The sequence below is a fragment of the Herpailurus yagouaroundi genome, unplaced genomic scaffold (assembly GCF_014898765.1).
Source record: "Herpailurus yagouaroundi ecotype Mexico unplaced genomic scaffold, PumYag 210, whole genome shotgun sequence".
Lineage (NCBI taxonomy): Eukaryota > Metazoa > Chordata > Mammalia > Carnivora > Felidae > Herpailurus > Herpailurus yagouaroundi.
In genome coordinates, this window is record NW_024412441.1 from 25,007,561 (window position 1) to 25,079,078 (window position 71,518).

At 47.5% G+C, this 71,518-nt stretch overlaps 3 long non-coding RNA genes across 7 annotated transcripts; all 3 read left to right on the plus strand.

The window, feature by feature from the left end:
- The first annotated feature begins 10,998 nt into the window (after positions 1 to 10,998).
- Positions 10,999 to 21,981, plus strand: LOC121016466 (uncharacterized). 3 transcript variants are annotated; one of them, XR_005784301.1, is made up of 6 exons: positions 10,999 to 11,092; positions 11,172 to 11,257; positions 18,926 to 19,490; positions 20,402 to 20,588; positions 20,672 to 20,871; positions 21,580 to 21,981. It is a non-coding gene; the product is annotated as an uncharacterized LOC121016466 (long non-coding RNA). The 3 variants fall into 3 exon arrangements; XR_005784300.1 differs by having other exon boundaries at positions 20,402 to 20,931; XR_005784299.1 differs by having other exon boundaries at positions 20,402 to 20,871.
- Positions 21,982 to 25,871: 3,890 nt separating this feature from the next.
- On the plus strand, positions 25,872 to 47,393 carry LOC121016211 (uncharacterized). Its single transcript, XR_005784166.1, has 3 exons — positions 25,872 to 26,972; positions 46,213 to 46,752; positions 47,274 to 47,393. It is a non-coding gene; the product is annotated as an uncharacterized LOC121016211 (long non-coding RNA).
- Positions 47,394 to 50,232: 2,839 nt separating this feature from the next.
- LOC121016212 (uncharacterized) lies at positions 50,233 to 53,964 on the plus strand. Of its 3 annotated transcripts, none has more exons than XR_005784169.1 (4): positions 50,233 to 50,473; positions 51,292 to 51,360; positions 51,629 to 51,738; positions 52,264 to 53,964. It is a non-coding gene; the product is annotated as an uncharacterized LOC121016212 (long non-coding RNA). The 3 variants fall into 3 exon arrangements; XR_005784168.1 differs by lacking the exon at positions 50,233 to 50,473 and having other exon boundaries at positions 51,219 to 51,360; positions 52,264 to 52,594; positions 52,982 to 53,964; XR_005784167.1 differs by lacking the exon at positions 50,233 to 50,473 and having other exon boundaries at positions 51,219 to 51,360.
- The last annotated feature ends 17,554 nt before the right edge of the window (positions 53,965 to 71,518 follow it).

Consider the following 71,518-nt stretch of genomic DNA (forward strand, 5'->3'; position numbering starts at 1 on the left):
GTTAGCTTCCCGATGCCTACAAATAGATGGTTTTTAATATTTTGTCCCCCAAAACTCCCCGGTAGGGAGAACGAGGTTGTGGTTCTGTTGACATAGTCCAGAATCTCATTGTTGTAATATCTTCTCCAGAGCCATGGCTCGTTTGACTCAGTCATCTTTGATTGAACCACTGTGTCTGACTCTTTGCCCGTATATGAGTGCGGCATGCAAAATTAGGTCTACACACAAGAGACTGTGAATCTGTGGGGATCGTGCCTGAACAAAATGAAAAGCTTTACAACTTACAACTTTCCCCCATTTCCTTAAGTTCTACATACATCTCATTTTATCACATGTGAATATGTAAAGTAACTTTTTATGCCAAGTAGTCTTTGTGGAGATTAGTCAGATAAAGATGAATGTCTTTATTTCAAATCAGTCACTATTAATTTATACAAATATTTTTGGGCCTTATAAAAAATAAGCCAATTTAGCATGGTAATTTTGTACACTTTGGACTCTGCTAAATACAAGAGCTTTAATTGTTAGCATACTTCCCGCTTTGCGGATAACGTAAGGGAAAGTTGGTTGTTGGCCTTCTTTAGGATTTATCTACCCACCTAATGAGTCCCATTAAACCACAAAAATATAAACACCGAAAACCCATTTTCCAACTGTTGTTCTCATAATCCCAGCACCCCATATCTTACATAAATAACTGGTGAAGGACATATCAGAACTTCTTCAAGACAGGTCTCCCTGAGATGATGGCTTGATCTTCCAAAGGCAGCCCTCTGCTCTTACCGCCCCTGTGGCTCAGGCAGACCTCGCCAACAGTGCCCAAAGCCTAGCAATGAAGTTCAGCTGACTTTTACTGGTTTTCCTTTACGAAGCTGGCTGCCAGCCTACATCTGGCCTCAGAATGAAGCCGCTCCAGGTCCGCACACACTATTAAATCCAGAATCAAATCTCCCAGCGGCATCCATTGTGCCCGCTCCCGGGGCTCTGACTGTTGTCAGGTAGGAAATATACAAACAAATTGCCCTTCAGGGTGTCTTATTTCCAGGGATTATTTTTAGTTGCAATCAGCACCTCCCCAATTTTTTACGTCTCCAAGGCACTGATTTATCTTCTGTCGCTCTTTCCTGCCTCTCTTTGTTGCCACTTTTCAGGATTCACTGCCAAAGCAGCTGGTTTTCCATTCTCACTCATTTCTCAAGTGCAAGGGAGAGAGCAAATATTAGGTTTCAGCTGGTTTCAAAGGAGGCCTCCAGGGGTCAGTTCAAAGCCATGCTTCCTGTCTGTTGAAATGACCTACCAGTGGTAGAAGCTATATTTTCTAGTTTTATCACCGTATCACTCCTTGGGCACCAGGTCAGTGCCTTTCCCTTGGTGCCATTTGCTCATGAAACATGTGCTCCATTAAGAAGACTGGCTCTGCATTTGTCTCTTGATCTCCACTAGGCATCGGGGAAGGACATGTTTTCTCTCATTTTCCCCATGTCCCTGGGGCCACCCAGGAAACACAGTGCTTGGCTCATTGGCTGTGTAGCTATTCACTTTGTTGCAGCTACTGGGAATATAGCAGTTGATGTTTATATGATGATTTTGTATATATTTTGTATATATTACTCTGTAGACATAGCTTTATTAGAGTCTGACAAGTTCTGTAAAGTATGGGAATAAAAGCTTTTATAGATATGGGATCAGAGCCTTGGGTTTAGTAATATATTAGTAATTAATGAACTAGTAACTGGGCTTGAGTCTAAGTATCTCAGGTCCATTCTTCAATTTCTTTCTAACCATTTATTTTCCTAGCAAAAGCTTTAAGGTGTGTGCCCTTTGGTCACCAAATGCTTTCAGAGGCCTCGGTTGTACTTGGCAAGCTGTCATTCGGAGCGAAGCGTACGTGTTGACACATGCATACCCAGAGTGACATTGGCAATCAGCCCAGGCCTGCGCCCAAATGCTTCTGCTCTTTCCCTGGCAGCAAATGGCAGTTTCCATCCAGCCCCACATGCTCCTGTATGCCCCAGGGCAGGAACGGTGGCTGGGGCCAACAGAGTCCATAGCCCTGAATGTGCTAAAGGACAAAAGCCACGTTCCTTCGTAAGGGAGCCAAGACTTGCGTGAACCAACCCCAGCCTTATCTCCAAAGTCACCACCTGCCATCTCCAGCCCCCATTTCCCTGCTCTGAAACACGCCTGTAAACACCTGCCATGTTCCTTTGTACCCCTGTTGTTGCACGTGTCGCCCCGCGGCCCATCATATGATCTGCTCACAGTCCTTCCTTCCCTCCCTCGCCACCATCACCGGAGGAGTGGTGGACGCCCTCCCGACCGATGTTAGATCTGGCCATAAGCCTCGCTCCCTCCAAGGGAGAGGGGATAGATTTTGGTGTGCCCATTCTTCTTACCCCTCTTGTGCTTTTCCTACCCGTCATGAGAAGAACATGCTGAGTAATGCTGGTCCCCACACCAGGAGATATGGGGAGCACAGCTGAATCTAGTCCACAGCCAGGACCAGGTCCAGCTGATCTGAGCAAAGCCGCAGCCGTCCTATAGACTGGGAAGTGAGAAATGAATGTTTGCTATTGTAAGCCACTGTGCTTGGGGTCATTTATGACTAGATTTATTGCATATTAAATATTAATTACTTATTTATTACTCTACTCCCCACTGCCTATATGTGCATGTATGCGCGCGCGCACACACACACACACACACACACACTCAGGAAATTGTTTTCCCACCTGCGAAAGCTCCTACTCATTCTCCAAGACTCAGTTCAAGGGGATACCTACCTCGGGCAGAGTCTGTGTCTATACCTCCTGGTGCCCTGAGCAGACCTCCATTTGAGCACTTCCCACCTCACGCTCCCTGTCTCCCTGAGAGGAACAGCCTGGGGCCAAAAGGAGAATTTGAACCAGAATTTTATGGGGATGAGGTGTGTGTGTGTCACCAGTAGCCAATCTTGTTGAGTTGAAGGAGCCGGGTCAGGCTGAGGAAGGGACAGAGCAGCTCCCCGGGAGGCTTGAAGTCAGTGGCCATCTGCTGAGGGAGAGGGGGTCAGGACACTTGTGCTGAGAAACATAGTCCTCCAGAAAAGTTTAACAGCCCCTTTGTTTCTTTTTTTCAACGTTTATTTATTTTTGGGACAGAGAGAGACAGAGCATGAACGGGGGAGGGGCAGAGAGAGAGGGAGACACAGAATAGGAAACAGGCTCCAGGCTCCGAGCCATCAGCCCAGAGCCCGACGCGGGGCTCGAACTCACGGACCGCGAGATCGTGACCTGGCTGAAGTCGGACGCTTAACCGACTGCGCCACCCAGGCGCCCCAGCCCCTTTGTTTCTATACGAAGGTGCCCCGCAGCCAGACTCGCCCAGCTGGCCACTCCCAGTTTAAGGCATTCAAGGTGACCATCATTGAAATTCGATAAGAGAAAGTAGGACAACTCCGACCATCTCAGGGAGATTTATTAATCCACATTGGTGAGTTGTCACCTTAGCCGGAATTGAATTATCAAGTGAACAAGGCCCTGGTGGATTGGCGATAGGAGGGTGCATCTGGAGGGGGCAAAATGGGACAGTGGGGGGCCCAACGGGGCCTTTCACAAATCCAGGGGAGGACGAGAGCCCTCGGATCAATTGCTCTGCAGATGGGGCACCTCGACAGAAACTGCGGACAAAGAATTCTGCGAAGAAACTTGGCTGCGAGAGAGAGGGCCGGTACAGCCAGACCTTGGTTCCGCGTGTCCTGTTGTGGCAATCGGACACAAACAAGTTTCAAGTTTGTGAAAGCCCCCTTGCTTTGTTAACTTGGATTTCTAGGTAGTAACGCAGCAACGCAGTTTCGAACAGAGAAGTCTCCTGTTTGGGGACCTGAGATCTGACTTTGTGTCCATGTGTTTTCCTCTCTGAGCACTTTAGCTGTCCTTTGAAGGCGCAGGCCCTGGAGCCCTGGTCTCTCTACTACAAAGCTGGCAGCTGCCCACAGACTTGGCCGGCCGGGGACCGGGAGCGTGTGGGACGTGTGCCTGGGGCTCGCAGCCAGGTTTTGGGGCCCTGGCCATGCTGCCTTCTATAACTGATCCCTGCCCTCTGTGGAATGCCGTGTGGGCTTGAGACAGTCCCCGGGGAATCGCTGCTGGCTGCTTGCAGCCAGTGTGGGCAGGCCCAGCGGGACGGCCATGCAGGCCCGGGCGCCCGACCGGACTGGCACCACTGGCTGCATGCTGGCTCCAGACAGGTCCCTCCCATCCTTCAGGGCCCCTCTCTCCCAAGCAGAGACTTTCTGCAATGGTGGGCTCTCAGGGGGCCTCCCCACCATAGGCTATACTGACCTGCTGGCTGGTCTGTAGGCACCTTGCCTCCCCCCAGACCCCTCTTCCTCCTCCCAGCATGCCCCATTTACACGCAGCCTCTCTGGGGCAGCTCTGCCCCCCCCCCCCCCCCCCCCCCCCCGCCAGACAAGGCTGTTGCCCCTTCCAGGCGCTACAGTGGATCGTATCCAGGGTCTTATGCTTTGAGCTGTCAGAGGAAATTCAGCTCCACCGGTAATCATTGCTCCTTCCTTGTACAATGGGGCTAAAAGTACTTCGTTCATAACGATTTTATAAAAGTTAAATGAGTTAACACAAGTACCATACTTAGAATAATGCTTGGCTCACAGCAAGGCCTAATGAAGGTTGTCTGCTCTTAATACTCCACTCTCGGTCGATGTTAAACTAATATATGAAAATCGAAGGAAAAGGAGCTCACGTTGGCTTTGTGTCTCGCGCAGATGTTTGGTTTCCTTCCTTCCATAGCTGCCCCGAGTGGCCGTTCAAAATTCACTGAATGCAGATAAAGCACTGGTTTAAACATCACAGAACAAAAATTAGCATGCTAAGTCACACAACATTACTTGCTGGAAGATTCAGGCGCTCAAACCCCACACGTACCCGTTAAACTGTAGTTTGTCTTTAAATAAAAATCTTTACTGGGGCGCCTGAGTGGCTCATTCGGTTGAGCGTCTGACTTCGGCTCAGGTCATGGTCTCTCAGTTTGTGGGTTCGAGCCCTGCATCAGGCTCTGTGCTGAACTGTTGCTTACAGCCTGGAACCCGCTTCAGATTCCGTGTCTCCTCTCTCTGCCCCTCCCTGCTTCGCACTCTGTCTCACTCTGTCTCTCAAAAATAAATAAATGTAATAAAAAAAAATTTTTTTTAATCTTTACTTATTGACTGACAATAAAGAACCGGCATTGGAAAAAATAGCGAGTTTGATGCCGGTCTGATAGCAAGTCAGAGAAAACGGTCCCTTGAGAATTCCTTGGGTTTGTTTTAACCAAATTAGTTTCCCTTTTGGTGAGATCAGAGCTGCACTTAAAAAAAAATTTCTTTCAATGTTTTATTTTATTTTTTGAAAGACAGAGGCAGAGCACAAGCAAGGGAGAGGCAGAGAGAGAGGGAGACACAGATTCTGAAGCAGGCTCCAGGCTCTGAGCTGTCAGCACAGGGCTTGAACCCATGAACGCAAGATCATGACCTAAGCCAAAGTCAGACACTCAACCGACTGAGCCACCCAGATGCCCCAAGCTGTACTTTTTTTTCAGTCACGTAGGGACACATTCTGACATTGTTGATTTTATATTCTCTGGGTTTCAGAGCTCTCAAGGGCTGTGGTCCTACACGGAGGGAAAGAACGGACCAGAAGGGGATTAACGTTGAGCTCTGATCCCATGCCAGCCACAGTGCTCTGGGTTTAAACGATCTCATTTGGAATGTGGGAGAAATGAGAAGGGAACTGTTAGAGGGGTGGCATGAAATTTCAGTATTTCAGCAGTCTGCAATGCAACAAACCGTGACCCCTTTGTCTCAGCCCTTCGGGGGCTCATTCACGCCTCAGCAGTCACAACACAGCCCAGTGTTTATGGGAGAACAAGAGGGTGAAATTGATCTCCATGCCCCAAGCAGTTTATTATACTTGAGAGCAATGCTAGGGCGTGGTCACAGGTAGTGCAAGTGGCAACATAAGACACAGGAACTAAGACACTTCATGGTCCCAAAGTTTTGTTATAATTTCACTTTTGAAATCTAAAGATAAATTCTGAGGTTTGTATGCTAGTGTATCCTACATGGATATTTGTGTCTGCCGAATAGCCATTCACTACCAGAACTAAAGAGAAGGTTCTATTTTATTATAGTGGGCATATTGAATGTTTCTTATACTAGCTGTTAAAGAAGAATTTATTTCTTAGTATTTTAGTTTTTGCTCTTCAACTTTAATAGGGAAAAAGTAGGGGCGCCTAGGCTCGTTGGTTAAGCATTCAACTTCGGCTCAGGTCATGATCTCACGGTTTGTGGATTCGAGCCCCATTTCAGGCTCTGTGCTGACATCTTAGAGCCTGGAACCTGCTTCGGATTCTGTCCGCCTCTCTCCACCCCTCTCCTGCTCACCCTCTGTCTCTCTCTCTCAAAAATGAATAAACGTTTTAAAAAAATTAATAGGGAAAAAGTAAAATGATGACAATAAATAGCACACAAAAGGAATAAGTGTACAAATTAGTTCATTTTAATTACTAAGAGTAGCAGACACACACACACACACACACACACACACACGGGGAACTGTATACTTGAGGTTCTATTAAACCATTGGAATGTTTGGCCAATTATATAATTGTGCATAAAAAATTTTAAATTACATGAGAAATTGTGTCAATTTGATAGTAACTACAGGTGGTATTCAAACACAATTTTTTGACAGAATAGGTACAATTAGCCAAATCACATAGAACACCTAAAATTCCACCTCTCCAGGGAAAGGCTTAGGGTAAAGTGATGCTAGTGTGCAATGCCCTTGCTGAAAAGGTGTTACCCAAATTCTATCAACCTGATGTTGATCTGCTGCTAATAGGCTGTATATTATACAAAATGGGCAGTCAGGTATTTTGTAAAGTCAGCTTTAAACAAACAAACAAACAAACACACACCCGGGGCGCCTGGGTGGCTCAGTGGTTAAACATCCGACTTAAGCTCAGGTCGTGATCCGCGAGTTCGAGCCTGGCGTCCGGCTCCCTGCTGACAGCTCAGAGCCTGGAGCCTGTTTCAGATTCTGTGTCTCCTTCTTTCTCTGCCCCTCCCCCGTTCATGCTCTGTCTCTCTCTGTCTCAAAAAGAAATAAAAGTTAAAAAAAATAATAAAAGAAAAAAAACAACCCGCAAAGGTGGTTGCCTGGCTGGCTCAGCCGGTAGAGCATGGGACCCCTGATCTCTGGGTGGTGAGTTCAAGCCCTGCCTTGAGTGTAGAGCCTACTAAAAATAATAAATAGATAACATGAATAAAGCCACAGGAAAATCAACTCTGCCCTCTGGTGTACAAACAGGTCATTGCAACTTCTTTTTCCTTCCCGCAAAAAATAACACCCAATCCGGTTATTCTTCATTTACGAAGGATCATCAGGAGCTGGTGGTATTCTAGTTGCATGGTTTCACAAGATAAAATCTTACAGATTTTTTGAAAATTATCGATGGGGACGTTCCTAAAAGAATTATTCATTTAGTGCCTGCGGTGAACCCATTTGCCTCTTCCTTCGGTGACTCAGCTGGCTCATTATGAACGTTAATTACCTCACTGTCTGCAATTCGCAGATAACGTCAGGGTTCAGTGCGCTTTGGCCCTATTCTAAGTGGGCCCATGGGTAGTACTGCCCTGATTTGCAGCACGCTGTTTGAATTCCTACTCTGTGCATGTGCTGCTCTGCTCTGGAAGCTGGCCAGGCCCCTGGAGCGGGGCGACCAGCATCCTGGGCGCAGACACCTGAAGCCACGGGGCACAGCAGGCCTGGACTGGAAACAGGTGGTCTCCAGATGTAGAAAGAAACCTGAAAAGTAGAGCAGAAAGTCCACAGGTCAGAACTGCAGGGAATCATCAGGGACCAGACACCACAGGAATAAAAGCAGAGAGAAGGTTGAAGGGAGATAGGAACTCTATCATAGCTGGAAGTACTGTAGCCCAGAAGAAAGTCTCCCTCTTTCTCGACAGTGGCTCCAGGTCACGTTTACTGGGCTCGGTCCAAATCCTCTCCCCTCCTTCGTCACCGCCACCACAGGGGCTCTGGAACTTCGTAGAAAGGATAACCAGCCAGGAGCAGCTTACAGATACATGCTCCCTGGCCAACCTTTCCTGGGATGGTGCGTCAGCAGGTCTGAGATGGGGCCTCTGAGTCTTCCTGGTTGTTTTTTTTTAAGTGTTTGTTTATTTTGAGAGAGAGGGAGAGTGCACGCGTGCGTGCGCGCGCGCGCGCACACACACACACACACACACACGGAGTGGGGGAGGGGCAGAGAGAGAGAGGGAGACAGAGAATCCCAAGCAGGCTCCGTGCTCACAGCACGGGGCTGGACTCAAGGCTTGATCTCACAATCTGTGAGACCATGACCTGAACAGAGATCAAGAGTTGCTCTCTTTAACCAACTGAGCCACCCAGGTGCCCCGAATCTTCCTGTGTTTAATAAAACCCACAGATGACCTTGATCCAGATAGTACAGAGGCCCCAAGCCGAGAAACAAAATCACTTCCTAAAATCCTACACTCAAGGTTGTACCGAATTCTGCAAGACAGCGTGTTTTTGCCCATCTTAGCCATCCAGTCTGTAAACTTAATTTAATTTTTAAACCGTTTGAAGTTTCTTTAAAATTTTACCATTGTATGGCATCTGACAGTGCAGAATGGTTTTTCCTAACATTTTTTTCCCACTAGAAGTACATGTTTCATATAAAGAGGAAGAGAAATCAGTAGCTCTTTCCTCCTAAATTGCTTGTGAATCATTGATAGGATAGATCTCAAAGCAAATCACATTTAGAGTTTTTGATTCTTCAACTGAAGTTTTGCTGTAATTCTTTAAAATTGGTGGCTGCCAGTAGGGTGACCACACATTCCATTTTTACCCAGGGAGATCGTAGTTTACCCCTGTTGTCCTGGTATCCTGTGTAATTAAAGCCCCATTCACTCTCAGATAAATAGCAGCTTGGATGATAAATAATATGTTTACCTAGAATTAGTTGAATGGTATCAGCTCGCAACAAATGAACAAAGGGAAAAAAGGCAAACCAAAAAACAGACCCTTAACTCTAGAGAACAACCAGATGGTCACCAGAGGGGTTGTGGAGTGGTGGTGGGATGGGTGAAATCAGTGATGGGGGGGATTAAGACGGCCCTTATCTTGATGAGCATTGAATAATGTATGCAGCTGTTGAATCACTATATCCTATACCTGAAACTATTATAACACTGTATCTTAACGACTCTGGAATTTACAAAAATAATATCAACTCACAAGCAAATAGCATTCTATTCTATTCTTGAGATTTGATGAAACCTTCACTTTTCTTTTTTTTTTAATTTTTAAAAAATGTTTATTTATTTTTGAGAGAGAGAAAGAGCATGCAAACAGGGGAGGGGCAGAGAGAGGGGGGAGACACAGAATCCGAAGCAGGTTCCAGGCTCCGAGCTGTCAGCACAGAGCTCGATGCGGGGCTCGAACCCATGAACCGTGAGATCATGACCCGAGGTGAAGTCAAACGCTTGACCAACTAAGCCACCCAGGCTCCCCAAACCTTCACTTTTCTTGTCAAAAAATGCTTTTTTATTTAAAATTTTTAAATGTTTTCATTTATTTTTGAGAGGGAGAAAGACAGAGTATAAGTGGGGGAAGGGCAGAGATAGAGGGAGACACAGTACCCATAGAAGGGTACAGGCTCTGAGCTGTCAACACAGAGCCTGACGCGGGGTTTGAACTTGTGAACGGCAAGATCATGACCTGAGCCGAAATGGGACCCTTTACCAACTGAGCCACCCGGGCGGCCCCAAAAATGCTCTGTTCTATTTAAATGGAACATCTTTTTTTTTTTTTTTAATTTTTTTAACGTTTTATTTATTTTTGAGACAGAGAGAGACAGAGCATGAACGGGGGAGGGGCAGAGAGAGAGGGAGACACAGAATCGGAAGCAGGCTCCAGGCTCTGAGCCATCAGCCCAGAGCCCGACTCGGGGCTCGAACTCACAGACCGCGAGATCGTGACCTGAGCTGAAGTCGGACGCCCAACCGACTGAGCCACCCAGTCGCCTCTAAATGGAACATCTTAAAAATTGGGTAGGTTTTGTAAAAAAAAAAAAAAAAAAATCGATGCTTCTCTCTATGTGACTTTGGAAATAGCACTCTAAATTGCAAATTTTTGGAAAATTCCACTTTGGGCAGTTGTTACAGACAACCCACCCACTAGAACCCTCTGATTCTAGAAATAGAAAAGCTGGGTTTAACAGAAGTCAGTTTGAAAGCAATACTTGGGCATTGAGGAGGGCACTTGCTGGGATGAGCACTGGGTGTTGCATGTAAGTGATGAACCATGGGAATCTACCCCCCAAACCAGGAGCACACTGTATACACTGTATGTTAGCCAATTTGACAATAAATTATATTAAAAATAAAAAATAATAAATCTAAAAAATAAAAAAATAAAAAAAAAGGAAAGCAATGCTTAACTACCAGGCAGCAAGAACTTGAGAAGCCACTACTCCAGGTGAAAGACGTGGACAGAAATGCGAGATTGCCATTGGGCTCTGCTTTCTCCCCTCAACACACCTGTCTGCCCACTCCCAGGGGCGGCTGGGAACCATGTGGAGCCGGTGGGTGTGTCTGAACACAGGGAAGGTGAGAGTCAGCTCAGGATCCACCCGGGGGGGGGAAGCCAAATACACACTCCCGGGGCTCCGTGCGACACCCTTGAACGTTTACACCCTGGGAAACATCATGATCCTGAACTAGATCCGAGCTTTAGAGAACCCCAGATTCGAATCAACTTAATCCCAGAGAGATAAAGTCATGTTCACTTACCCCAACTGCCTGCCAGAAGCAAAGGGAAGTTCTAGTTCAGTTTCGATGAGGTCATCCTGGAGTAGGCGGGGCCCTTAATCCAACGTGACTGGTTTCCTTTATAAAAAGAACTTTGGACTCAGTCAGGCACATGGGAGGACACCACGTGAGTGTGAAGGCAGAGATCAGGGTGATATCTACCAGCCAAGGCACGCCAAAAGCTTCCCAGCAAACCAGCAGGAGCTGGGGCACAGGCAGGTACAGATTCTCCCTCCCAGCCTCAGGAGGAACCAGCCCCCCCTACACCCTGATCTCAGACTTCCAGCTTCTCCAACAGGGAGATGATGCATTCCTGTTGTTGAAGGCCCCTAGCTTGCGTTTCTTCTTTCCAGCAGCCCTAACTAAGGAGTGGAGACGAGAAAGGTAAGGGCAAAAGCTATTAGCTCTTCTCGTGCCTTGCTCTGTGCACATTGCTGCAGGCTGGCATCAAAAAACATGAGACAGCTCATCAGGGCGGGCAAGGGCAAGGGGAGGTCTGTTGGGCTGAAAGCAGCAGTGTGACCTGTGGGATGGCCACGTGTTCCCGCCTCTCCATCTCCTGGCCGCACATTCGTCTCCGGGAGGCGTTCTTCAGACTTCCAAAAACCGGCCCAGAGGCATTTACCATAACTAGTGAGGTTTAGGTTTGGTAAGGGAGCATCTGGGTTAAGGAAATGGAGAGGCACCAAGGGAAGCCGCAGCCCCCAGGGGGAAGGGGGGGACGGGGGGGGGTAGCACACCGTGGGAACTGCAGGTCAGTCCGAGGGCTTGGCCCTCCTGATCGCCTCCACCTCCTGCCGTTCCGGGTGCTAGTGATCAATGGCTTGCCTCTCAGCTCCAAATTCACCCCTTTGGTGCCTACCCTGGGGCCATGGGAAGAATCCCATTAAGCATCTCTCCTTGTGGTAAGCATGACATCAGTTTTCTCCCTATGGACTCTGGAGGGACAGCCCAGAGGAAGGGACTTCTCTTACAGGCCCCAGTGGCTGCGCTCATGGTCAGGGACAAGCCTGCAGGAACATCGGTGACACTGTGTGCTGTCCACATGCCCAGAATGCCACCTTGCAGCCCCACCTGGCCTGCCGATCCTTTCCTTGTATCTCCTGCAACACGATGCTGGGGGCTCTGACCCCCCACCCACAGCAGCACCTTCATGCCTGCAAGCCTGTGACTCTGCCTGTGACTCTGCTTGCCCAGGAACTGTGGACCAGCTCCTACCTGGGCAACCCTGTCAACTGCCCTGCCGTCCATACCTTCCCCATGGAGGTTCGTACCCCACCTGGGGTGGGGACTCCCATTCCAAGTTCGTCCTTCCTTGGGCACTCTCCTATAGCCCTGGGGAACCAATGAGAAAATTTTCTACACCTTATATTTACTTTCCAAAATCATAGCTTAACAATCCCTACAGGGGCGCCTGGGTGGCTTGGTCGGTTAAGTGTCCGACTTCGGCTCAGGTCATGATCTCATAGTCCGTGAGTTCGAGCTCCGTGTTGGGCTCTGTGCTGACAGCTCAGAGCCTGGAGCCTGTTTCAGATTCTGTGTCTCTCTCTCTCTCTCTGCTCCTCCTCTGTTCATGCTCTGTCTCTCTCTGTCTCAAAAATAAATAAACGTTAAAAAAAAAATTAAAAAAAAAACAAAAAAAAAAACAATCCCTACAGTTACACATCCCCAGTTTTAAGTACCATGTGGTCGGTCCTGTGTCCTGAGTGGCTCCAGGCTGATACACCCTGGAAAGCAGGTTTGGCCATATGCATATCCTTGCATGAAAGAACCAACACCCCAAGAAATCCACAGATCCGAGAAAAGCCACTCAGCTCTGGTCACTCTGCAATCCGAGACTCCCCTCAACTGCAGGTCTACCCCGCAGAGGGCCCTGTGAGCCCTGTGGGGTTCAGAGCGCCTCACTGGGGTCCAAGTATGTGTATGTTACTCCCAGGGGGTGGCATCCTTTTCTATTGATTTGCATAATTAAATTGTATAATAGACGCGGGTTCCTCAAGAGCATGACTGGGCCCTGGGACACTAACACTGGCCCTTCAGGCAGAGCCGGAAGGAGAAGTGAGCTGGGTAACCCGCAATCGTTTGTGTATTCATTCAAACACATTTATTAAGTAAAATTTCCTTGTTTCTCCCCCCAAGTCAGTCGCAGAAGAGAAGCTTCGGAGGAGAGAATAAGGCACTTCTAACTCCTCACGGGAACACCATGGCCACGCTCCTAGCTTTGCTCAGCCTGTTGGGTTTGGGGATTATCTGTCTGCTCGGCTGCTGTAATAAGAACACCACAGTCTGAGAGCTTAACCAACGAGCACTGGTTCGTCGTGGGTCACAGTCCTGGAGGCTGCGTGGTCCGAGATCGGGGAGCCAGCTGATCCAGTGTCCGGGGAGACCCGCCGCCCGATTGCTGACAGGTTCCCACAGCTGGGAGAGAAATCATTTCTCTTGGGTCTCTTCTTAGGAGAACACTAATCCTATTCGTGGGGGCTCCCCCCTCATGACATAATCACCTCTCAAAGTCCCCGCCTCCTAATACTGTTACCTCCCACATGAATTTGGGAGGTGGATACATTCAGTCCAAAACAGGAGCCATGGCTAATTTTATGTGTAGCTTGCCGAGGCGGTGGGGTCCCGTTGTCTGGTCAAACACTGATCTGGGTCTTGCTGTGGAGGTGTTTTGCAGATGTGGACTGTAGACTCTGTTTCTTGGGAGACCCCTGACTCATACAGTAGACAATGAGCATCTAGGAGATGGTCAGCCAGCCTGGGGGAGGGACGGAGGACATTTCTAGCAATGGAAGTGGTTTCATTATTAAAACCATGGGCCTGACCAAATCTGGAGGAAGCTTCCAGGTCAATTCATCTGGAAAGCTTCTGAAGGATGAAGAGGAAACTGTGTCCGATGACAGGAGACAGAGGGGGCTCTTGGCGGTTTTGTGCTTCCCTGTAGAGAAACTCGACATGCCCAGAGTAGCCCATCTTGAGGGGGCTCTAAGCTGGAGAGACTCTAGGGTTTTGAGGGGATTGGGCGACGCTTGGTGAGCCCAGGGACTATGGTGCCATCTTGTCACTGGCCAGGGGGAGGCAGAAGGCTAGTGAATACAAATAAATCTCTGGGCGCCTCTGAGGTCTTGAACTCCAAAGGAAAAAAAAAAATGACTAAGCCCTTGCTTCTGGTCCAGGTTTAGAAGTGTTATGTCACAGGACTTGAAAGCTATACAGAAATTATATTTAACACCTTATGCCAGAACCTTAAAGCTTGGGTCAGCAGACCGTGGCTCATGGGCCAAATCTGGCAAGCCTCTTGTTTATGTACGTATGTCCTGCAAAGCAGGGGGAGGGTTCCATTTTTAAAGATTTGGTGAAAGAAACAAAGGAAGAGTCCTTTTTATAAATATTCTAGGAAGTTCAATCATCAGTGTTCGTAGTTTTACCAGAACACACTTTTTCTTTTATATATTATTGCCTCTGGCTGCTTTTGCGCCACATGACAAAACCGAGTTATTGGTCAGAGACCGCATGGCATACAAAGCCGACGTAGTTATTATCTGGTCCCTTATAGAGAAAAGCTTGCTGACTCCTGCTTTAAACCATCGCAAAACATTTAGTCTCTCTAGCAGGATTGTAATCAGTGTGCTATGTCATAGCTTCATAGTGTGATGAAGTACCTACACGCATAAACATATAAATAAGTAAATAGGTAAACATACACACACACACACACACACACACACACACACACAGAGATATATGTAAAATCTTAGATGTTTTCATTTCCATTCAGGAAAATTCCAAGAAAAACTTTAAAGAAACAATAGAAACATATTTTCATTAAAAAAAAAAAATGTCTTCCTGACTCAAAGTGGAACATGCCAGAAAACGGGGGCACATCCTAAACTCCATATTGAAGGGTCGTCAGGTGCTTTGAGCTCATCACCACGTGGCAACTCAATGATGTTGCAGAGGGGCAGACGGCACCTGAGGACTGGTTTTATAGGTAGCAAAACCAAGGTCAAAATCAAGGCACATCCTCGCCTGTCAGGGGCACAGAATGTGGGACTGACAGAGTCTCCCTTTCCTGAGAGGTCACCTTGCACTCTCCAATGACTTCACAAGTGCAGGTTTATCTAAAATCATTCCACCATGGGGAGATCAAACGCGACATCGTCATGTTCTTGGCACTTCCAAATGCAACATTCTCCCTAGTAGTTGCAAATTTCAGGGGTCTGCCCAAGTGGAATTCATAAGGGAAAGGGAGCAGTGAGCATAATTCGTCTTCTTTTTCGGGTTCTGGCCTTGTTTCTCTTGTCTTTGGGCTGGGAGTCTAGAGCCATAATTTTGTAATGAATCTCCAGTTGGCCGAGTAGATTCATCCCATGCAGTTGGAAGACGACATTCAATGCAGGTGGGGTAAATCCAGGGTATGGAGGAGCTTTAGAAATCCTTAGTATCACATGGGAAAAGACTTCAGTTGGACAGAACAAGACCATAGTGCACGTAATGATGCCTATTGAAGCCCCAACATTTCAGTACTTGGCTTCTCAGGGTCTCTCTGTATCGTGGTCTCTGAGGTCTGAGGGCACTTCTTCCTGCCCAGAACAGATTCTGTGCACAGAATCCAAGCACAATATGCAACAAGGGAAAGAATTGGATTGATTTTCCAATGCAGGATCAGTTTTAAAAAGTAGATCCTTTTCATAAAATGGAAGTAATTAAGAGAAAATATTAGCTTATTCAATTTATCTTGGTCATATACTTTTAATTTTCTTTGTATATATATTCTGATTTACTATTATTTTTTTAATGTGTTTTCTAATGTTTATTCTTAGAGAGAGAGAGAGAGACAGTGTGAACAGGGGACAGGCAGAGAGAGAGAGGGAGACACAGAATCTGAAGCAGGCTTCAGGATCTGAGCTGTCAGCACAGAGCCTGACGCGGGGCTCAAACTCACAGACTGCCAGTTCCTGACCTGAGCTGACGTCGGGGGCTTAACCATCCGAGCCACCCAGCCGCCCCTATATATTCTGATTTAAAACAACATTAACGATAATGTCATCCTAGGAAATAAGCTTAACAGAAAATGAGCCAATGCAGAGGTTTGCCTATTGATCTAATGAGCTGGTAATGACCCTCAACAATGACCCCTAGGATATGCTGTGCTTTCCAGTATAATAGCGCTTAATTATGTAGACTGAATGAGTGGAACGATTCTCAAGCTCTTCCTGTTTTCATGCTAGTCAATGTCACTTTCATGCAATGATCAAGTCTAGTTCTGATGACATTCTCCCTTCTCCTTGAGTAGCAGTTAATGCAGGGTCTACTGCACCTTGGCCCCGATGGCCTCAGTTAATATTTGATTACTGAATGAATGGATAAGTGGATCAATAAACTAATCCAGATGTCAGGGCTCTGGCTTCAGCTGGAAGAGAGCAGAAGGGGCAGTCTTTGACATTGGCCACGTGTCAGCAGGCTGGCAGGGGTCCAGGTAATTGTCCTGGCTTGGCCCCGTGGAGATTGTTCCAATGACACGCTTCCACAGCGTGATGAGAACTGAGGTGGAGGAGAAGTCATGTCTTAATGCACACCTGGAAACCCCGGGTTGGGAGTAGGAACAGCCAGCAGAGCAAGTAGCGTGTTCCTTCACTTCTGGAGCTCTGCTGTATCCTGGGCCAGTCACTGTTGCTTTTGGTTTCTTTGCTTTGATTCTCTTGCAACTGCATCCCTGCCTCGGGACCAGGGAAGACATTTGTCAGAGCGGGCTGTTGCTAAATGTCCTCCCCAGCATATGCGGCCGCCGAGCCTCAGAAGGGGTTCTGTCAAGAAACTTCTCAGCCTCCATGGCAGAAAGTAAGTAAAAAGAGTCCTTTCCAGGCACCTGAGTGTCTCTGTCAGTTAAGCATCTGACTCTTGATTTTGGCTCAGGTCATAATCTCGTGGTTCATGAGTTCAAGCCCCACATCGGGCTCCGCACTGATGGTGTGGAGCCTGCTTGGGATTCTCTCTCTCTCCCTCTCTCTCTGCCTCTCCCCCCGTCACTCTCTTTCTCTCAAAACAAATAAGCTTAAAAAACGTTCTCAATAATAATAAAAAAGAGTCCTTGGGATGTAGAAATCACCTAAAACAAAATTTATGAGAGCCAGAGGACATTGTTAGATTTTCCTCTGTGGCTGAATACTTAGGGAAGAAGAGCCATCTAGTCACATGCCATTCTTGGTGGTGGGATGTGCCTCAGGCTGCATTGTTGATTTCCCACCTCACCATCTACACGGGTGTGCAGGCTGGAAACCTCCCCTCATCATCACATCCCACCCAACACCAGTTCCTTTCTAACTCCGAAGTATCTGTTGGTCCACGTTCTCCTCTCCATCCATCTGAAGAGTTTGGAGCTTAGGCATTCAGTGGCCAAGCACTAGCCCTGTGACTCAAGTTTTGTGACTTTGAAACAGGGCTGAAATCGTTTCTGCCCTTCCTACTTCACTGATACATGATGAGGCCCTACCAAGACACTTTGAAAAGCATGATGGAAAACAGGAACAGAATTACATACTCTTAAGTGTACCATCAGGTAAGAAATTTTCCTTTACCGTGACATGACTTGCTTCCAGGTTATTCTATGTCACTTAAAGCTGTTGGAAGCACAGACCTGTAAACTCTGCCCTTGAAATCTTAGCTCATTCAGTCATCACGCCCACAAATGAGCCAGATGCAATCACAGTTGACACATGAGAAGGTGTGCCCCTGGAGGTCGGGTAACCCAGCACCCAGCTGGGAAGCCTGGCTTCAGGGATCCAGGATGGCGTGACCCAGAAGTCTTCTGTTCCTGTGTGGTCAGCATGGGAAGGGGGTCCTGAGGAAGTGCCTTGAGCAGAGCTGGGCAGGAAGTAGACACTTGGTACCTATTGTTTGTTATAACTTCTAAACAATATGGATACATATGGGTGTAATTGACCAGTAGAGAAATACACCTCATCTCAGATGCGTTCAGAAGCCTCTGGCGATTCAAGACATCCAACTAAATGGAGCCCCCTTGAGAGCAATGGGAGGGCTGCAGCTGGGACCACAGAGCCCCCCTTGCATTTTATAAGGTGGCAGTCTTTTCTCCTCCTCAGCTGCTAGGAAAGTCACTGAAGCTAGTGCTTGATCAGCAAGACACTGCTTGCTGGGGACATTGAAGATTCTCACTTCACTTAGCGTCTCAGTTGTGCTCTTTTAGCCACACATATTACACTTCCTCTTCTATGTAAGTTTTCACTGCTAAATGAGACAGTAACTCCTCATGAGTTGGGACATTTTATTTTTAGTATGTCTGAGGTGAGACACTACTTATAATGTCAGACTAATTTTTTAGTCTGATTATACTAATTATATTATTTAATTATATTATACTATATTTATATTATACTATATTATAATATACTATATATTATATACTATATATATTATATACTATATATTATATAGTATATTATAATATACTATTATATAGTATGTAATATATATAGTATATAGTATATATATACTATAGTATATATATAGTAATATATATATACTATATATATATTACTATATATATTACATACTATATAATAGTATATTATATATACTATATATATAATATATATATTACTATATATATTACTATACTATATAATAGTATATTATAATATATCATTATTATATATAATATATACTATATATAGTATATATATATTATGTATATATATACTATATATATAGTACTATATATAATATAATATATACTATTATATAGTATAGTAATATATATAGTATATATATATAGTATATATATATAATAATATATATATATAGTACTATATATAATATAATATATACTATTATATAGTATAGTAATATATATAGTAATATATATATTATATATAGTATATAGTATATATATAGTATATATATAGAATATATATAGTATATATATAGAATATATATAGTATATATAGTATTATAATATATAATATAATATTATATTATACTTTATATAATATTATATTAATTATACTAATTTTTTTATTATCTCTTTTAAAGCTTCTTTTATTGAGCACCTGAGAACATTCTCGATAGGCCCCTCTCCGCCTTCATCCTGGAAGAAACACGCATGTCTTTCAGTGAATGGACGGTGGCACCAGACAGAACGGAGTTGGAATCCTGCCTTGGTGACTGCTTCTGCGCGATGAGCATTTGAGCCGCCCAGGTGACCTCACGGAGCTCTGTCTTGGGACGCCCAGTGTCTGCTTCATAGCCTGACCGGGAGGGTGAGGATCGTCTATGTGAATCACCGGATAGCACTACCCCTGCATCAGAATGCACTTGACATGATACCACCATTCCCTTTCCTTAGCTCTCTGCCTCTTCCTATTTTGCGTTTCTCGTTATTCCTGCGGTCTCCCCAGGTAGGAACTAATCACATGTTGAGGGCATCCTGAGACTGTTGTCCTGAACTCCCCCCATTTCATGAAACACTCGGAGTATGTTTCTCCCTCCTTTTTTTTTCATGCTTCAGTTGGTTTTCTGGCAGACTCACAGCAGCCTTCAGCCAGGAGGCCGATTCCCCGCGTTGACTTGGGCGCCATCTCCTGGTCATCTGAGGAAGGTACACACACATTTTATCGGGCTTTCTAAACCACGAGGGAATGTTAAATTCAAGCAGTGTTACTACACCCGTTAAAGAGAAATAGGCAGAGTAGCAACTCAAATAGTTCTCAAGTCTTTTGTATCTTGGCATATTTTTTTTTTAAGTTTATTTATTTTGAGAGAGAGAGAGAGATAGAGCACAAGCAGAGAGAAGGAGAGGCAGAGTCCCAAGCAGGCTTCCCGCCATCAGGGCTGAGCCCTGAGCGGGGCTGGAGCTCACCAATTGTGAGATCATGACCTGGGAGGAGATCAAGAGTCGGACACGTAATTGAAAGAGTCACCCAGGTGCCCCTCTTGGCATCTTCGTTTAAACTTATGGCAATACCATGGAGGAGAGATAAAATTTTATAATTTTTTCCTCTATCTAGCAAAATGACTTTTATCCGAAGAGTCGAGCTTTTTTTTTATTAAAAATTTTTTTTTCATGTTTATTTATTTTTGAGAGACAGAGAGAGATAGAGCGTGAGCAGGGGAGGGGCAGAGAGAGAGGGAGACACAGAATCCTCAGCAGGCTCCAGGTTCTGAGCACAGAGCCCGACATGGGGCTCGAACCCAAGAACCGTGAGATCATGACCTGAACTGAAGTCAGACGCTCAACAGACTGAGCCACGCAGGCGCCCTGAGCTTAACAACAACAACAAAAAAAGTGGTTAAAATGTTGCAGAAAACAGCAAATGATGATTTAATTGGGAGTCTGAAAGTACTATGAATGTTCTGGATCAGATGAGCATATTAGTGATGCTGAATGAGGTTTATTTCTCAATCCTCGCCCCCACCCCCCTGCAAGCAAAGTCAAACCATTCATAGATGTTGGTGGGCTTTCTTGTCAGTGATGATGTTGCCTAAACAATGCATTTCTTCATGAACCAGGTGGTATGTGTGAGGGAAACGCATGCACCGGGCACCCTCTTGGATGCCACCGCCTTCTCCCTTGAGGACAAACCTGGGCCCAGCCCTTCCAACAAAGCAACATGTAGAGGCTTGGGAACCACAGAGCAGACCCTTTTCCCTGCAAAGCACCATGGAGAATCCTTTCCAAGAGGAAGGGACGTCTGCGGTGAGAGCAGACAAACAGGGCAAGGGTGCATGCAGAGAGGAACTGCCTCTGACCGGCCCCACTTGTCTTGCCTTCTCTCTTAGTTTCCGTTCTAGACATTGAAAGCAAGAGTCAGCAGATGCCTGCCCGGCTGGCCACCTCCTCTGTAGATAAAGCTGTATTCACACACGACAGCCACAGCTATCTGTCTGCATGTGGTGTCCTGCGATGCCGTCCCAAGTGACATCATCACACTCCGCGATTGTTTTGGCAGGGGACGGGAAGCCGGGTACTGCCCCTGGAGGTAGAAGACCCTCTCCTGCTGCCAGGGTGGAGGCGGTCTTGGGAACCACATGGCCAAGAAGTATGGGCCTGGGGCCGCTGGTGAAATCAGGCGGTCAGGAGCGGGTGGGACACAGGCGGGGGTGTTGAGAAATTCCCTATGATCTTATCTACATGCAGCACACTGTGTGCAACTCTCCCCTCCGCCCACCCCCGGGCCTTGCTCTCCGCAGCTTGTTAGAGCTGCACTGTGCAGCTGTATTTGTCTCTTCGACCGTGGCCAAGTTGAGGTTATTTGCGTACCTGAGTCCCTTCTTCTTCAATGTCCCTTGAAGTCAGCAGGCCACATGGCACCTGGTGCACGCACAGCTTCCTGATACAGAGAACAGGAAGACGTTTGCTCCTTTATATGCAAATAATAAGGGCCTACCATCGCCTCACTCATTAGCAGAAAGCTACTGATGGAGAAGTATTGCCATCCGAGCCTCAAACGTTTGGTAAAATGTTCTCAACGTTTAGCTGTTTTATTCTTTGTCGCTCCTCCAGCCACTTAACTTCATTCAGTTGATGTAAATGTATGTTCCAGCAATAAGTCATCTCAGTTCTTACACCGTGAACTAGAAGGGACAAAGCAAGGCTTTCTACGGGCATCTGCAACTGCATTTTTGCTTATGTGTTTGTTAAATGGCTGAGGCCAGTTTTTGATTATGCTTAATTTTTTTTTTCCTAGGATAAAATCCTTACCTCCGAGACCGTGCCCCCTCCGGCTATAGATCAGCGCATCCACACCCTGGCGTCAGTTCTTATCTATTCACATGGAAACTTTGCTTTGCTTCTCCAGCCGGGGGGCCTGTCTTCTGAGCTCCAGAACCATCCAAACATTAGACTGCCTACTCAGCGTCACCTCTGGAATTTTGCAAACTCAACATACTTAAAACCATTTTCATGGTTTTTTTCCCTTCCTTTCGTGCCCCCCGCCAGCCCCCTTCTCATGCCTTAACACACTAAACCTGTGTTCCCTATTGCACCAGGAAGTGGCACAAGCCAAGAAACCGAGTAGGCTTCCCCACGCTGTCTTACAGCCACATGTTCTTTTTATTATTATTATTATTAAATATAATTTATTGTCAAACTGGTTGTCATACAACACCCAGTGCTCATCCCAACAGGTGCCCTCCTCGATGCCCATCACCCACTTTCCCCTCTCCCCCACCCCCCATCAACCCTCAGTTTGTTCTCGGTATTTAAGAGTCTCTTATGGTCCTCCTCCTTCCCTGTCTGTAACTTTTTATTTTCCCCCTTCCCCTCCCCCATACAGCCACGTGTGTTCAATTCGTGTACGATTCTCTGTTCATTTAATTTTTTATTTTTTAAGTTTATTTATTTATTTTGAGAGAGAGACGGCATGACTGGGGCGAGGGCCAGAGAGAGAGGGAGAGAGAGAGAATCCCAAGCAGGCTCCGCACTGTCAGCTCAGAGTCCCACGTGGGAGTCGAACCCACCAACCATGAGATCACAATCTGAACCAAAATCAAGAGTTGGACACTTAACTGACTGAGCCACCCAGGCGCCCCGTATCCATTGATTTTAATTCCCAGTTGACTTTTTTCCTCTCCATCTTCATGACCATCACCCTAGTCCTATCATTTCCTGTTTTCTAAATATTATTTTATTTTATTTACTTTTTTATTTTTTAGAGAGAGAGAGAGTGATAGAAGGAAGGGCAGAGGGGGAGACAGAGAGAGAAGGGGGGGGGGGAGAGAGAGAGAGAGAGAGAGAGAGAATCCCAAGTAGGCTTCATGCCCAGCACAGAGCCCCATGTGGGGCTTGATCTCACAACTCTGGGATCATGACCGGAGTCAAATAATCTATAATTACTCAGTTGGTACTCAATCAACTGAGCCACCCAGGTGCCCCTTAAATATAATTTAAATTTTAGCACATATTTTAATTGGTAATACAAAGATATAAAACCCCAAATCAGAACGTATAGAACAGTATGCACTGAAAAATCTCCTTCCTGCCAGTCCCCTAGCCAACCTGTTACTGTCCCCCCATGCAACTCATGCTACCCAGTCCCTGCGTGTCCTTTGACACAGTGTAAAATATCCAATTACTCTACTATGCGTCTTGGTTTCTTTTAATTAAAGAATTTATCTTAGTGCTCATTCCACAAAGAGTTTCGTTATTCTTTAAACAGTTTTCTGTCATCCTATTCAAAAACAAACTGTAATTTAACTAGACTGTTATTGGTAGGCATTCAGGTCATTGTCAATTTTCCCATATCTATAAAGTAAATTCCTAGAAGTGAAGTTACTAGATTAACTAAGAGCAAAGCCACCATTATTTCTCCTGGAAACAAGAGCTTCCTAGCTGGTGTGCCCTCATCTACTCCTGACCTCCTGTGATCTTTGCTATACTCTACAGCCAGAGTAATCATTTTTTCCATAGGGGTGTCCATTGTTCCAGGATCACTTTTGAAAAAAACTCTTTTCCCTCATTCAATTGCCTTACACTGTTGTCTAAAACCCATTAGCTGTACCTCTCTCTGTATTGATCTCTCTACAAATCTCGATTTCAGCCTCTGAACTCTATTTTGATACCTTGACTTATGCGTCTGTCCATACATATATTTCACAGTCTTTTTTTTTTTAATTTTTTTTAACGTTTATTTCTTTTTGAGACAGAGAGAGACAGAGCATGAATGGGGGAGGGGCAGAGAGAGGGAGACACAGAATCCGAAACAGGCTCCAGGCTCCGAGCGGTCAGCCCAGAGCCCGACGCGGGGCTCGAACTGACGGACCGCGAGACCGTGACCTGAGCCGAAGTCGGCTGCTCAACCGACTGAGCCACCCAGGCGCCCCTTCACAGTCTTGATTACTAAAGCTCTTGCAAGTATTTTGTATTTCAATATAATTTTAGAATTATCTTGTCAATTTCTATTTAAAAAAAAAAAAAAACCCTGCTGGGGATGTTCATTGGGACCAGCGTGGGATCAATATAGATCGATTTGATAATTTGGGGAAAAATCAACTTGGTGAGAATTATATCTTGATAATATGGAGTTCTCCAGCCTATGACATAATAGATCTCTGTTTTTAAGTAGGTCTTCTTCTTCTTCTTCTTCTTCTTCTTTAATGTTTATTCATTTTTTAGAGACAGAGAGAGACAGAGCATGAGCAGGGAAGGGGCAGAGAGCGAGGGAGACACAGAATCCGAAGCAGGCTCCAGGCTCTGAGCTGACAGCACAGAGCCCGATGCGGGACTCAAACTCATGGATTGTGAGATCATGACCTGAGCCGAAGTCCGACACTCAAGCAGCTGAGCCACCCAGGCGCTCCTTAAGTAGGTCTTCTTTAGCTTCTTGCATCGATATTTTGTATTTTGTAGGGCATTGAAGCAGTGATACCCCAGCAGCAACTAATAAATCATTAATAACTAATACATACAGAAAGATTCCGAGAAATAGAAAATCAATTACCAGAATCCCACGGTAATAATTGCTTGCAGGCAAGATCCCCAGTGAATGCTACGTTAGTGCACCAAATTTTAAGGAGAAGCAGGATTTGGCATAGCTGTTAAGTACGGCTCCCCAAACATTTCTAAATAACTGTGCCTAATCGTAATTAATTACTATACTTCACAAATTCTTTGATACTCCTCCCTCCATTATGTGGATCTTAACTCTCGTCACCTTCAGTGTGGTCAGGACCTATTCGCATGTAAATAAGAGTATGAAAAAAGAAATAGTAGTTTTACAGTGGGGAAACCTGGCACGCACCACCTTAGCCGCATGGTCAAGGTGTCACTGGTAACAAGATGTTTTGGCATCGCATATGCCCAATATTATGCCTTGGATCCTGGAACAGAAAAAGCGAGGAGGACCAAAACGGGGGAGTCCAGATGAAGTCGACCATTCAATATCAGGATTGTGCCGACGTAAGTTTCTTAGATTTGAAACTTGTACCATGATTAGTCAAGGTGTTAACACTGGGGAAAGCTAAGTGAAGGAGATACAGGCATGTTTCGTATTATCTTTGCAATTCTAGGTCTATAATTATTTCAAAACAGAAAGTTAAAAAATCAGGCAATAATTATGGAGCCGAGGGACATCCAGATGTTGGAGTGAACTTCATAAGGATTGGAAAATACCTATATTTGAAAGGTCACTAAATTAGATGACAAGGATGAAGATTATAAATAGACAAGTAGAAACCATAAAAAAGAATCAAATAGAAATACTTGAACTAAAAGGGACGATAACTGAAATGAAAAACTTAATGGATATATTTAACAAAGGATCAAATTTGTATACAATGGTTCAGAAGAGAGAAAAAAGGATTTAAAAAAGTAAAAAAGAAATGAAAGATGTCAGACACAGTAAAAAAAAACCAAAAACCTTAGTGTATGTGAAATTATATAAAAACAGCCCCCTCCTCACTTCTCCATAGCACCCCTTTCTTATCCCACTCACAGAGACTCTATCTTTCATCACTCTCAATTAGAGGAACAAATATGAATTTAAACATTTATGATAACTAATATTAATACTATTAATTAATATTAATTAATGACACCCAATATTATTTAAGTATAGATAATACATGCATACAAACAGATAACGTTTCTTTCTTTCTTTATTTTTTTTTTAATTTTTTTTTTCAACGTTTATTTATTTTTGGGACAGAGAGAGACAGAGCATGAACGGGCGAGGGGCAGAGAGAGAGGGAGACACAGAATCGGAAACAGGCTCCAGGCTCTGAGCCATCAGCCCAGAGCCCGACGCGGGGCTCGAACTCACGGACCGCGAGATCGTGACCTGGCTGAAGTCGGACGCTTAACCGACTGCGCCACCCAGGCGCCCCAGATAACGTTTCTTTAAAATGTGTTATATATGGGGGTGCCTGGCTGGCTCAGTTGGTAGAGCATGCGACTCCTGATCTCAGGGTCATGAGTTCGCACCCCCTGTGGGGTGTAGAGATTACTAAAACAAAAATAAATACACTTTAAAAAAAGCATTTAAAATGTGCTATATATCCTGGACAATTTTGCTGCGTGCTTAACCTATGAAAGTAAGAGCTAGCAATTACACAGCTCTTACCATGCGCCAGGCCCTGAAGGCAAAGTGCCTTAACTCCAGCACAGCCTCAAGACTAGCCCCGTCTCCTCCGAAGCTCAGCAGGAGCCTGCGCAGTGAGATCTGGGTCAACCGGAAGTCATGGGCAGGAGGTTATTCTTAATGTTCTCACTTTTCAGAAGGAAGAATTTAAAGCCCTAACCCCTTCATTCACTGAAGGAAATGCCAGGAAGTGTTGGAGCTGAGGTCCCAGCCCCAGCAGCCTGCCCCCAAGCCTGGGCTCTCAGGTCCTTCTGCATGCAAGGTAGCCCTGCCTGACTTGAGGCCTGGAAGCGAGGAGCTGAGGCTGGTCTAAGTTCCTGGCCATCCCTGTTGATCTTAAAAGAAAGGATATAGCACATTCTCTAAGGTCTCCCTGTGGGCTTGGAACAGCCATAAAGAAGGCCGACAGGAGAGTCTAGACAACAGCTCACATCACGGAAGGAAATGAAAGTTTGGGGAACCGCAGCAGCAAAGGGCAAGGTAAAGGACCTAGACCATCGAGAACCATCCCTGGGGAGGAGAAGGAAATGAAGGAATTCACATTCCTTGGTGGAAAGACTTGAGGACTTGATAAGATCAAAGCCTTAGACAATGAGCACTGATAAAATAAAAAGGGGGGTTCAAAGCATGCTCAGGGCTGGGCGTGCAATGTGCAGATTCTTTCACCTGCCACACAGAAGAACGTGCATTGGGTTTTCCTATTTTCCAGGCCACTCGTAACAAATTCTCCTTCAGCCCTTGCTACCTTCAGCCCGTTGATCTAATTTTCTCCTAACAACAGAAAGGCTCCTTCACTGTGAGATAGAAAACAGCACAACCTTCCCGCACACTGGATGCCTCACAGTGCCGATCTCTCAGAAGTCCTGGGACATTACGATGCCATGTTGTGCTCTCCTTAACGCATTGTTGAATCAAATGTGCTACAGTTACGAAGTCATTGGACTTTCTTGAGCTGTACGCTGTAGAAGTGACGACAACTCTGACGGGCTCCGGCTTTTGGGCAGGTAAGATTTGACTGTCTGCGTTTTCTAGGCAAACCTGCCGAAGTGCAGAGAGGTCGATAACTTGCTGGTGTTTCAGAGCTGTTGATCGAGCCCAGACAGGCACTGCTCAGCTTGTCTTCCTCCCTGAGGAAGGAAGACAGACCAGGGTGGTCCCGCTGGAAAGCTGGCAGTCAAGACCTTCAGAGTGGGTGGGAGATGCTAGGGCAGAAGCTTCCAAACTTTAAGTGTGCCCAAGAATTTCCAGGGGAGCTTGCTAAAGTACAGAACCTCACCCCCCCCCCCCCCCCACCCAGGGGAGCTCCCTCCTAAAACTCTGATGCAATTATTCTGGAGAGGGCCCAGGTGATTTTGACAAGACTGGGGCCACAGTAAAGGCAGCCCAGAGGAGAACAAATGTCAGAGGTAGAGACCCATGGAGTTCTTGTGATGTCCTTTGAACCTCGGTAGCAGGAACGACAAATCTGTTCCTTAACATGTCTTTGATTTGCAACAGAAACAGTAGTGCTCTAGTGAGGCCTGTCCAAGCAGCTTCAAGAGCAGCTGGCATGGACAGAGAGGGAGCTGGAACAGGTTGAGAAAGAGCGTGTTGGATGCCCCTGGGGACCTGAAAGCTGGCAGCCTCTTGTGGGATCGCAGGGTACACCCTTTGGCCATGCCCGGAACGCTGGGGGCCCTCTGCAGGAAGGCAGTGAGTTCTTGGGTGCACAGAGAAGGATAGAATAGGGAGTTTGAGTCATTCGTGCATCCACATAGCAATTGTGCATCCAGAGCTGGCAGGCATTCAGAAATTGGGCTGAACTTGGGCCCCCTGCCCCCACAGGACTCCCCTTCCTGTGCTGACTCCTAGTTATTCTAAAACCTCAACTTTTAAAGGACCGAATACTCTCTTCTGATGAACGTCGACCCATTTTCTACCGCAATTAGGCTGTTGGGAGTGATCACTTGAACGAATTTTCATACGCGGGAGCTTAGAGCAGGCTGGCGACATAATTTGTGGGACCCGGTGCAAAATGAAAATATGGGGCCCCTTGTTCACATGGATGTCGATGGCACTAAAATATAAAGCTTTTTCTTTTCCCCTATGGTCCCTTTCCTCAACTTATCACGGCACTGTTTGCTATATAATGTCTATCCTCTTGGGGCATTCTGAGCATGCGATCCTCCCTGACTGCATTGGTTACCTGCCTGTGAAGACAGTCACCATGATTTGTGAAGTGCAAGAAAAATAGAAAAGTAGAAACTCACTGCTTCCAGCCAATCAGACCAAAATTCGTGATGACCGTCAACCACATAATTCGAATACAGTAAAATCAATGTTGGTTAGATGTCAGGGTGATGGTAACTCGTCGGGTCAATTATTTACCAATTCCTTTTATGATATAAAATTTGCTCAAGGCATTTTCTCAAATGAGACAAAGTAATCAAAAAAAAAAGTAAATATATCCCATTATTATTCCTTTCTTGCATAATTGCACTGTATGATCAGTGTCTTACAAAGCAAGATGATACAGCTTATTACAAAAAATAATAAGGGCTTTATCATTGCCTTTTCTCTGGTCTGAATTTTTAAAGCTTACTTTAAAAATTAAAACTTACTTTAAAACAGATTTCTATTGAATTGCTGAAAATGATGTCGTCTTCTAAAGGAAAACATGAACACGCTTGAGCAGCAGAACACAAATGGCAAAAATGTAAGTGGCAGGTTTTTAGAGGGTCATCTTGGTTCTAGGAAAAAATAAGAACTTTTTTATGAGGCAAAATCATTTCTGTTAATGAAGGCAAAAAAAAAAAAAAAATCCTTACCATTGACATTTATCGGGCCGCAGGAAAATTCTCATTTCCCCCTGTTAAACGCCATTGACAGAACATTAACAAAAGGAGAAAAGCATGTCTGTGAGGATTACATGGGAATTTCCACCAGCTATTATCGAGAATTGCCCTGATCAACTGCAAAAACTGCTTTCAAAGGAGAACAAAATACCTTTCTGGGATTTAGCTAACCACACCAGAATTTGGAATGCCCTATCTTTGTTGAGGTGAACTGAGGGCTTTTTCTTTCTAACCAGAACAAGCAATTCACATCAAGGACCACTCAGGAAAATATATATTGAGGAGCTGGGTTTGTCACATGTCTAAAAGGCGACGGTGTTTTAGCTTCCTGCCAAAGCTGTGCTTTTGTCAAACACGGCTAGAAAGGGGTGCGCTCCACTCTTTTTCCTATCTGTTGTTTTCTCTCCCACTTTGCTCCACACTTGTCACACAGCACTTTAATGTGCCTGTGGCTTACAGCCGAAATATACCAGGAAGGTGGTTTTTAATGCTCTGGATCCTGGGAAATCTTGGTTAAAACCCAGATGAAATAGGAAGGTGGGGAAAGGTGTCCTCAGGCTTAGCACAGCCCTGCGCTGTCATCCAATAAACTTGCTCAGGTAAGATACCCATGTCTGTCCACCTGGCCTCTAGCCGGTCCAACTGCTGCTGCTGGGAAGTCCTTCCCCCTGTGTTCGACCCAGGCAGGTGGAAGCCGCTCTTCTGGTCATGGGTGGGGTCCTGAGGGAGAGGATCCAGGGATTCATTTGTGCTGGTCCTTTGTGAGTATCTTCAGTCAGAATGAATACAGTTTTGTCCTGTAAAATTAGGTTTCATTCTGCAAGGCAGTAAGGATTTCAAAAGACATAGCTGGTGTGTCTGTTAGAATAGTCGCATGCAGAGGCACCTGGGTGGCTCAGTCGGCCGAGCAGCCAACTCTTGATTTCAGCTCACGTTATGATCCCAGGGTCATGGGATCGAGCCCCACGTTGGACTCTGTGCTAGGCATGGAGCCTGCTTAAGCTTCTCTCTCCACCTCTCTCAGCCCCTCACCCCGGCTCACGTGCTCGTTCTCTCTTTCTCTCTCTCTCTCCGAAATAAACTTAAAAAGAAAAAGAAAAATCACACCTATAGTTTAGAGTGGTATTGAGAGAAACATAAACAGTTTTACCTCTTAATCTCACTAAGATTTCTTCCTTTTTAAATTTATTTTTTATCTTTTTATGTATTTTTAAAATTTATTTTTGAGGAAGAGAGAGAGAGCAAGTGTGAGCAGGGGAGGGGCAGAGGGGGTGGGTACAAAGGATCTGAAGCAGGCCCTGTGCTGATAACAGAGAGCCTGATGCGGAGTTCGAACTCACAAACTGTGAGATCATCACCTGAGCTGAAGTTGGATGCTTAACCGACTGAGCCACTCAGGTGCCCCTGTCCCTTAAAAAAAAAAAAAAAATGTATATGGAACCGTAGGGAATAGACAACAAAACCAGGCAAGGATACCCCTATTTTAGGCTGTTACAGTACTGTAAAGGAGATAATACCTGAAGGTAAATAAAAATGATAAAACAGTGGAAAAAGTCATAAAGCAGATAGTGTGAGGTATTGCTGGTATTTAGAAAAGAGAGAGGTTGTTTCTTTCTACGGTGATTCAGAAGGGCTTCACAGGGGAGCTAGAGTTTAAGCTGGGTCTAAAAGATGGCAATGTCTGTAGGGTATTTTCTGACACCACATGCATGGTGTGTTTCCAAAATGGGAGAAGAGGCACAGAGCTTCCATACCCTCTCTAGTTATACCACCCTCCCAGCACCTCCACCTGTTCAAGCCAGAGGATTCTTAAACCCTGTTGTTTAGGGGGTTTTACGGAGGTTCCATTACGAAGGCACACTTGATTAGACCATTGGTTATGACTGAAACTGTCCAGCCCTTGTCCCCTCCCTAGTGGTCAGGGGGTGGACCTAAAGTTTCCAACTGTCTGATCACAAGGTAGATTTCTTTGGCAGACCCTCCCTCCACGAGTCACTTGATTAATGCAAACTCAGGTGGGACTTGCTCTGAATAACAAGGAACTCTCCCCTCGCTCTTAGCACTCTGGAAATCCCAAGGGTTTCACGGCCCTCTATGCCAGGAACTGGGGACAAAGACCAAATAAGTATTTGCCATGATTCTGTGGACTGATTTAGACACATCAATGTGGAAAAGTAAGAACAAGGCAGAACAAGAACAAGGCAAAAGAAGTTGAAAGGTATTTAAATCGTAAATAATTTAAATACCTGGCTAGAGGTGTGTCACCGAAGTTGTTGAGCCAGGAAGTGACTTGATGTTTCAATGGTTGGGAACATTATTCTGCAAGAGGGTGCAAGGTGGGTGAAAGTGGATAGGACGTGGAGGAGGAAGACCAGCTGGTGGCTGGAAGGGGGGAGGTGTATCAGAAATGTCTAGGTAAGAAACAGTGAAGCTCTGAACTAGTACAGAGGTGTTGGAAATGGAGAGGGCCAGGCAGTAGTTTGGTTTGGTCAACAAGAAAGGTGGCAACTTTAGAATCCCATCTGATGATGCAGATTTTTTTTTTTTTTTTTTTTGGGGGTGCAGGTTAGAGTCCTGCCCCATGCAGGGGCAAGGGTACAAGGGAAAGAGGCTTCCCAGGGGGAATTTCCATCCACGTGCATTTGTTTTCCAAGCTCTTCGCAATTCCGCCTTTTCTAGCTATGTGGCATTTTACGGAATTACGCGTGATCGCTCTAGTTTTGCATCTTCATCAATCTGTGGACAGGGCCGTTGACCTGATCTGCTGTTGGAGCTGGAAAGTTTGGAGATGTATGCAGTGCCAGTTGCTAGAGCCCCTCATCCGGGAACGTGTTGGGTATGCGTGACTTGGTACTTTGAAATGACGGAAGAGAGGAGCTCTTCAGACCAAAAGTTTCTTGCCTGGTTTTCCATGGAAGAAGACTCTGCACGTACGTTTCCTGCCTCTACTTCAGGCTCTTACTGAGATCTGAGCTTCTGAAAATGACCGTAGAGGGGAGCAGATTTTGCCACCCCCAAATCTGTCTTTGGCATAAGGATTATTTTGAGCTAAAGGCAATCAAAACCCCGCAGATTCAGGAGAATCTCTTCATCACCCCCTCAACTGCCTAAATTTACACTGGAAAAGGGGCCTGTACTGGAAGGAGAGCTATTGCCACGGGACACCTTTTTTTCTAAGAAACTTATCTGCCTAACAGGGCAACCTTTGTTTTCTAAACATCTCCTCTGCCTTCCTGTGAGTGGCCTTTCTTCCCTTTGTATCTCTAGACCCCCCTACCCCTTTCCTTAGCATAAGATGTTATATAAACCTCAATTGCCTGGCTGCCTTTGGGTCTCATAGTTTATGGGGCTCCTGTATGTATGAAATGCATTTATTTTTGTCCTGTTAACCTGCATTATGTCAGCTTAATAATTAGTAGCCAGAGAACCTGGAAGGGAAGAAAGGAAACATTTTTCTTCCCTACAGACCTAATATTAGTGTTTCCCCAAATGTGTTCTGAAGATGGGAGATACTTTTCTGAGTCGAATACGCTTGAGCAATGCTGGGTTGGACAACATGGACAGGTTGCTTTGCTGCAGGACTTCTCAGCCTTCAGCACATCAGTGTGCTTTGTAAAGCTCTAAGGGTGCTACAGTATGTCACCCTTCCCAAATTTAGTTGGTTAAAGCCCACTTTTCATGCATTATATCTTAGTCTAGTGTCCTTAGAAAGGACATATCCATGATGCTCATTGACCTAGGGGTCCCCAGGCTGGATGACCCGAGAGACCTATACACCTGGAACCAGTAAAACAAGCCACCTCCTGAGTTCAGGACTGAGGGGCTAAGACAGACCATCCTGTGTCTCTGGGCCTACAGCAGCCTGCACTATTTCCCTTCCCATGCATGGTGCTCTGTGTGGTTCAGTCCCCAGCCCTTGGCTGAGCATGCTCATTGCAATGGGACCCCAGGAAGGGGGAGGGTGCAGAGGGGAACTCGGCACTGTCTTAGAGTCCAGAGACCTGAATTCGCAGCACTGAGGTGCCTTTCACCAGCTTTCTGACCTTGGGCAAATTGCCTAATCTTTTTGAGTCCCCTCTGAAAGAAGGAGGTAATAATCCACTGTATCATCTAATAGTTACCGATCATTTTCTGTATGCCAGGCAGCGTTCTAGATACAGGGATACAGTATTTGCTCCATCCAGGGATGTTAAACACTATAACACTGAGGCTCTAGTTCAGGCTCCACGGTCCTGGTTATTATTATAAAGGAATCACGAACAAGTTCTTCACAATTTGCTCGCATGGCGACATTAATTGCTCAAGCCAGAAAACCAACAGTTTGGGGCGGAATGAAAGCCTGTGATGCCGGGCTCACAAAGTGAACACACCGTCCGTTGACGTATTTTATCTCATTTCATCCACGCGACAGTGCCTCAAGCCCTCTCTGTTCTGTGCTGGGCAAACTAAGGCTCAGAAACACAGTATGACTTGCCCAAGGATGTAGGAAGTTTGAACGACATATTAATAAGCTTGATCTATTAAATCATGTTTATTTTTACCGACTATACCACCTATATCAGGAAACAGGAAGCAGATGGCGTACTCAAAATAGAGTAATTCGAAGAGATTTCTTTACACAGAGACTACTGATGGAGATGTGGATGAGCCTCGTATTGACTGGGAGCGGCCAAGCTGTTAGCTTCCTGAAGGAGGTGAGTGTGGCTGCCTGAGGCCAGCAGGAGGGCTGCACAGAGCAGCCGCCTGCAGAGAGGGGACACAGCCATGTCCAGGTGTCCCTGTGGGGAGGGACAACTCCCCTGCCATGGTCCTTTTACCGCCTTCTCTCACTCCATCCCAGTCCTACCAGACCATCCCAAGCGGAAGCCAGGGGTCACGGGCACCCTTGATATAGTTCAAGTAGGTCAGCCTCGGGCACAGGGCAGGATGGGGAAGGGTGGCAAGTGGATCTGAAGACTGAGGAGTTAAAATTAGCTCAGACCCAGATGGTGAAAACGTGCCTGGCATTGCATTAGTCTGGGATAAGAGATACGGACCAGCCAGCAGAGAAGCTGCCTGTGTTCCTTCCAAGAACATGCTGATGGAAGTTGTGACATGGCAGGGCGCTCTGTGCAGCGGCCTTGCTCTCTCAGATCACAGACTGTCTCTCCGAAGCTTGAGCACTGAGAGGTGGCATCCCACTCTTGGACATACATCATTGACGCTCCCTCCATTTCCGCCCCAGGGCCAGAGTTTCAGATGAGGGTACTCTGGACACGAATTCCACATCATCTTTTGTGATTTCTAAAAAACACAGGACCCTGGATTCTGCAGTCCAGGCCTGAGGCCAACCCACTGGCATTCAGCCCTTCTTTGCCCTGAGCTGATAAAAGCACCACTACGTGTAAATTTCACCTTGCCTCCACGGTCCCCCCAAATACTGGGCGACTTTACCTTCTCTCTTCTTGGTGATGCCCCCGGTTCCGGGTGCCTTTCCCTCCTGGCAAGGAGCCAACAGACCTGTCTTTATCAGATTCCATGTTTGCCCTGGGGCTTGGAGGTGGGCAAGTACGCACGAAGAAATCTGGCTCATCCTCCCTCCCGCTACAGTGTAATGTGATGGCCAGTTTTCCCCATTTCTCTCAAGCTTTCAGGAAACAGCCTGGGTGCAATCCTTGCAGGTGAGCTGCTTTCACTGCGGAGTGTTCGGCGGGTTTCTCTTTTCTGTTAGAATTTTTTGGTTCTGTGAACTCAAGTTTGCGATTTTGTTCTTCCCCATCTTGCTTTGTATCCTGTGAGGACTTTCAGGTTGATGTTGGGTTCTCCTGCCTCTCTGTATTCCAAGATGGACTTTTAGCCCTTCTAGAGCAGGAACTGGATGTGGAGAGATGGGGACAGGGCTGCACCAGGAACCCCTGGGGCACAGGAGGGCTTGATGCCTCACTGACCAGTTTGAGAGATTGCTTGGATTTTCTGGATGCCTCTGAGGGAGCTCTCCCTTGGTTTCCTGATTCAGAAATTGAACAGCAGCCCCCTCCGCACACTTTCCTCAGCAAAAACCTGATTGGAGGCACCGGTCCCTTGGGCTCAAACATTGCTACTCCAGATTGAGACCAGCCTGCACCAAATGTCTTTGCCTCACAACTGAATTAGCAGGGGTCTCCCCACTCGTGAGGTCTAGGGGTCACTGGACCTCTAGGAGATTGCCGGTCCCTTCCCCTCCTGCTCCTCACTGTGTCAGGAAGAGCATTTGAACCCCACTTGGGGGGGTCACTGTGGGGTTAAAGTTGGCGTTCTACAGTCTGCACAGACCCTTTCTTCCCTCATTCCCCACCCACAGCCCAACTGGGGAGGATTGTGCCGCCATTATGATCCAAACCCAGCCTTCATGTTTCCTTATAAATTTGGCACAATCCTAACCCATAAATTCTCAAAGGGGGGGACCCTCACATTCAGATCCACCCCATTCGGAAATAAGTAGCACCATATTAGGCATAGTTATTGTGCTATGAAGGTTCAAGCCCAGCTCATGGTACAAACTGGCAAAGTTCAGCCATCAGTTTGGGTATAATGGGGATAGAATGTCCCTCCGTGCCCCTTGACTCCCACCCCCAGAAGAGTTGTAGGGCCACACAGACCCTGAGAATGAGGGGTGGAGCTTCCTCGGAGTGGCCTGCATGTGTGGGATGGGAAGCTCCCCACACAGCTCTGTACATTTTCTGTTTGGAAGGAGAGTTCCCAATGTGCTCCATAAAGTTCTTTAATTCTCCCAGGCTGTAGGCGCCTGAGCAGATAGCAGAGAATGACATTTGATTTTTATCCAGTTATTTATTTTTTTCACAAATTTTGGTAAGATTCACCTTACATAAAATGTACCGTCTTAGTGATTTTCAAGTGTGCCGTTCAAGTAAATACATTCACATTGTTGGGCAACCATCACCACCATGGATCTCCGGCACTTTCTCCTCTTCCCAGACTACAACTCATCCCCATTAAACACTAAGCCCCATTCTTTCCCTCACCCCAGCACCTGACACCCACTTCTTCTGCTTTCTGTGACTGTGAACTTGACTACCCTAGGAATCTCATGCAAAGTAGAATCACACAGCATTTGTCTTTTTGTGTCTGACCAGTTTTAGTTAGCATAATGTGCTCAAAATCGATGTTGTAGCAGGGGTCAGAATTTCCTTCCTTTTTAAGGCTGAATGCTATTCCATGACATGTATATACCACAATTTGTTTATCTGTTATTCATCTAATAATGAATGGCAGGCATTGAGTCCAAGAGTTTCCACCTCTTGGCTGTTGTGAATAAGGCTGCATAAATGTGCATATTGAGTATCTCCCTGGCAGTTGGCTTTTTGATGCCTGCCGATCAAAGCACATCTCTTGGTATCTGTTGATCAGAATGGATCTGAATGGGGAGCTCATGAATCTGCAAACAGAAAGGAACTTACCCGGTAACACGGGAGCCACAGAGCAGTGAGTGGGAGAGGCCTTCAGGCCTCAACTCAATCAGGTCTGATGATACAAGTTTGTGGACAGGTTTCAGCTGTATGGCTCTAGTGATAAGTAGACAAGTAAGCTCTTCTCCCATGGAGAACACAAAGTACACTCATTCTAGAGAGCTTGGCCAGACCTGAGGTCTGCAGGTGAAAGTGCTCTCGGGGCTCCTGGGTGGGTCAGTCGGTTGAGTGTCTGACTTTGGCTCAGGTCATGATCTCGCAGTTTGTGGGTTCGAGCCCCGCGTTGGGCTCTGCGCTGACAGCTCGGAGCCTGGAGCCTGCTTCGGATTCTGTGTCTCCCTCTCTCTCTGCCCCTCCCACACTTGTTCTCTGTCTTTCTCTCTCTCTCTCTCTCTCTCTCTCTCTCTCTCTCAGAAATAAATAAAAAAATTTTTTTTAGAAAGTGCTCTCAATCTGTCCAAGTGCCCTTTGCCAGAAAGTGGAATGAAGTGATCCTTGCTCTATTCTCATATCTGTCTCCTCACCAGGAATGTTGCAAGAAGTCCTGCATTGCTGGTAGAATCCTCTGATGCAATTTCTCAGGGGCTCAACCCTCATTCATGAGCCCTCAGCGACAGCCTGTACAATGTCCCATTGATTAGAACCAGTTTCTACCAGTCCCTAGATGTTTGGGCTGTCGAGAAGGCTTATGGTCTCCCTGCAAAGGACCCATTTTTCTCCCTTAGTGACTGTTCCCAGATCCCAGCCGTAGGGTGCTGCCAATCTGCGGTCCCCACCTCTACCAGCCTGGGGGAGCAAGGCAGGACTGGGGACCCTGGGCATACCACCCCCCCTGTGGGCCCTACTGGGCCTACACAGCCCAGTGGTAGGTGGTGAGCAATTTGATCTTAGTCTGGTGGGCGGAAACTCAGTGCCTCCATTGCCAATACCCCCATCTGATGAAGCGGCCATCAAGCCCTGTCCCCGTTGAAACCTGGTCCGTGACAAAGCTGTCTTAGGGGAAGAAGGCCATCTTTTCCTCACGCACATTGTGCAGGCCAAGCTTTCTGGGCTTGAGATGGGGACAGAAATACTGAGTACCTGCTATGGTGGTGGTCTGGGGCCCATTGGTAATCACACACTTGTGCCTCTTATGGGCCGTCTGGAGCTTCTGTGGGGTGGGCACCCCGTGCAATAGTGGACAGCACAGTGTCAGTGGAAGCCAGGGACACAGAGGGCATGCTGTGCCGTGCCCGGCTCCAGGTTCTTGGGCAACGTCAACAATGCCCCAGCCCCTGAGGTGCAGAGAGAGAGACCAGAAAAAGGAAACCAACTGGAAGTCGAGGGTGTCCCTCCCATGTCCGGGCACAGGCCACAGGGAGGGTGCCACAGAGGATGGCCATAACCCATAACCCATTTTACAGATGTGGAAACAGAGGTCGCTTGACTCTCCCAAGATCACACAGCCAGTGAGAGGCAGAGCCCGAGCTGAAACCCTGGTGTGTCGGCTGCTGAAGTCCACCCTCTAGAAATACAGATGTCAAAGAAAGGGAGGGGCAGCGGAAGCAGCTCTTCTCGGTTGGCAGCGGCCACCTCGCTAGGCTTCGGGGTGGAAAACACGCGGCAAAACATCAAGGGCAGCTACATCCCAGCGCCCTGCTAGCCGGAGGACGCCACCCCCCTTCACTCCGTGTCCCCTCGCCGGTACCTTGAGCTGCGCCGATTTGCCCACACTGCATCTCCGACTACACCTGCCTGAGTGGCGGGATGGCAGATGTCTTTCCGAGAGCGTGGCCGTCAGCGCGAAGTCGTTCTGCTGAAAGTCAGTATTAGAACTCATGTCTGCTCACCACGATAAACGATAATCATTCCCCGGATCGCCTGCATTGCTTCTTCCCGCATCGCAGCCCTGGGTAGCATCGTGATGGAAATCCGCGGCGTAGGAGTCATCTTATTTTCCCTGTCAGATAGCTCTGCCCTTATTTTGAGCAATTGAGGACGAAATTAAGCCAATTGTGAGAAAATGATCCGTCAAGAGAGACGGAAATGGGGCAGCTCCCGCCGCTGCGTGTGGCTCACGGGCGACACCCAGGAGTTCAGAAGCCCACCCCGGTTAGGCAGGGGTGGGGGGGTCTTCCAGGCCCGTTATCTCAGAGGCAGGTCACGTAGCAGGAGGCGCAGAGAGATCAGGGGAAATCCTGGCTGCCCTGCTCAGTTGTATCACTTCGGGCTCCGTGTTGACCTTTCTGAACGTTGGCTCGCTCATCTGTAAGATCAGGAGCACGGTTCCTGCCTCGCAGGGTTGTTTGTGAACATTTAGGGGGATAGGGACTCCGTGGCCCCTGGGACAGCGCCTGGCATCTCGCGGCGTGCCTCGTGGCCCTGCCGCTGGATGTTCCCAGCCCTTTCCTGTGCTCAGATGCTATTTCCCCATCAGGTGCGTCCACTCCTTTACTCTGGCTGCCTGACAGCTGACGCTCCCTCTGGTGACAGACACAACATCTGAGAGGGCTCTGGAGGGATATAAAGGGAACTGGAATTCATTCAAGCATTTCTAGTGCTTCTGGGCTGGGAACTGACTTGAATCGTCTTTTTGATCCGGTCCCCACCCTGCTGGAGCCCAGCCGACAGGTGTTAGCCTGCTGGCTCAGAGGCCAGGCCCTGTAGGGAAGGCTCCTTTCTCCCTGCTACACAACCCTAGTCCCCATCACTTACCAGCCGATGTCAGGGAAGCAACCTCTGTCAGTGGCGAGCAAACACTACCTTCACAGGGTACCTATTGAGCATCATTCTTGCCCGGGCAGGTTTGGACTCAGTGGGTGCTCAGGCCATGAGAACAAGACAACAAGGCCATTGCTCATAAATGCAACAATTCCTTGCATGATGTCCTTATTGTCTAGACCGCAGGAAAGGCACCCGTCTGCCATACTGCTCACTGGGAGTCTTGTCCGAGGTTAGCCGTATCCATCAGGGCGCTGCCGTTTTAAGGGAACTGACGACCCTGTATCTGAACCTCTGCCTGGAAAACCAATTTGCTGAAGGCTGCTCGTTGTCTTAAGTGGTTTCTAAGAATATTTGTTACGTGGTCGTGAAAAATATAGAACACAGGGCATGCGGAATGCAATTACCTGGTGCCTGGGTCCCTCTCCAGGACCATCTGATTTAATTGGTCTCTGTTGGCTTCAGCCCTGGAGCTTTACATGCTCCCCAAGGTTTCTAAAGTGAAGGCCAAGCTCAGAACCAGTGCATTAGATGGACCTCAGCGGAAATCCCTAGTCATTGACAGGTTGTGCAATCTTGGTAGCCACTGACCTTCTCTGAGCATGAATTCCTCCTTTGTGAAAGAATGGCTATCGTGTTGATCCCAGAGCCTTGTCTTGAGGATAGAATAAGACAGGGGGCACCTGAGTGACTCAGTCGGTTAAGCGGCCACCTCTTGGTTTCGGCTCAGGTCACGATTTCACGGCTCTTGCGTTCAAGCCCCACATCGGGCTCTGACCGTGCGGAGCCTGCTTGGGATTCTCTCTCTCTCCCTCTCTCTCTGCCCCTCCCACACACGCACTCTCTCTCTCAAAATAAATAAATAAATAACTTAAAAAAATAAGCATAAGACAGGATATATGAAGTGACTTATCATAGCAGGTGTGCCTGCAGAACTAGGGTCTCCCCACAAGCACCTGGGTGAATGAGTTACAGGTCTTCAGGAAGATATGTGCCCTCGGGAGAGCCCTCAGTATATTGGAGTGGAGCCCCTAGGTGCGGCCATGTCCTATGGCTTCCCCCCTCCCCTCCCGCCTACTGCTAACTGCCCCACCTCCGGAGCACGCCATGAATTCAGTACCACCCCACCACTGGCTGGTAAAAGAGGAGATATTTTGAAGAACCAAGTTTGTTATTTCCAAACACCTCAGGTACCTAGGTCTCTGGTTCTTCACCTCTTCGGCGTCACAGACCTTCCATATTCTGAGGATCTTCCCCCAAAGTGCACTTAGGTACATCCAAAGCAGTTTGAATGGGTATCGAGCCACCAGATCTGAGTGAACCCAATGCCGTGCTCACGTTTGGGAAAAGGAATCACAAAGCCGTGTTTCATTCCTGGTCAGATGCAAGGCAGTGGTGGAGTCGGGAAGAAATTCCAGGTTCCCTATCCTGTTTCACTGGTACCGAAGACTCATTTTACCGCGTCCTTCGTAAAGGAGGAGACGCAAAAGGGCTTAGAGTCCATTGTACTTGATCTATACATGAATGAGAGGTACAAGAAAAATGTTTATTAGGAGGGTCCCCAACTCCAGTGAGGTGCCCTCCCAAAATGCTCCCAGAGGGTGCTCGGCTTGCCCCAGCACAGCAATGAACTCTCCGGGGGGCATTTGCCTGGTCGCTTGTCTGTCTCCCTCTGAGGGCCAGGGACACATCTGTCCTATTCATTATGGTGGCCCCGGCACCTGGCCTAGGTTAGGCAATCGATAAACATTGATGGAACGGATGAGTGAATCACTCTAAGAACAAACACACTGGAACAGTTAAAATACGTAAGCATGATGAATTGAACTAAGCATTCAATGCGGTCTCCGCACAAAACCCTTCAAATTTTTATTGCAAGTGTTTAAATATTCAGTTATGTTGCCCTCATTTGTGTCTTTTCTGTTGCCCACTGCCCCCCCCCCCCCCCCCCCCGGGTCTTTTATCCCTTAGTATGAAGTGGGAGCCTGAGTATTCGATACTGCCAATAACAACCTGCCAATTCTGATCCCAGGGACTCAAGCAACAGTATTAAAAGGCATCTGGAATATTTTAAAAACACTATCCCCTCCCAGGGAGCATTAAATGCTATCATCAGGCTGGCACTAGGTACAGAAGAGCCTGCCTTTATGCTCTCTTGATGAGACACTGTCATGAATATTAATTCTCTATCCTTAGAATAAACGACGCCCTGTGGGCTCTGTCCTCAACCACCGAGAGATGAATATGGAAACCAGCGGCCGCAGTGGGGACGGGGCGTGCAGGCAGGGGAGGGGAGTCTTTGAGACAGAGTCGAGGAAACACCAGGCTCTGGGAGGTGATTTCACAGCTCGGAGATGAGAATCGTGGCAAGGGAACCTAAGAAACTAGAAGCAAAAGCAAAACAACCATTTGCAGAGAAGTCTTTGAGCTCTAAATACCTCGCTGCCACCTCAGCCTCTCACAGAATAGATTTCTGCCCCTTGGAGAAACTGTTTGCTGTGGACTGACCTACTTTTCACATGAAAGATACATGCACTGAAGTGTTCTTCTCCCTTAGCTGGATGGGTTTTTTTTTTGTTTTTTTTTTTAAGCCCTTCTTTTTCTGACTCTGACATAGCTATACTGTGGGATAGGACTCATTAACTAAGAAGAATGCTCTATGCCGGGGCTGTTCTACAGAACTTTCTGTGCCATCCAGTACGAAAGCCACTGGCCGCGGGGGTCCCCTGAACACTTGAAATACGGCTGCTGGCATGACTGAGGAACTGAATGTTAAGTTTTGTTGAATTTTCATTAACTTCAGCTTAGTCACTTGTAGCTAGGAGCCATAGACCAGACCAACACAGAGTGGATCAAGAGAGTTCCTAGTTACATTGTCAAAGTGGGAAAAAGAAAAAAAGCAAATTGCAGTGTTATACCTTTGAGGCAATCCCCGTTTTGAAAATACACTCACCGCAAACAAAACACTACGCTTACATTTGTGCATATAGATGCTTTCAAATGCATCAAAAAAAAAAATGGCTGGAATTATACCCAACGGACCCTGGAGTAATTACCTCTGGGGAGAAGGCACGAGAAGAGATCAATGAGGTCTGTTGCTTTATCAGCTTTGTTGGAATTTTTTAAAATGAAAATGTATTCATGTGTGATCTACATGTATAATGCAATATGAAAAGAGAACACTTCAAAAATTGTTTCCTTGCCTGATACACCCTGGGTTATTTTCAGTCTGGTTACCGTGATGAATCCACCTGAGTCCGGTAGCTGAGACCAAAGAAGCCAGAGAACAGGTAGGTGAGTTGTCAGATGCTCTTTCTAGGGAGCCCAGAGATCCTTTGTAGCGGGTTGCGGGGAGGAATCCAAAATGCCTGAGTGCACGCACCCATCCATGGGTGGCAAGTACCACGGAATACTCTGTTCTCAACCTCAACCGTGTGGATATTTGAATCCAGATGCTGGACTCCATCCCAGAGATTAGAGGTCAGTCTGTCTAGAATGAGCACAGAGAAGTGGACTTTTTAGAAAGCGGCTTGGGTGATTTTTGTTGTGTGCCACAGTTGAGAATGTCTGGGCTGAGGACAGCCCTTAGAGGAATATGCAGGAAGCAGGAAGCAGCACAGGGGGTCAGGGCCCCACGGGAGGAGCCGTGGCCCTTTGGCGAGGGGAAGGACACGAGGGCGCTTGCTCAGCTTGGCATCCTCGTGCAAAGGAACATGGCATCTGAACTCTCGAAGGCCAGGGTTGGGTTCCAGTCTCTACGTGGGTCATGTCTCCCCTACAATGGCTTGAAATCACTGATGGCATCTCCATACAGTGACTGGGGACCTCCAGCCCCCATCCCTGACTCCAGACTCAGGTTTCTAACTCCCTGCACATGGTTCCTGCCTGGACACCTCATCAACCCTCTTCAGAGCATGGCCACACTGGGACCTCTTCTCTTCCCCCAGGCTCCCCGATTCCAGAAAACAGCTGCACCACGGGCTCCAGCCAGAAGCTCGTGGGGGCCGACTGACTCCTCTCTTCCCCTCCTACCCCCTATCCAGTGCATCTTCAGCTCTTGCCAGCTCTACCTGCAGAAGGGGTCTCTGTCTAACCTCACCCTGCCTCCGCAGTGTCACTCTGGTCCAGGTCTCTGTGCCACCTATGAACATTCCACCAGCTCCCCTCTGATGCTCGTCCTCCAGCTTACACTTCCCGCCCCATGGAGGAGGCTCCAAACCACAGCAGGAAGGAACGTGTCCGCACAGCCCTCCCTGCCCACCACTCCATGCCCAAAGCCTCCCCAGCAGCCCGCCCCCCCCCCACGCCCCTGCGAGCAGTATCCTTATCCTTCCGTCCCTTTCGGACTCATCTCCCGCTAGCTGACCTCCTTCCTTCTCAGACCCAGTCACATGGGTGTCCCTGAACACTTGAAGATTCCCTGCCTTAGCGCATGTGCACTAGTCTCTCCCTTGCGCCCCTCACCTGGGTCTCTTCTCCAATGTCCTCCTTGGGAGGCCTTTCCTGGCCTCTCAGATCTCAATCAAGAAATCAACTCCCTCCTCTACCGGGGTCCCTCTCCAGTCCCTTACCTGGACTTACCTTTGTACAAGGCACTGAGAACAGCCCAGAATGACTGCTTGCTCTTGTTTGCCTCCTCCTCCGTCCTCCACTGAGAAGTGCCTGGAGGGTGGGGACTGCCTGGTTGCACACAGCTGTCCTGCCACGTCCTAGAACAGGGTCCCACGCACCGTGGCAGGGTAGGTGCTCGATGTTCCTTGACCGAGTGAGTCTTCATTATCAGTCGCTGACTGCACACGGCTATGTATTTGCTCGTGTTTTCTTAAGCTATAAAATGCAAAATAATTTATACTGTAAAGTAGGCAAAATGTAAAATGCACCATTTTAACCATTTTTAAGTGTATCGTTCAATGGCATTGACATTGACATTGCTGCGCAACCATGACCACCATCCATCCCCAGAACTTGCCCATCTTTCCAAATGGAAACTATACCTGTAAAGCAAAAGCTCCTTCCTCCTCCTGCCCCCTGCCCCTGGCAACCACCATTCCATTTTCTGAATCTATGAGGTTGACTATGTTCCCTCGTATAAATGGAATCACATAATATTTCTCTTTCTGTGTCTGGCTGATTTCACCTAGTGTAACAATCCTCAAATGTCAGCATTTCCTTCCTTTTAAAACCGAGTCATACCCCATCGTGTGTACGTACCACATTTTGTTTATCCATTCATGCATCGATGGACATTAAAGTGGTGGTCATTTAACTTTTTGGGGTGGGAGGAGGCAGAGGGAGGGGGAGAGAGAGAATCTTAAGCAGACTCCATACCCAGCGCAGAGAGTGACATGGGGTTCCATCTCATGAACCCGTGAGATTAAGAGTAGGATGCTTAACCGACCGAGCCACCCCGGGGCCCTCATTTAACTTTTTAATAGAACCTTGTAGCAAGAGTGCTTGCCAAATGTGAGGTGTGAGGAGCAAAAGTATGCCGTCTGATCCAGTATAATCGATGGTCCAGGAAGCCAGCAAAGCAGGAGATTCCCAGGACTCCCAGAGTAGCCCTTTGGGGCAGCAGTGGCTAGACCCGAGTGGCCTGGGGGGTGCGCATGCCCAAAATGATCTATCTCAACATCAACATTACACTTAGTAATTACTCATGATAACTTCTTTTTTTTTTTTTAAGGCTTTATTTATTTATTTTTGAGAGAGACAGAGATAGTGTAAATGGGGGAGGGGCAGAGAGAGAGAGAGAGAGAGAGAGAGGAGAGAGAGAATCCCAAGCAGGCTCCACGCTGCCAGCACAGAGCTCAATGCAAGGCTCAAACCCATGAAACTGTGAGGTCATGACCTGAGCTGAAACCAAGAATCAGACACTTAACTGACTGAGCTGCCCAGGCGCCCCCCACTCACAATAACTTCTAGTTACTACCACAGAACTGTGAGAAGCTGGAGATTTCAAGGGACAGGGAAAATTCCTGGCCATTGTGTGCTTTGGTTTGGGGCTGAGGTGCTCCTGGTAGCCTTGAGAGGCCTTTTTGGCTGTACTTGTTGGCCCCCTGGCTTCCTCTTCACACCAGCCCTCTGGCCTGTCCAGATTCCCTGTGAGGCCGACTCCAACCAAAGAAGGGGGTTGGAGTTCCCCACCATTCCCTCTCCCCAGCTCACCTCCCCGTCCTGCCCATCAGAACCCAAGAGCCAATTGAAGGAACAAGTCTGCCATTTTTTTTTTTTTTCCTCTGAAACTTGAAGCCCCAGGAAAGAAAGCAAAGTCTGGTCAAATTTGATTGTGTTGCAGATGAAGAAAGTCGTGGCTGTGCCTCCAAGAATGGGCCGAGGGTGCAGGTAGGCGTGTGAGGAGGCTGGGCTGATTGGGGTGGAGGAGCATGGTGGGAGATAGCAAGGGGAAGCTGGGGAAGGAGGGAGTCAGTTGATGAGGGAGCTGGAAAAGCCAGGAGGGGGAATGCGGGTTTTTCTAGAAGGAGGCCCATCTCAGGCAGGGGTTAGGAGGAAGGAAAGGCAAATGTTGTATCCAGCCTAGATTCCTTTTGAGCATCCCTTAAGTCATTCCAACCACATGCTCTTCTCCTCAAAACCAGGTCTGTGGGCCAGTGCCGGTGGCGAGGGATCTGTTTCCAGTCCACAGTGAGGGAAGCACGGGAGTGAAGAGGAAAGAGGGGACAAACTGGGAGCAGCTGACAGGCCAAGGCATCCAAGCACATGGCCAGTAGCCTTAGCCAGTCAGAGGGTCTGAGATCAGGGGCTGTTTACCTGGTGCTGAGCCTGGCAGGGGGGTGGGTAGGGAAGGGTAAAGGGGTGGCGAGGCGAACACAGGCTGGGTTCTACCAAGCCCAGTGGGGGGCCCCGTCAATCCTGGAAGGGTGGATGATGCCAGTCCTTCACCATGCATGGCTTGAGGACACTGTCCTAGAGCGCCAGCCCCTGGCCCAGCATGCCAGCCTCTCCTGCAGCCTCCACACACAGCCTGTTCTCAGGTTGGACACCCAGTGAGGTGGCTGGCCTGCTTTTAGGGGCAAATGTGCACACATCTCCCCTCCCTAAACACTCCCCGCTCCAATGGTGAGATACTTTCCTGTGAATGATGCTTGGGGACCTAGGCCGTCTGAGGAAACAGAAGAGCGAGGTCAACTTTCTCTCCCACTCAAGAGTGTGTTGTTCTCTTGCAATGGAATGGTGGGCGAGGTGCCCCATTGCTCTGTCCCTTTCATTTATTTACATTTTGCTTTTCTCCCTCTCTCTACCTACAGTTGAAATCTCACAAGTTAAGCGTCTGTGTGATTTTGCTCCATGGCAGGAGTTATGGAAGTAAAAACTGTGTGTCCACCACGAACCAGGCCCCGGGATCATAACTTTCCATGGATTTTTGTCATCGACTCTTCACCTCAGCTCAAGGAGGAGGATGCTATTATCGTATCAGTTTGCACTTGGGGCTATTGGCGAGAGTTGTTTTAACTCTTCCTATCCCTTGTGTTATGAGTTGAATTACTCACTTCCTGCCCCTGCAAATGCTGTGTTGAAATCCTAACCCTCAGTACCTCAGAAAGTGACCTCATTTGGAAAGAGAGTCTTTATAGATGTAACACACTAAGAGGAGGTCATTAGGGTCGGCCTTGACCAATATGACTGGTGTCCTGACAGGAAGGGGACATTCAGACACAGGTGCACACAGGGATGACCACGAAGGAACACAAGGGAAAGCCACGCTAAGACAGAGGGTTGAACTGTTGCATGTACAAAGGAAGGAATGCACAAAAGTATGGCAGCCACCCACCAGAAACAAGAAAGAGGTAAAGAAGGACGCTTGCCTATAGGTTTTAGAAGGAATATGGCCCTGCCAACACCTGACGTCAGACTTGTAGTCTCCAGAACTGAGAAGACAATCATTTCTGTTGTTTGAAGCCACCCAGGTTTTGGTATGTTGTTACCGTAGCCGTAACAAATGATCACCTGGATCCAGCCAGGCCTGAAGCCACAACTATTTTAGTCACACAAACCCCAAACTCTTCTTTTCTTTCTCTTGAGCCGATGTCCCCCACTTGTAACCAGAGAGTGACTGTGTCAAATGGTCCATGTTGTCACTGCAGCTTTGTGCTTGGTATCTGACCTGTTGGCCATCTTTTCTCACCTCTGCCTGTGAGACCACCCCCCCCCACCCCCCATCCCCTGCCCCGGCGCCTTAGCATGGGGAGGGCTGCAGGAAGTTTGTGCTGCTGAGTCACGAAGTGAAATGACTGTTTAGGAATATTGCAAAAATAATAGCCTCTTAGAACAGTTTGATGTCTTTTTGTTTACATGTTTCCCCAAGCAGGGTAATGAGGTTGGCGTCTCCGTGTGGCCCGTGGTTTACTCAGCACGACCAGGGAAGAAAGGCCCCTCTGGGCTTCAACACCTTTCAGAGGGAAATTCATGCTGTTCCTCTGGGCTAAGGCTTCACGTGAGTACAGAAAATGGCATGGGGGAGGTGATCAGAAGCCCTTTTGCCAATCAGTCTTTCCAGACCTCACTCCCAGAGTGGCAATTAGGTCTGCTACGAGAAGGAAACAAGTTATCTTAGTAGGTGGGTAACCTTTGATCCTACCGGAAAAAGAATTAGCTCATTGGGGACTACGCATTTTAAATTAAAAATTGGCATTTTTATAAAGAGTGTATAATTTTAATATTCTATTCTGTGCCCTCAACGCAATTGAAATGACACACCAAGCATGCACTCAATTTTGTTCTTAAAAAAAAAACCAATCTCGTGTCTCACTAGAATTCAGCATGTTTTTGAACCAACAATGTTAAGAGACAGCGTTTCTGAAATTTAAAGTAGAACTTGCAAGAGTGAGAAGCTTATTTAACTTCATTGAACTCTTACTGAGTATCTTCTAATGGATATGGACTGGACAGAGAATGGAAAACCAAATAATCTATGACTCTTGCCCCTGAAAAGCTGTCAGTCCATGACAAGTATGATAAGGGCTTGAATTTTGGAAAGAAATTTTGGAATGCTTTGGGATGTAAGAAACAAACAAACTAACAAAAATCTGACTCAACTCACCTAAAAACTCACATGACTTAAGGTAGTTTTGCTTCCAGTTTAAGCTGGATCCAGGGCCTCAAATGCTCCGACCAGGATTCAGTTTCTATCTTTTCTCTATCTTTTCTTTTCTTTTATTATTTTTTTTTAAAGATGAACTTTATTGTCAAATTGGTTTCCACACAACACCCAGTGCTCATCCCAACACGTGCCCTCCTCAATGCCCATCACCCACCCTCCCCTCCCTCCCACCCTCCATCAACCCTCAGTTTGTTCTCAGTTTTTAAGAGTCTCTTTCCTCTATCTTTTCATGTCTTCCCCATTCTTAGCAGCTCCTCTCCACTCCTCTTGCCCCAGCCCGTACTTTCAGCCCCTCTACTATTCTGCTCCCTGGGGATCAGGAAGAGGTACGAGAAGATGATGCATTGAAGTTTGAAGGCAGAATTTGCACTGGATTGACAATAAGCGAAGCACATTCCAGCAGAGAATATCTTGAAAGGCATGGTCTGGGAGCTTCACATAGTTTGGGGCTGCCGGAAGAGAGAGTTCATTTCAGGGAATATGAGTTACACTGGGCGCCGAGGGGCCAATGATCTCTGCCCTGAGCCCATTGGAGGAGGTAGCAATTTATTCTGAATGTCCTGGGGAAGGATTCTAAGCTGGGTGTGCCATGATAAGATCTGCACTTTAAAAAGATAACTGAAAAGCCTGACTCAAACCAGTCTAAACAGTCAGGAAGTTTATTATCTTATGTAACTGAGTTCAGAGGGAGGGTGGGTCCAGGCTTGGCCTGATCGGCACTCAAAGAGGTCCTCAAGTACGTGATTCTTTTGTGTTTCTCTGCTCTGCCACCCTCAGTGTGAGCTTTAACCCGAGTCTGGCTCCGCTCGGGGTCACAGAATGGCTGCCTGTGGCCAGCAGGGCCATATTCAGTGTCCTGTGTGCATCCAATAGTGGGGGTCAGGGGAAGGGGGGACAGTGAGGGGAAGAGCGGGGAGAGACAGGGAGACAGAGATAAGAGAAGTCAGAGAGGGAAGGGGAGGGGATGGGAGGAGAGAGAGGGAGAAAGGAGGCTAGAGGAGGAGACGGAGGGGGCAGAGGGGGAGAGAGGGTGCGAAAGAGGGAGAGAAATTATCTGCAGACTCTTAACTTCTTCCCAAATGGATTGACCAGGAATTGGGCACTGAGTATGGGACACTGGGAAACCAACCATCCACATAGCATGTCCCCAGTCCTTTAACTCACACCCAGGAGTCCACTGTGTTTTGGAATTTAGAATTTTTGGATTGGGGGAACGGTGCCTGTGACTCTACACCCTTCCCTCCCCACCTGCCTCTGGGGACTCTGAGGGAGTGGCCCATACTCAAACAGCCCTACAGGAGGTGCCTAGATCCTTGCGCCCCAGGGATAATCCCCTAAACACCGTTTAGGGCAGCTTTGCGGCCGGTGAGTCACAAGCTTGTGGTGTGCCTCCTTTCTGGGTGTAGGAGTGTAGGAAGGAGGGTAGGGTACCCGGCGGGCTCAGAGAGGCTGCTTCCGAAGCCATTTCTTGGTGATGCAGGATGAGGGGAAGGGGGGGGCGGTGGCCGTGGGAATGGAGAGCTCAGTGGACGCGGGATATTCAGGGGAGATGATGATAAGGCAAACGTGAAGACCAGATTACCTGGAAAAATAGCAGAGTCCTTCTTCTGCCACTAGAGGTCGTGAAGAATTGAGACTAAGTTCATAGATGGCTGAAGTGTTTGCAGGTCGTTTGTGTGGAATCATCCTCAGGACAAAGAGCCGGAACTTCTGTTTGTGGCTATGTCTCAGACACGAAACCGTAAGCTGTGTATTTCCCTCAACGCCTGTGGAAGTGTATTTACGTTGTGTCTCATAAATGCATATGTGCAGTCTTAAGAACTTAAGTGTTGAGATACATTAGCATCCTGCACTCAGGTGGGCCTTGCCTGGGAAGGCCCCTCTAGGGCTCCCCCTTCGCCATGGTCTGTGGGTACAGGGGAGCGGTACCTCCCGTTGCCAACAGGGCCAGCGAGAAGAGGTAAAAGACAGGGCAGGTTATTTAGATGAAAGTGTGGAATTTGGGTCACAATTAGTGGCACCAGAGGATTCCCTGAGGTCCCTTCTTTAGCCCGCCATAAAGAATTCCTTACTTGCCAGCGCAGAATGGAGACAGAGGGCCAGGGCCCTATGGTCTAGGGCCGAGGGCTGGGTGTGGGGTGGGGTGGGACAAGAGGAAGCAATGGAAGCCATGTGAGGTGTGGAGGAAGTGCATCAGCCAGGACAGGAGGTTTTAATTGCCATTACTTGAACCACGCATGTGTAGTCCCTGTCAGAATGTTCCAGAAACACTTGAGCCGGGGGTCAGTTTTGGTTGCCGGACAGTGGTTCTCACCACGGTGAGGACAGTGACAAGGGACCACCACCAGGGAGGGAGCATCAAAGTCAGAAGGGTGCAGGTCCTCAGTCCAGTCTGAAGACTTTCTGAGGTATGTGGAGGGGGGAAACAGAGCCTAACAGAGTGGGGTGGCCTTCCGGAGGCCAGAGAGCCCTGTGGGGGCAGAACTGGCACGAGATCTGGTTCCCTGGCAGGAGGCCCAGGCTCTCACCCCTGTTTGACCCGGAAGGCAGGGCTGCAAGCCTGGTTAGTTGGAAGGACGAGCCAGAAGCAAGTGCTTCTTGCTGTTTCCACCCACATCCGAGCTGGCCTTGGCCCCTTCCAGGGTTCTGGGGCCTCCTGCCCTGATTTAAAACTCCTCTTCCCAGGGTTTCCACAGATCCTGACTTAATACCCTTCTGTTTTTTGTGTTTTTTTTTAAGATTTTTTTTTTTAATCTCTTTTTATTTTTGAGAGAGACAGAGATAGAGCGCAAGCAGGGGAGGGGCAGAGAGAGAGGGAGACACAGAATCCGAAGCAGGCTCCAGGCTCCGAGCTGTCAGCACAGAGCCCGATGCGGGGCTCGAACTCACGGACTGAGAGATCATGACCTGAGCCGAAGTCAGATGCTCAACTGACTGAGCCACCCAGGCTCCCCAACAGCCTTCTGTTTTTTTTTTTTTTTAAGATTTTTTTTTTTTAATCTTTATTTATTTTTGAGAGAGATAGAGACAGAGCAAGAGCGGGGGGAGGGGCAGAGAGAGAGGGAGTCACAGATTCCAAAGCAGGCTCCAGTCTCCGAGCTGTCAGCACAGAGCCCGACTCGGGGCTCGAACTCACGGACTGAGAGATCATGACCTGAGCCCAAGCCGGATGCTTAACCGACTGAGCCACCCAGGCGCCCCAACACCCTTCTGTTTACGGCCTCAGGCTGCTTTCTCTTTGGCTGGTCTGGAGACCCGGCTCCACACAGACACCTCACCCCAACTGCAGACACAGGTGAGAGCGACCTCCATCCTCCACCGCATGCCCGCCTGGGTCCTCGTGTGAACGTGGGCCTCCTACCACACGTGCCAGCAGCCCTCAGGGGCCACCTGTCTGGGTTCCTGTTATGTGCTGCTGACAGATGTAGGCCACGTTCCTCTCTGCCCCAGCTCGGGTGGACTGTCTCCCGCCACGCCCCTCATCCCATATGGTGGTGGCTCTCGGGGTCACGGTGGGAGCTAATGTACTCGCCCCGATGAGCCCCAGATTTTCCCCTTTACAGTGAGAATCACCCCAGCCCACAAAAACAGGCAGTTTGAAAAGCGCACACGTGACTGTGATCTAGCCAAGAGAATTAAACTGGAAAAAACCTGTTCATGTAGAAGGAGCATGGTGAGGTCCACTGGTAATAAACTAATAAAACATTCTGTAAATATTCCAGACCACGAGGTGGTCTGCGGCCGCTCACAGGAAGCTACGGGACCGGTAGATTTAATATACGGTCCCATAACGCCCAGAACACATTTTCCGGGTGGGAAGGAGCCCACAGAAAGATGAGGTGATGCTGTGCCCTCAGACAAATGCTCATCTGTCAGGGATGGCAGGCCCATTCGAGGCAAGATGTGATCATCGTAAACCCTTTATTATCATCTAACAAGAGGGTACGGATAAATTAGTTTGGGTATCAAAGTCATTTTTCGGTTGTTGCTGCATTCAGCATTTTACTAACCAGTATATTTAAAAGCTCTGCATGTGTAGTGATGTGTAGTGAATAGAATGGTTTCGATGCTGGGATTTATCCGCCAATGTGGGAGGAAGAAAAGAAATGTGGGTTAGAAAAAAAAAATCCCCTAAGATCCATGTCAGGATTGGTTTTTTTTTTTTTTTTTTCCTCCCCTGTACTATTTTTTTTTGCAGTAAAATATTGTTCATCCCTCACTCTGATCTGGAGCTACAGAGCTAGGGAGGATTTTCAAGGTAATTTGGAGCTGAGGACAGAAAAAGAAAAGACACTCTATCAGTCACTTGGATCTCCGGATAGTCATTTTTTATCCCATGCATTGTTGAATCTGCTTGTCCCTCTTGAAGCCTTTGGATGATTCCTGCAGACTCGGGTCCCTATTCTGGTCTGCAAGTGGTGACTTTGTGTCTGCATACGGCATTTTGCCCTCTTGCCTGGGATCCTGCCGCCTCCAGCAGAGAGAACTTCGGACCCTGTCTGCGAAGAGCAGGCCCCTCCGTGTGTGAGGTCTGTGCCAGTCACGTACACAGCACGCCCCACTCAGGTTATTTTCACTTTGGGGCAAATCTTGCCTCTATGAGACCCCAGAAACACTTCTTCCTGGGCCCCCTCCCTTCTTTCTCTGACCCTTCCTTCTCTAGGGCACAGTCAAGCGGACAAGCCCAGTTTGCATCTGTGAGAGGGGTTGCAAATGTCGACCAACTTTGCTAGCACGATTTCAGCGTGTTCCTTTAGTAAAAGGCCTGGTCTCCATTAGGGGTGAGGGTGTCGAGGGTGAACCTTATGGAAAATGCAGAAAACAGCACCTTGTTCCCCCCCCCCCCCACGTGGCGGCAGGGAAGCCACAGAGAGTGGACAGGTGAAGTCTGTCTCCTGTGCCCCATGGCTTCCTAGGTTTCAGCATCCCCCAGTGCAAACACAAGGACCCACGTGTGCACACAAGGACCCTGCAGCCGGAAAGTTGACCACAGCGTGGGCCGGTGTTTCCCAAAAAGCATGCAGCAGCACCCCTGGAGGGTTTGTTAAAGCCCAGGTGGCTGGGCCCCACCCCGTTTCGGATTCCATGCGTCTGGGACGTGGCTCAGGCACCTGCATTGCCAGCACACCACCCAGGGATGCTGGTGCTGTGGATCCAGGGACCTCACCTGGAGAACCACTGAGACAACCAGTGATGCCAAAAGTCAGGTGAGCTAAGTGCTGGGATGTTTGACCTATACATTTGCACCTGCTCGCCACAGCTTCTCTCCCACTTGCCGGATCGTCTACCTGGATTCTCCTCTGTCATGTACTCAGGGGTCTAAGGTTTACCCTACTTGCAAGCTAACCTGTTAGTCTATCACAGATTCGCAGGTGCTGGCAGAGGACGTGAGATGCCTGGGTCAGAGACAAAGGACAGATCAGAGCTTACAGCCAGCCAGAGCAGCAGCCCGAGTACCAGAGTTTACACCGGTTCCCCCAGCACCAACTCCCACAGGAGGGCCAGGTGACACACTGGCCCTGCGGTGGGCTGTGGTACAGGAAAGGCACCCCGTGCTTAGGGGGAACCTGAATCTTTTGTAATGGACAGTAAAGCTTACCTGACTTTTGCCCTGGAGGGAGACATTTCTTTATTCTACTGCCGGTAAAGCACCTTTGCTCCAGGGGTAGACACCGCCCCGATATTTCAAGGCTGTTTGCTACACAAATGTTCTGAAAAATATAGTCTGGAATGAAGGCTTCGTGCACCTCTTCTCTCGGGATGTGCAGAAACCCGAAAGACCCGTGGAGGATCGTCTCCAAACACGCTTGTCCTCCTTCTCGTTGGAAATTGCCAGAATGTAAGTGTAGTAGTCTCTCGGGGTTCCCATAACAAAATATCATGAGCTTGGTGGCTTAAAACAGCAGAATTTAATTTTCTTGTGCTTTTGGTGGCCAGAAGTCTGAAATTAAGGTGTTGGCAAGGCCGTGTTCCCTCTGAAGCTTGTAGGGAGGACCCTTCCTTGCCTCTTCGAACTTGTGAGAGCTCCAGGTGTTCCTAGGCTCGTAGATATAGCACTCGAGCCTCTGCTTCCGTTTCCACATGGTGTCCTCTCTGTGTTGTGTCTTCACACGGATTGTCTTCTTATGAGGACACCAGTCATATTGGATGAGGAGCCCACGCTACTCTAGTGTGACTTCATCTTCACTAACTACATCTCCAATGACTCTGCTCCCAAACAAAGTCATCTTCGCAGGCACTGCGAGTTCGAACTTCAACATACCATTTTGTGAAGGGGACACAGTTCAACTTATAACACGTGACAAGTGGGACTTGAGGTTGCTAATCAAACTGACCCTAAAATAAGCAGATTACCTGACGTAATCACAGACGTCCTTAGAAGCGGAAGAGGCAAGCAAAATAGTGCATCAGACTGATGAGATTCGGGAGGGACCAACCCTCCACTGCCAGCTCTGAAGATGGAGGGACCGTCAGCCAAAGAATGTGGGAAGCCTCTAGAAGCGGGAAGAGACCAGGAGTCAGTTGCTCCCTGGGAGCCCCCAGAAAGGAGCTCAGCCCTGCCGACACCTTGGTTTTTAACCCAGTGAGGACTTCTAACCTACAGAAATATCAGACAATAAACATGCGCTGTTTCCATGCACCAAGTTGGTGGCAATTTGTGAGAGCAGCATGGGAAATGCTAGAGCCATCAATCGCAATACAGTTGGGATACCACAAATCCATTGCCCCAGCTAGTTCCTTTATTGTCCTCTACGCCACAAATTTCATGTGAACGTTGCCGTTCCGAATCCCATGACTGTTGCGTGTATAACTATTTCTGAATCTCAGAAAGAAGGAATTTTGCTCGGAGCGCCAATTTCTCTCTCTCCACCCGTCTTTCTCCCTTATTTAGAGTCTTGACCATCACGGCACCACTCCCAGGTGACTGAAATCGCAACGCCGCTTTACATTGGGCTTTGCTTTGCTTTTCAATTAAAATCTTTTGTTGGTAGAAGACAGGAGTGCTTGCTTGTTTAATGTGTGTGTATCGAGCCTGATGACTCCCTGTTTGTCTAACAGGAGCTCAGGAAATCAATCAATATTTGTGATGAAACAACACCTCCTCCTCCGTGTGCACAATGGCTCGGAAGGTTTGAGTTGTTTAGGTTGCCGCGACTCGGGCCGCTTGTTTTCTACGTCCTTCGCGCTTTGGGGGAAGGGACCGGATCTTATTCACCTTTGCATTCTCTACAGCGTGGAGCTCATACATTTTAGACTGTCGCTAAATAATGCTAAATGATCGAAGATGGGGATGGTTGTTTTCTGGAGATGTTTTCTCGTGTTTTGGCAGCCTTGATTTCCTGTATCTCTTTATTGTTTTCTGTTCTCCTGGTATCCCTCCAGTGGCCACCTCATCGTTCTGTGACCAAGCTTCCTGAGACAGAACAGAGCACTCCAGGTATGGTCTCATTGGAGCCTCTGAGCCGTGAGGTAATGCTCGTCTTCATAATGCTACCTTGTTCTTGCCTGGCACCTTACAAATACATTCACTGCTGGTGAAGAGCGTGAGCGCGCACACACACACACACACACACTCACTCACTTCCAAGAGCGGAGCGCAAGTAGGTTATCTGCCCCTTCAGAAAACGGACAACTGCCAGCCAGGTCCCTCCACGTTTCGTCGAGGGATCCACTTGACGAAGGGAATAACATTTTGCCTTGAAATTTTAGAACGCCTGTCATCTCGGGTCTCAAAGTACCGGTGGAAACTTAAGTTTGCCTTTGTAACATCGCCATGGGAACAGCACCTTGGCTTTTGAAGGTGACCCATTACTTAGCTTCAGGGTGAGGTGGGAGGCTTTTGGGAAAAGTCCACCCGGAGGGGTGGGGCTTCTGAAAGAGGATCCAGAGTGACATCAGTGAAAGAGGGTTCGGGAACGTGGCCGCCAGGGAGGGCACAATTGAAGCGCAATCTGTTTGAAGGAGAATGTGATTTTTCTAAAAGAACCAGGCAATTACGGGCAAATATCAGATAATGAGAGTTTTCTGACCTCTGAGGAGGTTTGGAGTCAGTTGTAGCTCACCTCTTAACACTATCCAGAAATGTGTGGTCGAACGGCCTCCGGGTTCCGAAAAGAGAACGAGGGTTTGGATTTGCACAGAAGTTCCCACCCGAAAGTTGAGGTGTCTGAGTTCAGCCTGGCATGGAGGACACTAATCTGTGAAGGTGGGAATGTTGTGAAAAAATTCCTGACATAAATTATAGCAGAAAACCTGAATTTATGCCGTCTTTCATCGGGCTGCTTTCCTGCTGGCTAATGCTTCAAATATGCTCCCAGGGTCCTGATACATCTAAAAACACGAGTTTCAGGGCTTTCTTTCTTTTTCTTTCTTTCTTTCTTTTTTTTTTTTTTTTTGTCTTGCTAACACATGCATATGCCCTTTAACTCACCAAAGTTTTTGAAGGAGGTGTTTATTAAGATAAAAGAAAGTTCACTGACAGGACACAGCAATATGCCCATCAATGCAGGCCAAATTCATCTACCATATGCTTGGGCAACATTCAGTCCAAAAATGGTTCAGGCCAGACCAGTGAGTCCTTTGGTTTTGGATGTTCAAGGAACTGGCATCATGGCCAAATGAAAACATAATTTGCAGCCTCTTGTGAGCGTTACAGCCTGACGTGGTCATGAAGAACACCAAGAACATTAGGACTGGTTCAACGTAATGGATCGTACCAACGCCATACTGAACCATATTGGAACATGATGCTCAAGGAAAAATCAGTCATACTGATCTTGTCTTTATTTAAAATTGTGATGTTTTGCTCATGGTGGACTTTGGGCATTAATTCTGATTTATTAAAAGGTTGCACTAGGGGCGCCTGGGTGGCGCAGTCGGTTAAGTGTCCGACTTCAGCCAGGTCACGATCTCGCGGTCTGGGAGTTCGAGCCCCGCGTCGGGCTCTGGGCTGATGGCTCAGAGCCTGGAGCCTGTTTCCGATTCTGTGTCTCCCTCTCTCTCTGCCCCTCCCCCGTTCATGCTCTGTCTCTCTCTGTCCCAAAAATAAATAAACGTTGAAAAAAAAATTAAAAAAAAAAAAGGTTGCACTAAATACTATTTGCCTTGACGTCTGAGTTTTTTGGCGTCCCCTTAAATTTTGCTGCAAAGGCAAATGAGGCACCTTAGTCTTAGCGGGGGGGTGGAGATAAGCATTAGCTCCACCCCCTCCTGAAGCCCCACTGAGATAACTGTAATGAGTCTTTAAAAGTCACAAACCCACAAAGGCAAAGAGAATTAGAGAAGACCTTGGAAGGTCGAATCGGATGGAGAAATGGTACTTGACCTAGCGGACTGGAGAAAAGGACACCCCTCACTGGGAGTGGCAAATGCTGAGAAACAACCTTATTTCTATGACGAGACTCACTTCCTCCCACACACTAACTCTTCAAAGTTGGTGGAAGTAAGTGCTACTGAGACTGTGATTGAAAGAGCCTTCTTTAAGGGGTGGCTAGATTCAGCAGCAACCTGGGGGTTTACTTTCTGGAGAGAGTAAACTGAGGCTGTCTGATCTGGGAGCACCAGGTGCAGCTAAAATAAGGATAGCTTATTGGGATGCATAAGATGGGAGCATAAGAGGTAGTTTGCAAGTAAATGTTCAAAATTCCAGTCTCCTTCCCATTTTAGGGTGGGGACCCTGGAAGCCAGCTCTATACCCTTCAGGCACAAGATTGGAAGTGTCCTTTCTGGGGAGCCTCACCAGCAGATGAGGACTGGCCCCAGGAGCTCCCAAGAACCTGGCCCAGCCTGATCATCCTGTAGTAAAGACCATGGGCCACAACCCCCAAAAGGCTTCCAGTCAGCCCTTAGTGGCTCCTTCTTACACACTGACCACCAAGGATCATCAGGCAAGATGCCCAGGGTGAAGTATATCCCAGCAATAACAAAGAGCGAAGCAACAGGAAAAAGTGCACCTTGTAGAAGCAAGAGACTACGCAGACAGAAGAAGAGAACAGAATAACCTCTGAGAGGTAAGAAAAGATACTGCATCCATAAAACAAGAATAGTATCTAATCTAAAAGGAATACACAGGGTACAAAAGAAACCCGAGAAAATAAAAATATGATAGCTGAAATTTAAAACCCGGTAGGAGAGCTGAAAGGTAGTGTTGAAATCTTCCATAAAGTAGCATAAAAAGATTAAAAAAAATTAAAGACAGGGAAAAATAAGAAAATTAGGGAATCAATCCAGGTAACAAGAATCCAATTAGTAAATTATTGGAGTGGAAACAGGAGGAAGTGGGAAGGAAATTATTTAAGAAATAATAGAGGAATATTTCCTAATGGCAAAGGACGCTATTTTCTAGAACAAAAAAAGCCCACCGTGTACCCTGTTCAAAGTATGAAAACGATGCATGCCAACCAAGCCACGTCACTGAAGAATTTCAGAATGCTGGGGACAAAGAGAAGACTCAAAGCACTGACAGTGACAAGCAAGTGGTTCACAGATAAAAAAAATCAAGAATCAGAATGACATTATATTTAAAAAGACAATAAAAGGAACTATTTTGGAAAAAAAAAACCAGAAAGAATCAGAATGACGTTAATCAGAGTTCTTTGTATGAACCCATCAATCCCAGAAGCTAGAAGACAGGGATACGACGCTTTCCAAATTCCAGGAAGGACTTAATTCTATCCTAGAATTCTATCCCCGGCCGGAAGATCCACTAAGTGTGAGGGTAAGACAAAGACCTGTTAGGACGTGCAAGATGTCAAGAAATTCACCTCAGGAAGAAATTAGTCAGGAAGCTGCTACAGGATGTACTCTATAAAACCACAGAAGAGGAAGACTCAGAATATAAAAAACAAAGGATATGGCAGAGACATTTCTTCCGGAAAAATGACCTGATAGATGCCCTCACATGTTTGAGTATACACAAGGATAGTGTTTGGGTGTATAGTGGTAATAAATACACAGGGAGATAAGTGCACACACACGCACACACGTACACACACACACACACACACCCCGTACAACGATAAGCTCTAGGGAAAACACTATTGCACAAGAAAGAAAAAGTAACAGTATAGTGTGACTCAGCTGCAAATAGCATTTGCAAGCATAATTATGTAAACACAAGACTGCTACAACCATGCTACATTGTAACTGCATTGATATTCAGAGGATGGAAAGTCAAGAAATGCATGTGGATGAAGTAGGGTGCAATGACTATGGGGTGAATGAGGACAGTCTTGTCATTTGTCCATAAAGGGAGGTTCACAGATAGGACCTAAAACGGAAGACTCCAGGAAGAGGAACAGGAGCATGTTATTCACAGATAGGAAAGGAAGCACCCAAGAAATGTGCTAAACTCTTGGCCAGTGGGTTGCCTCTGGGAGAGCGAAACACGCTAAGGAGGTTCTGCTGTTTTTCATAAAAAAGCCTTGTGGAACAATCTGACTTTAAGATATGTGCATATATAATTTTGATAGGAGAAAACCCCACAAATGAGGAAAGGAAGGAGAACTTTGATCTTTGAAGAGCAGTTCACAGAGACACAGTGAGGACTGGGAAAGAGAGCAGGTGATTCAGATGTGAGCGATTTCATGGGTGCGGTGGCAGAGGGTGGACCCATGATGTCAACCACACCTTCTTCTTCTGAGTCAGAGTACTCGACACCCACTCTGGGATCGAAGAGCTCTCCAATCGCCCTGCTGCTGTATTGCTGTGAAAACATGGAAAGTATCGGAGTATGTTTCCAGGGTAGGACGTATGGATGATAATTTGAATTAATGATTAAAGATTCCAGTGCAAACCTGGGTAGCATGAGAATTAATTATAGATTTGATTAAAGAGATTCAGGTTCATTAAAAGTTAAGTGTTCTTATATTCCTCAGAATTGTTGATCTCCGTAAAATGAAGTTCGCGATTCTTGAGTGGGTCTTGCCCAAGGTCCCCGAGCTAAAGCTAAAACACATTAAGGACCCCCTTTCCCTGTCCTGCATGCCCCTGTCATAGGAGTCATGCCTCATTTTAATGCACACGCCGCTGGTGGATCTCTTTAATCCTTACCATTTTCCCCTTGGGCCTACTGCTCGCCCTGGATGCTTGAATTTGTAATTAAGCTGGAGTTGATGCTATCTCTGTAGTTACGTAGTTTCTAAGATCGAAATAGTTTTTCTGCTCCCATTTGGATGGTCTTTCTAACAAGGCCAGAGATAAAGCTCTCTGAAAAATGGAGGTACAGGGGCACCCTGGTGGCTCAGTTGGTTGAGTGTCCGACATCAGCTCAGTTCATGATCTCGAAGTTCGTGAGTTCGAGCCCCGTGTGGGGGTGGCAGCTGTCAGCCTGTCAGTGCAGAGCCTGCTTCAGATCCTCTGTTCCCCTCTCTCTGCCCCTCCCCAGCTTGTGCTGTCCCAGAAATAAATAAATATTTTTAAAAAATGGAAGTACAAAAGGGTGCTTACTTTGCGAAGAATTGAAATAGGTAAACGTCAATGGTGGTATTATCAGAAACAAGAGTTCTGGGACAAAGCCAAGTCTTATATTGTGCTGGGTATTTCCATTTGCCTATCATTCCCTCATTTTCTGCTTTTCCCCGCCCTGTGTGATCCAGGACTCTAACTTGTATTGGTACCTTCTCTCGGCTTCTTGGCCCTTTGACTTCCGGTTAGGTGCTTGGGTTCAGCAGGGGAAGCCCAGTCTGGGCGGCTGCAGGCCTCAGAGGCTGCTGCATTTGCTCTGGCTCTGAGCTCTCTCTGGGCTCTACTGCAGGGCACCCTCCCTCTGTCCCTTCAGGTCCAACGATGGTGACAGCTCCCATGGACACCAGGCACCATAGTTTTCATGGTTCCATGAGGGTTTTCATGGTTCCGTGAAAGCCATCCACACTCTGAGTAGGTGGTTGATTAAACTCAATTCAACTAGACTTTCTCACGGTGCCATCTATTTTCTGCCAAGACCCTGACTGATCAGAGTGTGGTTTTCAGCCATGTCCTCTGTGTGTCTCCCAGTCTCCCCCAATAACTAACGAGTTCCCGAGGGCAACGGCTCTCACTCATTCATCTTTGTTTCCCCAATGTGTAATACATGGCCTGTTGTATTGTAGGCATTCAATATATGTTTGGCAAATGAAACAATGTACCCATTAGGGAATTCCTCTATTTGGGCTTTTTTTAAATGGAAAATTTAACAGTATTGGTTTTTCCAATCCATGAGCATGGAGTATCTTTCCGTTTGTGTCAGCTTCAATTTCTTATTTCAGTGTTCTATAGTTTTCAGAGTACAGGTCTTTTGCCTCCTTGGTTGAATCTACTCCTAGGCATTTTACTATTTTTGGTGCAATTGTAAATGGGATCGTTTTCTCAAATTCGCTCTCTGCTGCTTTATTATAAGTATACAGAACGGCAACCGATTTCTGTATATTCATTTTGTATCCTGCAACTTCTCTGAATTCACATATCAGTTCCAGGAGTTTTTTGGTTGAGTCTTCAGGGTTTCCTATATATTGTACCATGTCATCTGCAAGTAATGCGAGTTTTACTTCCTTAATGTGATGTTCTATTTCAGAGAAAAGGTTGAGGTTATTTAACATATCTAGACCAGGAAACAAGAGTGGAGGTTGTGTGTTTAGGAAGGAAGCATTTACTGCTGTCCATGGTTTACAGCCATTAAATGTCTGGGCCAAGCCTCCCTGCCTAACCCTGCAGAAATGTTAAGATAATAGGCCTATAAAACCTTCTTCACAAGCTGTTTCATTTGAAGGTATTGAATAAAGGTATAAAACAGAAACTCATATGCACAAAACATGCAATGGCTTTGGACACCATATCTACCATTTCAGATGCATTCAGCCACGAATAGAATATTCCATTTCGAGGGCCTAAAATATAAAGTTCATTATTATCTCACATAACAAAGATCTAGAGGCTCCAGGTCCTTCTCTGACACCTCATAAGGCTGGCTGTTGTCTTTTCTACCCCTTGCCCTTCCAAAGCCACAAGATGGCAGCCCCTTCCCAGGCACGATCTTCCCACGAGTCCAACAAAGGCAGACAAGGAAATTCTTTTCACTTGCTTTGTTTCCTTAGTGAGGCGTTTAGCAGGTGCACGCTCTTGTCCATTGGCCTTAGTGGGCTCTCAGACCCATGACCTAGCTGCAAAAGAGGCTGGGGAACGAATGTCTGGTGTTTCCAGCCACTGCAGTGGGAGGCGGTCCCTGCTAGCAAGAAATAAGAGGCAGAGGAGAAGCTGTTGGATAACCAACCAATAGTGTCAGCAGCATAACTCGGAGAAGCAGAAAAGGAGAGATGCCAAAATCGTGGAGGGTTCTGTATACTTTATTTATTTATTTACTTAAATATTTTTTTAATGTTTATTCACTTTTTGAGAGACAGAGACAGAGTGTGAGCAGGGCAGGGGGAGAGAGAGAGGGAGACACAGAATATGAAGCAGGCTTCAGGCTCTGAGCTGTCAGCACAGAGCCCAATGCAGGACTCAAACTCACGAACCATGAGATCATGACCTGAGCCGAAGTCAGATGCTTAACCGACTGAGCCACCCAGGTGCCCCCAGGGTTCTGTATACATTTAATTGAGAAGACTATTTTACACATAAATGATTTCCACTCTTTATGTAGGTTGACTTATTTGACTAGAGAAACTCAGGGGGCAGAAATAGTGATGTTGTAGGGGTGCCTGGGTGGCTCAGTCGGTTAAGCTTCCGACTTCGGCTTAGGTCGTGATCTGGCCATCTGTGAGTTCGAGCCCCACGTCGGGCTCTGTGCTGGCAGCTCCGAGCCTGGAGCCTGATTCAAATTCAATGCTGCCCCTCCCCTGCTTGCGCTCTGTTTCTGTCTCTGAAAAATGAATAAAAGTTAAAAAAAAAAAAAAGAAATGGTGATGATGTCAGTCTGTCTCTTCTGTGACATGAACCTGACATTAACGTTTATAAGGGCATTACTCAATCTGCACATGAAAGCTGTCACAAGTGCTGAGCACACACACCCCCCCTTGTACTGGATTCTCCTTATTCCCCGTTATATTTTCATGGTTCATTAAATTTACTTGCATTTTTTAATAATGACAGTAGAAATCCTGCTGTAGGTCTCCTTTTGCCATAGAATTGCCTGGGCAATAAAAGTTGTCTCGGGTTAAAGCTTAAGGTAAAATAGATGAGGTGCTATTATTCTGTCTCAATGAAAGAAAAAAATAAACTTTTTTCATTGCTTGAAAGAGGACAGAACAAATATTTATCGAGTTCCCTCTGTATGCTATACATTTTTGCGTGTAACCTCATGGACCCTCAGAACAATTGTGTGTGTGTGTGTGTGTGTGTGTGTGTGTATGTGTGTGTGTTTGTTGCTGTCCACTTTGTATAGTGCGGGCGCTGATGCTCAGAATAGCTTCCACCAGTCATAGGGGTAAAGCCCAGATTCAAGCCAGGTCGATCCATGATGCTTTACGACCCCCATCCGCTCATTCCCCACGTAGTGTGGATGGTTCAATGACCATGTGGCCTTCCATAATGCAGTCCGTTATAAGACTGAGTCACAGGGTCAAGGGTCAGTGTATCAGCTTGCCAGGGCTGCCATAACAAAGTACCACAACCTGAGTGGCTTAAAACAACAGAAACTTGTTCTCTCAATTCTGGAAGCCAGATGTTCAAAATCACAGTGTCAGCCGAGTTGGTTCTTTCTGGAGGCTCTGAAAGTGGGCTCTGTTCCAGGCCTTTTCCGGGCTTCTGGTGGCGGCCAGTGATCCTTGGCGTTCCTTGGCTTAAATACACATCACTCCAGTCTCTGCCTCAGGCTTCACGGGGCCCTGTCCTTTCTGAACAGCCTCCTCTCTCCTGAGGACAGAAGTCAATAGATTTAGGACCCACTATCTCCTATGACCCATCCTAACTAAACGAATTACAACTGCAAAGACCTGTTTCCCAATAAGACTACATTCTGAGGTCTGGAGGATGTGAATTTTTTTGGAGGTGAATCCTGTTCAACTCAGTTTAATGAGCTTTGAGTAACAGAGAAATTGAAAGGATTTGATTTCACTGTTACCAGAGCCATCCACCTGGCATATGAGCACTCAGGAAACATCTAGAAAGGACAGATTGAGACCCAATCTTCCAATTCTTTCAGCAAATGCCTACTGAACACCTGCTGCATCTTCTAAGCACTGGGATCTGACAGTGAACCACACAGAAAAGGTTCCAGGCCTCTATGGCTTCCTTATGTGTCCTGTGCTTTGTTCTCTTACCTTCCAGGGCTAACAGGACAGGTGACACCTGTGAGCAGGTGTGAGCCAGGGCAAGATTTCTCCATGGGGTGTTCCTCTTCATGCTGGCCCAGGGCAACGATCAACCATCATCACCGTACATGGTCACGACTCTCCTCACTTTTCACAAGACAGCCTTGACCTACATTACCCTATTTAATTCTCTCAAAAACACTCGGGATATGGTTATTATTTTTGCCTTACCCATGAAAACAATGAGTAAGTAATGAAGCTAGGACTGGATATAGGTCCCCTCATTCGTATGCCTTTGTCTTTTTTTTCCCCCAGTGCCTTGCAGCAAGACAGATAACACAAAGGTACGAAATAACCATTGGACCATGCGGCATAGTGAGGACCATGATGAATGGGAGATTGCACGTAATTAATACAGATTCACATCCAACTTTTAGAAACTGCTCTGCTGATGTATGCCGAGATTACAAATGCACGTGTCCTTTGACCCAGGGATGCCACTTCCAGGAATTTGTCCTATGGATATGCTCGTACATGTGTGAAACCACCCAATGGCCCTCAGTTGTAGACTGGGTAAAATAAATGTGTGCTATCTGTACAAAGGATTAGTAGACAGCTATTGAAAACGAGCTAGTTTTTAATGTACTAATATGACTCTACCTCCAAGATACACAACAAAGTGCAACACGCATTTGTGCAGAAGAGTACACATTTGCTTGCACGTTCGTGAAATATCTCTAACGTGGAAGAAACTGGTCATCGATTACCTCCAGGGTGGGATTCTTTTCACATATTTCCTTTGGTAAGTTTTGTTTGCTGAACCATGTGAATACATTTCCTGTTTTTAAATAATGAAATAAAATACTGTGTAGGTCCAATGAAATGCAGGGAAGGGGTCCATTTTGTGACCCCTTCCCTGGGTGTGGGGCCATGTGATAGCCCCCGTTCAGTCTTGCCCTGCACCTTATTCCCACCCGGCGTGCGATCAGGCTCATTAAATAATGTAGTTCGCTGACTCAAATCAGCTCATTCTTTCAGCTTTCAGGGTCAGCACTTGAGGCTGTTTGGGTTCAGTATTGGCCAGAGCTGCTGCTCCCCCTGGGCTCTCCCTGAATGGCATTTGTACCCTCCCAGCCACCCCAGGCCATGCTCCAGTTTCCTCTAGCTTGTTCCCCTCCCTCACTGAATCCCATCTCTGCCTCTGACCCCCGCCCCCCAACACACCCCCACACATCCTCGTCCATCTGCTTTCTAGAGATGTCTGCGAAGCTCCCTCACTTCCACCCACCCTCCCCACCCTAGACTCAGTCTTTTATCTCCAACTAATGCTGCCAAATGACCTCCCTTCCACCCCTTTCCCCTCTGTAGACCCTTCTACCCCCTTCTGCCAGGATTATCCAAAGACACAAATCTCGCTCTGTCATTTCCCTGTTGAAAAATTCCCCTGGCCCCCCATGAGAGTTCAGCTTCTTTAGTATGGCACCTGGGCCCTCTTAGGAGCTGGCGCTGGCCTGCCGGCCCCCCCCCCCCCCCCCCCCCCAGTCTGCCCATACCTCTCTGCCTCTATCCTAACCAGTCTTTCCCACCTTTGGCATCCACCAGGCTGGGGCAGATCCAGCTTCTGTGGGGCTGGAAACTTACACAATTGGGGCAGGGGAGGGTTTCTTTAAGAAAATGAATACAGTGCTACCAGTGAAACTGATGTGCATTGACAACAACAAAATCACATAAATTAATGTGTATTTACGATAATAAAAACTCATAACAAATGGCATATTTTCCAAGGCCTTAGAGTGTCCAGAACATAAGATAATATTTTCATTAATTATATGACACACTTAAAAAAAAAGTTTGTTTGTTTATTTTGAGGGAGAGAGAGAGAGACAGAGAGAGAGGGAGAGAGAGAGAGAGAAAGAGAGAGAATGAGTGGGGAAGGTGCAGAGAGAGAGGGAGGAGAATTCCAAGCAGGCTCAGCACTGTTAGCATCTAGCCTGATGTGGGGCTCAGTCTCATGAACTGTGAGATCATGACCTGAGCCAAAATCAGGAGTCGGACGCTTACTCAACTGAGCCACCCAGGTGCCCCCATATGACATGCCTTTATGCTGCAGAGTCTGAGAGCCTCGTTATGTGGCACTGACCCTTGATGGCATCTTCTGTTGACAATCGAGCGAGGTTTTGTTTTCACAACTCATTATTAGTCTTGTCATGCTAAGAAGCAATATCTGTGTTAAGACACATCAGACATGTGACCACACACACAGATATTCTTGCTACCTATAGTGCTGCTACAGGCTTGGGCTTGACAGACACAGGAATTTTCTGGATCATTCCATTTGGGGCAATTTGCATCAAAATGGACATGCACCACGTGGTTTGTTTTAACGGCAGAGGCTGTGTTGGTTCCAGGTGGACCAGGAATGCCATCCTTGCTGTGGGCCAGTTGTGGACGGAGAAGATGGGCAGACTCCCAACAAGTGTCAGAAGAAGCTTCTAGGAGTCTGAGGGCAAATGAAGGCCAGGTGCTCTGGGGTTGGGAAGAAGTCCAGCCTTGCAGCAGACCCCATGTCCCCGAAGTGAGACAACAGACAAGCAGTGAGCAGCAAGCAGGGGCCTCCTGGCACTGGAGGAGGTTGCCTTACATGGCAAAGCAGTGTGGCCACGGTCAGTTCCTTACCTTGTGGAGCCTCTGCTCTCTGACCTGTACAAAGGGGATGAGGACACTTGCCTGCCAGCGTTCAGTGACATAGCGAATGCACAGACCTGGCCTTGTGTAGGCCCTCGTTGCCGATGGTCCTTCTGCTCGACAACAGTTGGGGGAGGCCAATGGGGCTGTCCTCACCACAGTAATGGGTACAATCACTGTAGGCCCCAACTCTCCAAGCCCACCCACCTCGCCTGGTCAGCACTCCGGCAAAGAACGCTTCAACCTTTCCAGGGTTCAGGTATATCCCTAAGAGAGAGAAGCCCCTCAGCCTAGCTGGTTGGGACCCTCAGGGCCTTCCTTCCCCGGAAGCGGTGTAGGCCCATTACAGTTTCATGAGTCTGGTACCGCAGACGGACGGAATCAAGGCTCTTTCCTTTAATCCTCCCATCACTTGCCTCTCTAGATTCCAAAAGCCCATATTTATTGCTAAAAGTATTCTTGAGAGACTAGTCCAACTCACTTGGGTTGTGGGTAAAAAAATGAATCTGTCCCTGCAGGCAGATATCGGTTCTACTGAGTCTTACTTCTATAGGCCCTTGTGTTTCCGTAGGGATAATTATGATTTGCTAGACAAACTGAGTTTTAGGTTTCCTGTGTATTATGTATTTAACGGCACCTTTTGGAGAAATGTCCAAGCTCCACAGACAGCTTGAGCATGTCAGACGCTTTAAGGGACCCAGCTTGGGCTGGGTGGGTGCAGCCACCAGCCCCTGTAGCTTGGGAACCTGTTAAGTTCCCCCCCACCCCCCACACCCCGGGCAAAGCAGTCACCTGTGTGCTTACTTGTGACATACCCCAAAGAGGGACTGGAGCTCAGAACACGAACAGAAGTCATCAATATTGAGAAAGACCACACGAGGAGGGAAACCGCTGTGGAGACACCAGCACGAGATTCTACCAAATGGTGAGACGCCTGTCCTGATGCCCCCGGTGCTTCGCCGTGAGGCGCTCTGGCTGGGTCTGTGCAACAGACCTGGCCAGCGGGGGGGGGGGGGGGCAGAAACACCCGCCTCACTGCCAGAAGCTCCGTCTGGTGCCTTTGCAAGAAGGATGGGCAAAGAGACCCTAGCGATGTCTCTGTGGAGTCTCCCCCTATCTGAGCAACTCCTCTCCCCAACGCTGGAGGGCACCCGGTGTAGGCTGCAAAAAGGCCACTTGTTGGAACCTTGGATCAAATGCAACCCCAGGTTCTTTTGAGCATGAGGGCTTGGGCCCCTTTGCTCAAGCAGGCAGCTCTGGGGAGGAGGAAGGGTAGGAGTGCAGCCCTCAAGGATGGTGGCTTTGTCTCTAGCGTGCGGAGAGGGCCGAACGTTGTAGAATGAGTGGTGGCTGTTAGGCTTGGTGTCCGCCAGGATGGATTGCTCCCCTAGCGGCAGGTGAGGGAAGCCTGGTCTGAAAGGAGGTGACAGTCGGCCTCTTGCCGTGGCCTTGACAACCCTGCCAGCCATGGCCTCCACCCCAGTCCTCCCCCACTGCACGTGGGGGCTTCCCCGGGCCTGTCCTGAGCACAGCAGGCTTTGTTCTCCCCTGATTTCTGCCTTCCCTTCTCCTCCCTCACCTTGTCTCTGAAGCAGGTCAGACAGAAGAGAAACACCTAACATTCCCCATGGCACCCTGAGGTCCCACTCCGTGGAAGGCCCTGCACCAATTGCTGGAGGAGTGAAATGAGGCCGAAAGGGGGTTAAACACTGGCCTTCTTCTCTAGGGGCTTGTCGGGATCAAAAGATTTAAATGACTGCACAAGGCACCGAGGTGGAGAGTCATGTGAGTGGTAAAGTGAACTTGCCCGTGGCCTCCAGAGCCACACAGCAGTGAGAGCCCAGGAACATGCATGAGGGTAGTGTGGTTTCCTGGAGGGCACTGGTCTAGGAGCCAGTGGTGCACTCATAAGGCTGGGTTGGACTGGTCGTGTTGTGTTGAGTGAGGCACCCAGCTCAGCTATGTCACCTGCAGCATGCCAGTGGGTGGGCACAGGTCAGAACACAGGTCAGGGTGGGCAGGAGACCTCGGGTCTCCTTCTCTGCCAACAACAGCGCCATCTTGTATCCTCAGCCTCCTGGACCTTAGCTTCCTCATCCATAAAATCATGGCGTGATGGTCTCTCGGGCTTCCCAGCTCCGGAACTCCAGGACGTTCTAATGAGATAATGTATACGAAGGCTATAAAAAATAATGTTCTGGTAAGGCATTATTATGTTATTACTACCTCTGGCAATAAAGGTTTTGTAGAGGAAGTGGAATGTAAACTTGGCCTTGGAGGAATAGTAGGGTTTGGACTGTGTGTATGAAAGTGTATAAAGGGCAGGACAGGTAAGCTGAGAAAAAGAGGGAGCAAGAAGTGATCAAGCAAGGGTCTCTCTAGGGGGACAAGCTGATGGACTCTAGGTGGCTGTGATGTGAAACCGGGACTCAGCAATGATGAGAAGGAGGCTGAGGCAGCAGCATCACCTTCTGGAAATGCTTCAGGGGCCCTGGCTGAGGCCACAGAGGCCACAGTTCCCAGTGGTTGAATGCCATGAGCATGACATCAACCCCCCTTCTCAAAAGAAGTCTGAAAAGGGGCCCCTGGGTGGCTCAGTTGGTTGGGCATCCGACTTCTGCTCAGGTCATAATCTCACAGTCCGTGAGTTCAAGCCCCGCGTCGGGCTCTGGGCTGACAGCTCGGAGCCTGGAGCCTGCTTTGGATTCTGTGTCTCCCTCTCTCTCTGCTTTTCCCCTGCTCATGCTCTCTCTCTGTCTCAAAATTAAATAAAACATTTAAAAAAATAAAAAAAAAATAAGTCTGAACAGAGATTGTGACTTCTTAGTTGACTGTCCTTGAAAGCTTTAACCTCACATGGAGCCTTCATCTAAATATGCCAGAGGCTCCCCTTTCCTGGGGTCTTGGAAACCATTTCTCTGATCACTGAGCCACCATGGCATAAATGACTACTTTTATGAAAGTCCATTTTTAAGTGCTTGGTATACGGCACTGAGAATTCCCCAGGCCTCGGTGGCATGGAAGAAGTCACAAACTGTGTTGCTAACGTCGACTTTGAAGTTGTCACTGCAAGGGGGAAGCTGTCTTTGGTGTGGGAGGCACTCACATTTAATTATCATTCAACAGACACTCCTCAAAACTGTTCCTGGATGCTTCAGCTATTATTCTGGTTGCTTCTAAAATAAAGTCTTGGGATTAAATTGTGTGTGTGTGTGTGTGTGTGTGTGTGTGTGTTGGTGTGCATGTGCGTGTGTGCACGTGTATGGACAGCCCACAGGATGCCTGTCTTGTTTTATGCGTTGGTTTATCGGGAGAAAGTTGCAGAGCTCAACAGAAGAGGAAGTGATCTCTTCCTGAGGAGCCGTGAGTATGCTTGTTGTAGAGAGGGAGCCCTGGTGACCCTATCTTGGGGAATCGGCTGCATTTTCGGGCAGTTACCACTCATCTGATGTCAACTGCCAAGGAATGCGGGCTTCAGGTTATCACTCATGGAGACAAAATGGCTTTGCAGTCCTGCAATATGGACCAGTGTCCAGCTCCCAAGATTTCGTAGGTTCCTCGGTCACCAATCTCCTGATTTACAGCTGTTTTAGCCGCTGCTGGCATTGTCTTCAGAAAACACTCACACAGGTGTAGACGACCGGGGAGGAGAGGGCAGGATCAATTGAAGCCACTTCTCCCTGAACTCAGGCTGCAGTGCAGCCAGCCAATGGGCAACGGGGTCACCGATCTCGGGTGGTAATATGCTCCGACGCAGTAGAGCAGGTGAGCAGGAATGTGTGACTCAAGTCAGCGAGCACACAGGGTAAAACTCTGAAGGACTCATTTCCAGAGCCTCCTGGCTATACCAGATGCTAATGACCATGCCGTGATACGTCCACGGCTCTCTCACGGGGACATGGGCAGACCTTAGACACCAGTGCCTCCTTCCCAGGGATGTTTGTTTCAAAATTTTCCCATGATGTCATCCTCATTTTCAACCGGAGTATAGAAACATAGCAAAAATGGCTTATACTAAAATTGCAACATGACGGTGAACAAGAGTTCTGAGTCTCAGAAACCCTGGCCTCACCTCCTCCCGCCCTTTCTAGCAAAGCCAAACTGGGGACCAAGAAAGAGATGCAAGGAGAAAAAAAAAGGCGGAAGAACAGCACAGAATGCCCTCGCCAGCTTGGCATCAGGCAGCTGATTAAGAGAAGCTGGGGAGCGCCTGGGTGGCTCAGTCGGTTGAGTGTCCTACTTCGGCTCAGGTCATGATGTCACAGTTCGTAAGTTCGAGCCCCGCGCCGGGCTCTGTGCTGACAGCTCAGAGCCTGGAGCCTGTCAGATTCTGTGTCTCCCTCTCTCTCTGCCCCTCTTCCTGCTCGTGCTCTCTCTCTCTCTCTCTGTCTCTGTCAAAAATAAATAAACGTTAAAAGATTTTTTTTTCAACGTTTATTTATTTATGGGACAGACAGAGACAGAGCATGAACGGGGGAGGGGCAGAGAGAGAGGGAGACACAGAATCGGAAACAGGCTCCAGGCTCCGAGCCATCAGCCCAG